The 72,089-nt window shown below is 33.0% G+C and overlaps 1 protein-coding gene across 1 annotated transcript; it reads left to right on the forward strand.

The window, feature by feature from the left end:
- Positions 1-771: 771 nt before the first annotated feature.
- Positions 772-58,424, forward strand: LOC124370870. Its single transcript, XM_046829173.1, has 17 exons — positions 772-1,005; positions 10,674-10,738; positions 16,650-16,815; positions 19,750-19,932; positions 21,222-21,474; positions 25,098-25,250; positions 27,915-28,126; positions 30,414-30,548; positions 35,185-35,267; positions 36,645-36,825; positions 38,592-38,801; positions 40,006-40,132; positions 43,250-43,412; positions 46,367-46,613; positions 47,210-47,331; positions 48,066-48,341; positions 57,143-58,424. Exons 1-16 carry the CDS (start codon positions 967-969, stop codon positions 48,304-48,306), a joined length of 2,580 nt encoding a protein of 859 aa, XP_046685129.1. The 5' UTR covers positions 772-966; the 3' UTR covers positions 48,307-48,341; positions 57,143-58,424.
- The last annotated feature ends 13,665 nt before the right edge of the window (positions 58,425-72,089 follow it).

The raw sequence follows: 72,089 nt of genomic DNA on the forward strand, positions 1-72,089 counted from the left end.
TTATTATTATTATTATTAGATGTGACATATTTGTGATTGAATCAATTTTTAATGCCTGTTTATGCTTTTCTCATTATTATTCATAAATGATCTCGTTTGGTAAAAGACTAATAAATCCAGAAAAATAAAGGCCCAAAATACCTTAACTCTCTTGTCGGCGACTTAGGTAGTTTGTTATCGTATGTGAAGTAGATCTGCTTTCTAGTTTCTAACTTTCTAGTAGTAACTTCCTGTTTTGTCTCAAATATGTCATATGTTTAATTTATTTTCGGATTATATTAATTTTAATTTCAATTATTTTTACTTTAATCGCATAGTTAGGGCATATAAACTGAAATTCGCAATGGTGAAATCATAAGAAGCCGGAATCCTACGTTTCTCTCATCACCTCCGTATTTGGACAAATTCAAGTGTTAGTATACAGTGCTACCTTGTGCATGTGTATATGTCTTTGAATGGATAAAAATCTTGAATCCATTATCCAGTTACAATGTTATACCTTACTTCCTAAGGATACAGTAATTTGTTATGTGTATTTGCACATAGGTACAATACTATTCGTCAGATATCAGACTAGAAATTAATATATTCAGGTCAAGTATTAAATATTTCTTGGCATATGACATTCTTTATTGGTGTTATTCAATTAAACACCAAACAGCATAAACCGAAATTATAAAGTAACAACTCTTATAGTACGCAATTTCTTCTCGGCACGACATCGTACATTTAAATGGCAGTGCCTCATGTCATCCGACCTGATCCCGATGTCGTTCGTTTTCAATCAGCTCGGTTGTCTGCTGTCTGTCAATGCAAGATGTGTGAAAAATGTCGGTCAAGTGTGTGTTATTTTTGCAGTATAATTTAAACAATCCTCTTGGGTTTTTATTCCATCAATAAATGTCTTCTATGATACAAATTTTAAGTGTTATTCAATTAATCTAGTTTTCATAACAATAAAGGAAAATGGCTCAATCTTCTCAAACATTTTTAGGAACTTGGGAGGTAAGATTAACCTTTTTTACGTTAAGTTTATGCATAATTAACATTATTTAAATTAATTACGTAGTATAACATTTAAAAATTATAAAATATGTAACGTCTGCAGTCATAATATTTGTTTTGTATCCTTAAATTGATTGTTAGATGTAGCAGTAGTTACAAATAATTGAATAATATTAAACCTAATACATTCTGAAAATCCCTTTTATAATAAATATTTGTATGTACTATATACTGTATATATACTCCAAAAAAAGAGATAATGCAATGTAATTACATACTAAACATGACATGCAATCATAATATTCACTTCAATGTAATGTATATTTTAATAGTAGACCATTTTGATGAAAACACTAGGCCTAGCGGTATCAATTTACATTAACGTGACCATGGAAAGGTATGTTCATTTTTTTTCCTGAAAACTACAATTTTTCCTGAAAAACAATATTGAAGAAAAAATTCGTCGGCAACGAAAATCAAAGGAGCTATGATTTTTTTAAATCCTCTGAAAACTCCGTTTTTGACAGTTTCCTATAACTCTGCGTCTGCTCAAACTCAGTATAGCCAGATTTTAAAAACCGATTATCATACCAACAACGAGAAATTATCGTACTTTCATATAAAATAATCGTACCAAACACATTTAATGAAAAAGTATGTTATGTTTGTATAATAAATTATGTTGTAATTAACTTTTGGTTTGTTTTCTTGTATAAATTTGTCAAAAATCTTTCATGGTACGATAATAACTACCCATCGTGTATCTTACCGGCGCATAAAATCAATGAAATTATCGTACCTCTGGCAACACTATCCATATAGGCCTATTTGACAGTTTGGTAATACTCCGCGCCTTCTCAAATAAAGAAGGGACGCCATTTTGAACTACCGTTGTTCCTCCACGTCTATTCTTAACCTCCTAGTTCAGTAGTGGTAATGGCACACCTTTGTGTTGGATGTTCGGTATCTCATGTGGAAGCAATTCGTAAAGACGAGTCTGACTAATACGTTAATCCTGTCAACGATGCCTGCCCGCTGCGCACTGCTTGCTCTTTTAGAAAAAAAATTAACTCGAGCTTGCAAAAGTCGAATCCCAGATCACGTGATGCCCCTGCTCCTTAACGCAATAATGTCTGAAAGGCATAAATATAATACAATAATATACTTTCCCCCCAGTTCATATGCACCTGTGATAATAATACTTGGCTATAAATGCCCAACCCATGAAAAAAAAAAGTCCATTTTCCATGGTCACGCTAATGTAAATAAATAGGCCGGCCTAGCATAGTAAGTACAGGTAAACCGAATGGTACCTTTGCATTGGTATATTAGGCCTAAATATCATTAATTCATAAATAAGTAAAGAACCTTAGACACGTCTGTTTACATACCTATTTAAATTTTTATGTAGGCTTAACAGGTTATTTAAATTATTTTAATCATTATAATCCATATCATTTACTTAAAATTAATGTCAAGAGCTATAAGAATAGTACATTTGTAATGAAAATAATTTCATTACTGACTATTGGGTAAACCATACACAGCCTTTTATATAGGTGTTTCTGATGTCGAAAAAATGCAGTTTGTTTTGAAGAAATAATGTTGCCAAAATTTTGGATTTCTTCAGACGGATATGAACTCCAGATTCAAATAATCAAGACTGTGACAGTGTTAGATTTTTTCAGACACTGCACTGAGCAGAACATGAAATGGAGCTAAACTTAACACTCACAATAACACATTGACTTGGACAATAACACAATAACAATTCACGCCTAGAGTTGAAATCTTCGCTTTACGCCTTACAAGGGATCCATGCGAAAAGAACTCTTGAATCTTTCAAAATAGCATATATTATATTATGTATTTGAAAGGCACCTCAGGTAACATGGAATAGTTTTGGGGAGGCATAACATAATACAACCTATTGAAAATCGTCAAAATACAAAAAAAAAAAAAAAAAAATACAGTTTATAGGCAAGCTTAGAAAAAGAGAAGCTTAGTCTGTAGAGTTGCTTTTAAAAATCAGAATATTAACAGTCTCTATATATTCTTAAGACAATATTATATTGCCAGGAAGAGGCGTTCTCTAAAATGATCTCCAGAGCTCTTCACACTACCTCACATACAGCTATATTTTAGGGAAAAACAACCTGGGAAGAGAATTGTCAATACTCTGCCAAAAGAAATGAAGAAAAATCAAGATAGTCACAAAAATGAAGCTAGCAATGAAGAACTCGCTCCTGCAGAAAAACTATACAATATGTACATTTTCATGAAATGACACTATTCATATTGTTAAAATTGTGAATGAAGAATCTCTGACTTCTGACTTGTCACCTGACATGCAGCTTCTATGAATGTAAACATAACCTTGACAAATCGTGTGTGTTCAATGTGTTGTGTATGGTCTAGTTTTAAAGCCTGTACGGACAGTATGTGTAAGGCTGTCAGAGAAATTAAAATGCAAGTTTAATCACGCATTGAAAGCTAAATATCCTAATGTTTTCCTAGAAAGAAATAAACACAAAACTTAACGTCAGTTATGTGACACTTATAATTTTTAATAAAGGCAGTGGTGATTTAGAATGTCATGTTGTCAGTGACAAACACAAGAATAGTATTAAAAATATTGTAGAATGTGCAAAAGTTAGTGTCTTATAAATTTCAAAAGTTGGACAAACAAGTAAGTGCAACTAAGGTACGATGGCGTTTCACCCATTATATCTCAATCTAAGTTAAATATAGGTCTAGGCTAATGATTGTACACCTATTATGTTCAAAATATTATTTAATGATTCTGAGACGGCTACAAAATATTGCAGTGTGGACTTCAAATCTTTGTATATTTAATTATGTGGTTTCTAATAAAAATTATATACCATACTTTTGATAAATAACCACATTTAAAAAACATTTATAATTTAAGTCTGTACTAACTTATAATAGATGGTGCAAACTTTAGAAATTCTGGTAGATGCCTCTATACAGTTGAAAATTGGTAGAGAATTTAAAATTGAATGAAATTTTATATCTATATGCAACTGTATGCTACACTTCAAAGCCCTTTGAACTACGAATATTCCAAGCATGTATATATATAATTATAATTTTCTTTTGTACGCTAAAAGTTAATTAAAATAGTTCAGCATTAAGATCAAAGCCTTAACCTGAGAAATTTATAGCCTCTCTGAGAGTTTTCTCACGAAGTGTACTGAGGGCTTGGTTAAATTTAAGTGATTTGACAAATTCTATTGGACAATTTCTACTGCCACACGCTAACCATGCCATGGCTGCTAGATATTTGCTTCTGTGCAGGTTTCTTTGTGAGCGGTTTATCTATAGAAAGGTTACATTTGATGTATAGAACAGCATAAAGTACTTACTGGGATTGCAGAGTGAGAATCCCAAGACTAATAAAAAGTGATCTACAATGTGTGTCTATTGTAATTCTAGAAATTAAATGCACAGCTCTTTTTTGTAGGACAAACGCTTTACTTGCTAATCCAACATTACCCCACCAGTTAAGGAAACACCATAAGTTAAATGACTAAATATTGGCATAGTAGATCTTCATGATAACATCATGTGTAATACTATCTTTTAGGGTACGTTGCATAAAAGGTCCCTCAGTCAAACTAGGAGCAACACTGTTAATATGATCATGCTGTATGAGATTAGGCTGTGTAATGTGATTTCTAAGAGTATAAGTGAAGCACCATTCTCATATCTGAAGCCAATCTTAATCCAGAAATCCTGGACCTTGTCATCATTCAAACTTAATTTATTTTTGCAGCACCAATTAAAAACAAAAAAATCAACCACTTTAGTCGCCGAGCTTATAGCATTAGATGTATTGACACATAAGTCTAGATCATCTGCAAATAAAAAACAATTTGCTTTATTAGAGGCAACAAGACTTGGCAGATTGTAGATTGTTAATGTACTGTACATTATTGTCATTATTATTTGTATAAAGATATTTTTGTTTCATTAAATATTGGCGTTAAATAAACCCTTTTAAAGACAATTATTTTGGTTTCCTAATCCAATATCTAATTTCATAACTGACTTGTCATTATGGAGTACATTATCTCAAACTCAGACTCAAAGTCCAACGTCTTAGACCAATCGGCTATTGGCGCTCCCAGAAGATCGGCTTCTCTTTAAAAAAAAAAAATAAACAGGACGAACCCCAGAATCAGCCCCTGGGGTATACCATATAGGATCTCTCTGGTTGTGGAGTACTTTTCGGTAACATAGGCTGACTGATATCTACCCTCCTAATAGTTTTTGAGGAAGTAAATGCTATGTTGTAAAAATAATAAATATGATAATTTATCCACCAAGACACATTGGCTACAGTTTCAAATGCTTTGGGCATGTCAAAGGATCTAAAGATAACATTTTCTTTGTTTTCCAAACCATCATAGATATCTGTCATTAAGGAATACACTGCCTCTGTAGTACTATGGTTGGGTCTAAAACAAAACTGAGAGGAAGACAACGATTTTTAGTTTCTTAGGATTTCATAAGTTAGGATATACCAGACGTTTTGTGATCTTTGACAATATAGGAATTATGGAAATTGGTCTAACATTGGTACGTGTATTCTTGGAACCTTTTTATATACAGGTACAACTTTACACAGCTTAAGTATATTGGGAAAAGGCCCTAAATCAATAGTTAAATTGAACAAGTAAGTCAGTACCTCACTGATGTGGTAAGAAGATATTTAAAAGATTCTTGTATTTAGGCCATATACATCAAGAGTAACACCGTTTTTTTTAGATTATTAATGGTTGAGTGAATCTCCTGAACTGAGAATTCTTTGATCTTAAAATGTTTAGTTGGCCCACTTCCTACTTCTGTTTTGCTAAAATAATGCTTGTGGTAAATAATACTAGAACACCTTGTTTTGCACGCAATCAGTAAAAAAGCTATTAAAAATAATTTTTCTGCAAAATTGCTCTTTACTGCCGTAAGTTTGCTGTTAATTATAGTTGATTATTTTATTATGTTTCATATAGCCTTAATTCCATTGTCAGAGATCTTATTACCAATAAGTTAGGCACTTTTTATTTCTATTCTATATAGAGTTTTAAGAGACTTGTATGTTTCTTTCAGTAGGATGGTCACAGGATTAGTACATTTTAGAAGACAAAAAAGATAATCTAATTCAGATTTCACTTTAACTGGGTCGTTATGATACCAATTAATGTTAGGCTTATTTGAACTGACTTAAGAGAATAGGACTATTTACCGCCCACGGAAATAATTCAGATAGTTTTTTTAACTTACAATTTAAATCATTGTTGCAATTATGGACATTAACCAATTTATTTCCCTGAGGTAATATTCCAACAGACAGTAGCCAGCAGTCTTATTTATCCTAGTTATGCTTTTCCTGTAGATACTAAAGGTAAATATTATAGCGTCATGGTCCGACACACCACCGTATGGAAAACTTCAGCAGACTATCTGTCCGGATGTACTGAAGTTATAACATTACAAATACATGCAATATTGAAAAGATTAGCTGTAATAAAACTCTGCCCACTGCAGTTCTTAGGCTAAAACTATAATATATCAAGTTTTGAAACTCAATCGACTAATACGAAGCTGACAAAGTTTTCACATTGAGTCTCCAGCAACTAGGAAGTCCAAATTCAATCCATGTAAGCATACAAAAAGATCACATAATTTATCAAGAAAAAGTTGAACGCTATCTGTAGCTTAGTGATTACAAACACCATGGCATAGTGTAGCGGGTTCAACGGTTATCGCAAGATAACAGATCAAGCAACATTGAGCGTGGCTGCTGCTGGGATGGGTAACCGTTGAGCAATCCTGTCCTTGCAAGCGGCTCGCCTGACCGACCATTGGTGGTGGTTCAGAAATCACCTTTAAGTTGTTGGTGCCCAGGTTAAGTGTTAGAGAGGGTCTCTTAGGCCTGCCTTTACCTGGTAAAATAAGACCTCTTTACTTACCTTGTACGAGTATATGTCACATAAAGTATATGGATACCATTTTAAATTATAAATACCATTTCTGCAGCTACTTAAGGTATCTTGGCATAAATCTCGTAACGTTTTCGTTCACAAATATTATAGTACAACCTTAATTTTTTGGCAATCTGATGAACTCTGTGGCAACCTGGTATTTCGATATTCGTAGTGCCTGACTGATTCAGACAGTGCTCCGAAATACATATAATGTCACAATGTTTACTTACAATTAATAAGTTCAAGAACTATATTTTGTTAATTATTACTTCCTGCACATTCCAGTGCATCAAGGTTAAATCTTTAGGTTTATCTGTACTGTAACCTCTAAAAGACTCCATACTGCTGCAAAAAAATTGGTTGGCTGATCACTGAAAGATTGCAGAATACATGAACTTGGTATATGAAAATGTTGGGCACTTTGGTATTATCTGGAGGCCACTATTTTTGAACAGTTTTTCTTACCAGGGACCTAAAAAATTACTTTATTAGAAAGAGCAGACTTATTTGACTTACTGTGAAAATTACATGTCATTATGACAACCAGTTGGCTCTTCTTTTCTTCCTCCTGAAAGGAAGCGATGTCGGTGAGAAGGAGCCCACTCTGTCCCTATCAACTATATGTCCCTGTCCCGAGGGATGTTTTTTTTACGTTCGCCAGAAGTGTTAGTGGAATTCAGCCAAGAACGCCACTGAAGCCAGCAACACTAATGGGCACAGGCATTTCCAATTGGTACTTTCCCAACCTCAGATCACATACCAACTTTTTCATGTTGGACGATCTGGCCCACCACACTTCTGGTGAAACAAGAACATCTCGACCCAAATATCCCAAATAGTAGCTCAGATCATGCTTGTAAAAGTTATCTTTAACTTTGGTACTACTTGATATATATGTGATAACCTATCTAAACCTACTTACATCGCTTAATAATAAGAAGTAGATAGAAGCAGAGTGGTTTACTAGTTGCCAACATCACTTGCTTTTGGAAGGCATGAAACAAGAACCGATCACAATAATGACATATAGTTTTTACAGTAAGTCAAATAAAGCCTGTTCTTTCTAATAATGTAACTGTTTTAGGTCCCCACCACGAAAAACTATTCCAAAAATAGTGGCCACTAGATAGTATCAAAGTTTCAAAGTACCAAATATTAAAGCAAGTACATTGGAGTCCCCCTAATCCGAACACGTGTAATCCGAACGTCGGTTAATCCGAACAGGTCCAGGAGGAATTATTTATAACGATAATGAACAGTTATAGGAACTAATTACTTAAAAAATGAAAATGGGTGCATCATTTCGTACATAAACAAAAAAAACTTTAATTAAATAGACATACAGTATTTTATTAAGATAAATTGTGTACGGTACAGTACATAAATAATGAAGTTAAATACAGTACCAAATTGAAACTTATAGGTTAAGTATGAGTTAAATTACTGTATTAAGAAGTGAAATCAAACAAAAATTGGACGTACAGTACTGATATTATTATTGAGTACAATATTAATTGTTAAAAGACATAAATTCAGTTATTGTCTTCTGTCGCATTGAAGAGTGTCTATTGGATGACGCGTAGTTTCACCATCGTGTCATAAACATGATATCGGCAGGTGTAGCAGTAGCCTGTTGCTCTAAGTATCGTAGTGCAAGGTTAAGCGCTGCTGCACCATCTGCGTGTGGCACCAACTCTCCTTATCACCCAGGTTCTCGTCGTCCCGTAGCGCGTGGACCCGTACAATATCCAGTACGCTCACATTGCTTAATAATAGAACTCTCACACTAAATACGGTAAATGTGCTTAGTATTCGCAAACATGTTCATTTGCCAAGAAATAAAATGCAACAGTCAGAAAACATATTTTAATAAAAAATGTTGATAATTCTATAACAAAATAGACCCATCTCAAGTTTAAAACCGTATTTTTCTGTAATTCTGGCTAATCCGAACAATCATATAATCCGAATAGGGCTCGGTCCCAATTAGGTCGGATTAACGGGACTCTACTGTAAATAAAAATAAACAAGGTTGGAGAATGCACCAATATATGTCTCATAACAGACTTCACTGAGGCTGCATGCAAAGTATCAAATCTGTAACTCACTAGACAGACATACAGACAGTCATATACAAAAGAAACAGACTCAAAAATTACAAACTCATTCTTATCTATGTCAAAATCAAGTCAATTGAATGGAAAATTTTAAGTCATAGATGAAATTTTCTCGAAATATCTTGCCACATGATACATTGATACTTTTGATTATCAAATTTAGATTTCATAGCAGTGTTCAAATAATAAAAGCTCTGGTGAGCTAGGGGAAGTACTATAACATAAGAATTTGCTGAAATCAAATCTTGTCACCAAATTTTAACATTGACTCTCCACTTTATTATTTTTTCATTTTACTCTATGAATAAAAATGTTACATCTTAAGATCTCATATGGCTATTCTCAGTTTGTTTACAAATTTTATTTATTCTGCTATTGTCTTGTTGCCATCTTGTTTATCCATAAGACCAATGTAATAATATTTGCTGACACTCAGCCAAATCTCATAGAGTGACATGCACCATCATTGAACTCAGTATAACCTATATAAAAATAAAGCTTCATGCAAAATTTCAAGTCAATAAGTTAGTTCATTTTCGAGGTGTTGTGTGTACAGGTAGACAGACAGATATGAAATGTTTCTTCGCTAATGCTCAGCCAATCAATATAAAGTTAATATTGTATCATATATAACTCTTGTACAAAATGAGTTTTGAAACAGAGTTGATAAGTTGAATTATATCATGAACACATGTGAATGTTTTCATGTACTCTATGAATGCAATCAACTGCAGGGTGATAGGAATGTTTTCTAATTAGCTGTTTTCAATCGTTATGACATGCAACCGGTTTAAATTTTATGATGCATATAATTAAATATTGTCAGGCTGATTTTTTTTGGTATAAGATTGATGAAGAGCTCGTACAGTTAGTGATGTAATTTATTTTAGTATGTTGGCAACCATCATGGGGGTATAAAAAATGGAATATTCAGCTGTTGAGTAAAGTATTAGAAATTTGGCCATTTGGACTATTTTGAATGTTTTTAATGTTCTTTGACAATATATTATAATGTATTTATTATTTGAAACTAGTATTTTTGTCATTATTATCATTATGTTTTTGAAGTAGTGGTACATTCATGATTGTATAGTAAAATACTAGTGAAAATGCTGTATACATTTTTGTCCAAAAGTTTTTGTGTTTATTTTAGTGGGTTATACAATTTTTCATTTCACAGTTATTGTACATGCTACCACTGTTTAAGCTCTGTAGAAGAGATCAATTTTTTGGTAATAAGTTTTTTAATATTTAAAAAATGTAGATACATAAATTCTTTTATGTAGATACATACCCACTACTTTCAGTTTTAGAACTATATAAAATTCTCTAACCACACAAACATGAAAATCATACATTTTCTATATCAAATTTTGAACCTTTAAACTACCTGTATTGTGTTAGTTTTTGGGCATTGTAGATGAACTTTTAGAAAAACTTTCTTCAATAATATATTTTATGACACAAAATCAATTTACTTTCAATTTAGTGCTGTTTGCTCTAAATCGGAGTAAAATTCTATTTACCTCATTTTATTTTGCAGATTGCCATGTGCATAATACAGCCATGTTCCGGGCCTAGTAACCCAGACCCAACAGGCATCGAGGGGTGAGTTATTAGTTTATTACCTTTATTTTTTATTCATTTTATAGCTATTACAATAATAATGCAATTTTATTGATGTATTATAAGACCAAATTCTTGGAAATACAAAAGTAAATGAAATATTTCAAGTCCATAAAAACTGTGAGAGGCAATACAACTTGGGGTGAAAACGAAAACAGCTGTGTAGAATATTGGCTAAGTTGACATGGATGCCTTATTTGATACAGAAATTGCTAGTAGTAAATTGGAAAGGGAAGCCAAGAGTACATGTTATTTTTAACTAGTTCCATGAATACTAATTTTAAACATAAAAGATAACATACCTTGTATGAAATTGTAAATACCTTGAATGCAGTGTATTCTGCTGTGAAGTCAGTAACAATAGAAAATCTAATCAGTTAGTCTTTGTTTGACCTTCCCTTTGAATTGCAAATTATCCACTGCTTCTATTAATGTTTTATCATAGCAGTTTTCTCAGTTGTACCACACCTAAAGCCAGCTGATCTTTAAAAAGTTATTAAACATAATATATAGTTATATATAAATAGGTTATAGAGAACAAAATATTAGAGAAATTGAGGTATAAAAGATCATAATGTTTTCCAAACTGACATTGACAAATGTGGCTCTGATCAAGTATTGACTAAATGAGGGTCTAACGGCTTGTATGGGGCAGATCATTTGTTTTTAACAAACCTCAGTATAAAGACCAACTTCTTGCCTATTTTTGTATTTATATATAATATATATAAATAGTTATGTATTTATTGTTATTGATTTATAATTTTACCCTTTTAGTGCCAAACACTTTTAAGGGGATGGCGCTGTCCGTGTGTGCCAAGAACTCTTTTGGTGTTTGTGATCAGCCAACTAATTCATAAAGTTTTTGAAAAATAAAGATAATGAGGTGATTTTTCTTTTATTATGAAATTAGGCTATACAACTTGTAACATTTATTCAAATGATAAAACATGTTAAAATTTCTAAAAAATAAAAAAAATAAAGCTAGAATACAAAAAATGTAATTTTAAGATCTTAATTTATTTCTATACATCTTTGTTCTTTATGTATTTCAGAACAAACATAAAACATTAAAAAAAAGAAAGTATCTGTATAACGGGCTTTAATTATTTGTGTAGTATTTCACAAAATAATTCCCAACTGTTTAAAAAATAAACATAATAGGAAAATTTTTGTTTTTTTTTTGGGGAAAAAGTAAAATATGACTTATAATGTTTATTAGATGATAAAATCTGTTGAAATTTTAAATTTACACAACAAATTTTAATTTTTTAATATTTTATGTGTTGATAAAAATTTCTATTTTTTTAATCTTAATACTTATGTATTTTTTAACTTACAACTTGGCACTCAAAGGGTTAATATTATGTTGTATATAATGTTTTAGATATGATATATTTAACAAGATGATGTTAACACCATATTTAGTTTTTTTTTAATAACCAAAGCGTTATTATGATGTCTATGCATTTATACAATTATTTTTACTTAAATTTCTAAAATTTAAATTATTACACTTTTTTATGAGCTGTTAAAGCTGTGATAGGAGTAGGCCATTTTACTTATAAGAAAAAGCGATGTTGTCCATTACATTGTCATAAATGCTTAAAGAAAATACAGATTTCTTGATTCTACTGACCTGCTGGATTTAATACAGCACTCCAGTTCACTCATAGACAGTACTGTTGTGTTATGTATCTTTTACTAGGCATGGGAGGGAGAATTGTTACATGACAACTTAACTTCCCCTTGTCTATAGTCTGTGATGGTCACCCATTCACCAACATTGTTTAGATTGACAGAATCAATCTATTTTGTCTTCCTGTCGGACGTAGGAGGGCTTAACCCTTTGAGCGCCAAGTGCCGACATATCGGCAAGCAGAGTAGTTACGAATATGGCCAACTGCCGAGGTATCGGCAAGAGCGGTACACGTGAATACGGCCAAGTGCCGATATATGGGCAAGTAATACTTTTTTATTTATTGATCGCGTAACAAACTAAATACTATCAATATTGGTACAAAACTAAAGCTTTTGAATATAGCTGTAAGAATATGTATTATACATGCAGTACTGAAGCGGTGTTTATGTTACAAAACAAGCGAGAAGTTGCGTGATTCAGAAGGCTGTGGCGGCGCTCTCAGGTGATCGCTTCCCGCGTCACATGGTCATTACTTGTTATTTCGCGCCATTTCGCTATTGTTTGTTTACAGCTAAGGTTATTTGAGTCTTTGGTGAGTTGCTGTGTATAATTCTTCTGTTTAGTATTGTTGGATGTGAAATATGAGTGCTCCCAGTAAAAAGAAACGTTGTCAGTCTCCTGCAAGTGAGAATACATTAGTAAGTGGTTTACAACGTGAAGGAAATGCAGCTTTTATTGATAACAGTGATGATAGTTTTCAAGATGACACTACGAGCAGTAGTAGTTCATCTTTGGATGGTGACAGTGAAAGTGTTGATGACACAGACGCTGACCCGGACTTTGAGCCGTACCCGTCAACATCGGGACAAGGTAGGCCTAGGCCTAATGGTAATTTCCACCTCCCTCCAACCCCCAACTTGTATGAATCGTCATCGGAAGATGAGGCCCCACAACATAGCCAGAATGCTAGAGGTGGTCCAAGACCAAGAATGAGAGTTGGTCGTGCTCTTGTTCGAGGAAGAGGTGGGGGCAGATGTCGACCCGACCCAGAACCAGAAAGTAGTAGTTGGGATGAGCTAGCAGAAGAAATTGATCGTGGGTTCGACCATCAATTTACTTTTGAGGAACAACCTGGCCCTAAATATTGCCCTCCGGTAAATTCCAGGCCTATAGATTATATCAATCTGTTTTTTACCGCTACATTTATTGCAACACTGGTAACAGAGACAAACCGCTATGCAACTCAATTTATGTTGGCTAATGTCTTATCTCCTCAAAGTCGCATGAAGGATTGGGTCAGGGTTACTGTAGATGAAATGAAAGGGTTTTTGGCTGTCATTATAAACATGGGCATAGTGAGAAAGCCTAACATTAGAAGTTACTGGGCTAAAAATGCGGCTCACTCTACACCTTGGTTTCGAAAAATGTTTAGCCGAAACCGATTTGAGTTAATTTTGAAATGCTTTCATGTTGTTGATGGGAACACATTGGCCAGAATTGGTGAACAAAACTATGACCCCTGCGGTAGATTCCAACCCGTCATTGAACATGCCAACCGACTTTTCAAGTTTCACTATACCCCCTATCAAAAAGTGTCCATAGACGAGTCATTAGTTGGCACGAAAAAACGAACAGGTCTTACTCAATATCTGCCCAAGAAAAAACATCATCGCTGGGGAGTAAAACTGTGGGTACTGTGTGACTCAGTTACACACTATTGTTTGTCTTTTTTTTGTTATAAAGGGGCACAATACGCAACTGATAGTGAACGGAGAGAAATTGAACGCAGTGGCTTGAGCCATTACGTAGTAATGAAACTACTGCAAATGGGAAACCTTCTAAACAAAGGATACCATATTTTTTTGGACAATTTTTTTACCACTATTTCACTGGCCAGAGAATTATATTCAAAAATGACCTGGTTGACTGGTACAATTCGGAAAAATAGAAAGGGAGTAAGAAAACCTTTGCTTGGAAAGTATGGTGTTGGTCAAAAAAGGTATCTCAGGAAAGGACCCATATTGCAGATGGCATGGCGTGAGAAAATAAGCAATAAATCACAGTTTATTTTAGTTTCTTCTAAAAGCTTGGCAAAAACAGTTCAATTTACACGCATGAGACGGGGGAGAGTTATAATAAAAAGAAAGCCAGACATAGTTCATGAATACAACATGGGTATGGGTGGTATAGACGGTACCGACCAGATGTTATACACATACTTGGATGAAAGACGTAATATGAAAACATGGAAAAAAGTAATCTTCAACATTTTTGGTCGTATGGTACTCAACGCCTACATCTTATATAAATTGAACACGACAGAAAATGTACTAAGTCGGTTTGAATTTACAGTTTCAATTGACGACGACTTAGCGCTCCCGTGGCTGATGACCAGGACCAATGTAGAAGCTGAAATGGAGAGAGCTGATGGTCCAAGGAGACGGGGTTTACAAAAATTTCCAAATGGTAAGGAAAAAAGTTGTACTGTATGTAGCGGCCGCAACAATCCTGAAGGGAAACGCCGGAGAACACGGAACATGTGTCTGAACTGTGAAGCCGGTGTTCACCCTGAATGTTTCATGAAACATAACTGCCCATAAAAACCTGAAGGATAAAACTGTAAATATGTAAATAAGTGTTTTTTTGTGTGTTAATTTTTGTGTGTGTTTTTGTATCTCATTTTATGATTCAGTGCTTATTTCCACTTCATTGGCCAGACATTTGGCTTCACCAAAACATATTTGCCTAAGGTATGTAAAAGTAACTATTTGTACTTATGCTGAATAATTAATTATATCATACATGTTGTTTGAGATATTTCTTTCAAACTTTGTATTTTTATTCTTAGATAAATATGAAGTAACATGGCATATATTAGAAATGAATTAAATTGTGTTGAAATGTCATTATGTAGCTGCAAAAATTAAAATTTACTAATAAAAAAATATATACAAAATGTAAACTAAAAAATTAATATTTTGCAAAAGTATGAAAAATATTTAAATAGCACTTGCAAATAGTTCAGATTATTACCTGCAATAACAAAAAAAACAGAACTCATTTATGTTTATTTACTCAATTGTTATAGAACTTACCGTGAAGGTCTACAAAAACACTGATTTAGGACTGGCCATATTCGTATGTACCAGGCGTAATTGGTCTGGCCGTATCGGGTTCGCCCCGCGCTAGCTGCTTGGCGCTCAAAGGGTTAACAAGTTTCTCACATAAATTTTAGATTGTGATGGTTAAATAAATTAGACAAATTAGACTTCCTACCAACAGACAGAATAGATTACAATAATTGTATGTTTATTTAGTAACATCTCTATACTCGTCTACTTTTAAACCATAAGGAAATACTGTATCAACAAAATGTAATTCAACTATCTATGTAGGTTTTGTGTTAGAAATGGTATTCTAAAGAATCATTCTATCAGTAATCTGTGGTTTAGAGGTTAGTAATTTAAAGTTTCTATTTTAGTTTAAAATTATTGTTTTATAATGACAAAAAAATGTTTAATGATAGACGGTTAATAATAACCATAATATTTGTAGATGATCAAATATCAATTTTGAATGTATGTCATTTATCTCTCATTATACTTACTCACAGTAACACAAATTAATATAATTTTTGTGTATAATAACCTCAAACAATCTTTTTCATTGTACTTAGAACAGTAGAGTTTTGAGACATGAGGTAATAAACATTTTTAGTGTGTAATTGAGTGGTTGAAAAAGTTCTTATAAACACAATTTGTGGCCAACTCCTGAATTCAACTGTTGTAGAATACAAGAATAATTTGTAGTAAAAGATTTGTAATGAAAGGAATTTGTAATAACAGAATAAATTGTAAAATCCTAACTAGCTTTTAAACATAAAATTAAGTACAGTACTCAACTTTTCTAACTCGACTATTAAAAAAAAGTTCCACAAAAATTGGCCATTTTTATGATATTTTATGTTTTGTTCTGTTATCACCCTGAAAAGAGATTTGGAGCTAATATGTGCTAATTTAGAGCTGATATTAAATTTTGTGTTCCGTAGTTGTGTGGCCATTGGGAAGTTATTGATGGATTTCTAAAGAATTAGATGACATTTGACAGAACATCCACTTGTAGTGCGTTTGTACAAAACATTCAATACACATATAGGCTTACAACTAATATTACTAAAACAGTGAAGTTGGAGACTTACTTATTGGATGCAAAAGTAGAGTTCATAAGTTTATTTCTTTGTCCACTTCTTAGGACGGTGATGAAGCTGGACGAGGGTGGGGATGTGACGTGGACAGTGTCTCCCGGTGCAGAGGGTCTACCATTGGTCAGCTGTGAGACCTACGATGTCTTCCACACGTCCGTGTCGAACGTGATAATCCGCTTTGGGGCCTACCAGGGTCACGTTATAGAGTTCAGGGTAAGTGAGAGAGAGAGCTGGTCGGTGTCATCATTGGTCCTCAGTCTTGATTTGAATTTATGATCTGTCCCTTTACCACCATCTACTTATTTCATTAATAGGGATAAAAAGAATGCTAGTGAGAGGTTACTGTTGCTCCCAGTTGGTTTACAGTAGCAGTTTTAAATGAGTGATGCAATTGAAAATCGTGCGAGTTGTGAAGTGCGGTCGGTAAAATGTTTTTTGTTGGATAAGCACAATAAACCAATTGAGATTTATCACCAACTCTTTGCAGTTTATGGAAACGATGTGGTTACTGAAGGTAGAGTGGGTTAGTGGTGCATTATATTTAAAAATGGCTGAACTAATGTGCATGATGACCTAACGAAGTGGACAGCCTAGCATTGTAACCGATGAAATTGTCTGAAGTCGATAAGAAGATTAAAGAAGAACAACGATTCACAATAACAATATTCTCGCTTAGCTCACTTTCCTCAAATTTCAAGAAGTTTATTACATGAAATTTTTATGTAGAGGTTAGTTTACCATATATTTTATGCAAGATTGGTACTGAAAATTTTAACAGAAACCCATAAAAATCAGCGTATGGCTGCTTTATTGACATTTTTGGACACTTACGAAAAATATTGTGACTTGCTGCTCGATCGAATCATTACAGTAGACGAGACTTTGGTCAAACATGTGAATTGTGAATCCAAATTCCAGTCTATGGAGTGGGGGCACACGCACTCCCCCAAAAAACCAAGGAAATTGTCGGCACAGAAGATTATGGCAACTGTTTTTTGGGACAGGAAAGGTGTTCTTCCTGTTGATTTCTTAGAACATGCAGTATTTTATAATGCTGTAATTTCAAAACTAGTACACTGCTATTACAAGTTCCTAAATTTGTATGATGACTATGTTGAAAAATAGTATTTTAATGTCACTTTCAATGTTTATAATACAATTATTTTCTTGTACTTTGTTTTTTTGTTTATATTAAAACGTATCTACTTTCTGGATAGCCCTCGTTTTATTCTGAAACAGATAATGAGCTACAGTGGACATTGAGAAATCATAACTGAAAATAGACAGAAAAACAAGCCAGTGCTATGAGACTTAAGAGAAACTATGTGAAAGTGTTTTTACGATTTTCCGCTGGATTCTATATGCGTTCAGGAAATACTGTTTAGTGACGTAGCGATCGGTAATAATGCTGGCGGCACAAAGCGTGTTGATCTATTTATTTGATGTGCTCTAACTTAATTCAAAGATCATCTAAAGGTGTTCCATCTTTCCCAAAAGTGATGAGTGAGATTGGTGAGATAAAAGTTATTTCACTATGTTGGAGTAAAGTTATACCAATTGTTATAATGATATAAGACATAGAGTTAGCAATTAATTGATTGGCAAAGCATAGTGAAGCCTACCACTCTTGAGGGTGAAAAGAAAACGGAGTTGCTTGTTGTAAGCTAAATAAGCAAAAAACAAGCCTGACCAGTTGAATTTGGTGCAAAATGAGTTACTTTATAGAATATAAATAAATATAGTTTTGAATAAGTTTTAAAATAGATATACCAATGTTAACACTTACTATAGGAGGTTGCAGTTGCAAACCAGTGTTCAGATAGTACTTCCAATATTAGACACTGCATAATTTGATATAATTGATTTTAGTTAATCCGTTTTAATTTTTTTACGTTTATCAAAAATGTGATTAAATATTGTGAAATCTAATATATTAGTAACATTAAATTGTAACTATACCACCAAGTGTAGTTGAATGATTTAACATATTTTTTTAAACTTTTTTTCAAAGTGGATTATACAAATTTGGTCAAGAATAACTGAAGAATTGAGCGTTGAGTAAGTGAATTGGGTACAAAGAGCGTAATGTTTGAAACAATGTAGTAAATCAGTGGTGATGCACAAACAGTGGAATTTGACTTATCTGTTTACACAGCTGACTGTATGCAAAACTGTTGTATGGAGATCAAGGTGACTTGCTACAAGTACTAAATAACAATATTATAACACATCTGACTTATCTCTGAAGTTGAATGTATAGTTGTTGTAATAACAGGTTTATTCTAAAAAAAACCAAGTTAAATATAATCAACATTATGCATTTTTTACACCAAATTAAACAGAATAGAATATTATTATGAAAAGTAAGTAATAAATAAAACATTGATTTTGAAGTATTTAAGAAAATAATAAATTAGAGACCACATGGAAAAAAGTCATAAAGAAAATTATAATATTAAATATGAGATTGATGTTAAATTTTATGTAACTATAAGATATATAATTTTTTGTAACTATTAAATATGTAGTTAAATATAAATGCATAAGGTAATATATAATTTTGACTCTGTGTATTGAACAATCTAACATATTTATTTAGTTTTTGTCAGCTCCAAGTATATTTATAACTGAGATGGTTTGACAAATGGTTTAATTTGGAATAATGTCCATTGTCCAAATACTTCTTGATGTAGCCTTCATTATTTGAAAATTTTACCCAACAGAACATAGTTATTGTGTTTGCTATTCCTAGTTTAATTTTTGTTACTAAAAAAATTAAAATACAATTTTGAGCAATTAGTATATTTTGAAAGGCTGAGTACTATTAAAAAAAAAAAAACGTATATACCCCAGTACTAAGAAAATATTAATTACTTTTTATTCTATTACGTGAACCCAAAGTGGTAAGTTTTTTGGTTTTCCTTTATTTTATAGTTATTTTTGTTGATGTCTAATGGTGGTAAATATTTGATTCCTGCAGTAGTTCCAAGTACTTTGCGTGGAACTGGTTCGATCCACCATATATTTAATCAGCCTCAAGCTTTATTAAAAACTTGTGGCAAAAGTGACTTTTTCCGGGCTTAGAATTGCATCTTTGGTTCGGAATGAAGTTTGCTGTGTGAAAAGTGATTATAGATTGGTGTGTAGGTGGACCAGACTGAGTCACCAGACCAGATGCTGATGACTTGTGAAGGTTGGTGTCTGCTACACTGTCGCAGGACAACTACCTCGGAACCTGGGAATGCCATGGATGCATCGTTCAGCCTCCTGCCTGCGCTTGAGGACGGCTACTTCTCTGACCTAACCATTGTTGCCAGCAACGACAAGAAGGTGGGTTGGTTGATTCTTGTATTAAGTGCTGAATCACTGCAAGCCTGTAAGGTGAAATTAATTTATGCAGATAATCGGTGGTTTTCAAAGTAAAAGAAAATTACAAAATCATCTTAATATTGATTGTAACATAAGTCTCAAGGAGTTTGTTTTGAAAGACCAAAATATATATTGGAAATGTATTTTGAAAAAAATATGAAAACTGATAAAGCATTTATTGGCTGGTCGTTATCAAAGCCTATCAGTCAAGGGTTTGGAAAAATGTCATTTCTATCAATCTGCCCATCCCTATCTCGAGAAGAACTGACCAGTAGACTTCAAATTTTGTATGAAGCTTTATTACTAGGTATGCAACGTCAAGTTTGATCGTACATATATGTGACTTCATGGGATATGGCTGAGCGTTAATGAACTTTTTTTATTAGTTTATGGGTAACCATGATAGCAACAATAAAAATCATGGGATAAAAGTTTGTAAACAAACTTGAGTAAAATCATATAAACTTTTTTATCATGTGATATAGTAAAACATGTAGCTATAATAGACTTGAAATTTTGCTAGTGAAGTCTGTTAAACATTACATACATTCTGGCATACTCCGACCTTTTTTTAAACAAGTCTTCAATGCATTACACTTTTTCATTAGATTGTAGCATCTTTTCATTACTTTTTCACCATCGTTATCTAATACAGAATCCTGGAGGTTTCTACAAACGTCAACTATTACTGTATATCTAGTGAAATAGTTATTGAACGAATGTAGTAGTTTGAGTAGTTATTGTCTAATAAAATTTGTAATATGTTAGAAATTCGGTTTGAGGATTTCAAATGCTCAATAAGAGTTTCTACTAAGAGGATCATTGAGTAATTCAGGTTTAGTTATTCTTGTTGATTGGCATTTCGGATCTCACATATTTCACTGATTTTATGAGACTTTTGATATGGTTGCTGTTTTTCAGTGATTGAATGTTACCATCCGTGTTTCACATATTCTTTATTCTCTTTATATTTTCTTGGTGATTTTCAGTGAACATAAATGTGATTCACAAGCAAGCCAAACACAATTTTTAACGTTGTTATGTGCATTTTAAGTTCAGTATATTTGGATTTATCGTATCGTAAAGGGATACAAATTTTACTTCTAGACATCCATTATGTTTCCTAAATTTAAGTGACAGCATCAATATTTGCTGTTACCATTTTCTAATTGTTATTGACTATTCAATTCATCTAGAGATTAAGGTTCGGCTTATTAAGTCTGTGACTTGGCATCCCTTGTTGTTTGCAGTTTGCTGTCCACTCGTGCATTCTACAGCTGAGTGCCCCAGAACTGGACTGGACTGCCGAGCCCCCGCCACTGTCAGGCCTGCGAGAGGATGTGGTGGGCACCGTGTTGCACTACCTGTACGCCGAGTGTCTGCCCGCCAATCTGTCCGAAGCCACGGCTCGCCAGTGTATCAGTGCAGTTGCCAGCTACCCAAGCCTTACACCCTTCACCACACTTTGTCAGCACTACCTGCGTAACATGGCGCTCAAACAGCGTGAGTGTTGACTTCATTTATACTGTACTTCAAAGTAAATGCTCATCAACATAAAAAATTTTGGTTGTAACTTTTATTCCTGACTGAACAAATGAAATACGAGGGCTGTTTTTTAAGTAAGGGCCGTTCTCCCGTACACGGTAGTAGTTCGCGTTCCTGCCGTAACGAGCGTGCGCCCCGCCTCCCGGCATTCTTAGCGAACGACTTCATGCCAGTTGCAGCTCTGTAGCTAACCTGTATGCATTACTGTGGATCTTTAAAATGTTTAAGATTATCGAATCACCCGCCGCGTGTGAGATTCGGTCAGTGATACGATTTTTGACTGCAAGAAACATGTCGGCTGCTGACATTCACCGTCAGCTTTGTGAGGTGTATGGTGCCAAGGCAATGAGTGAAGGTAAAGTGCGGAAATGGGTCCGAGAATTTAAAGATGGCCACGAAAATGTCCACGATGAAGATCGCTCAGGCCGGCCATCTGTGATCACGGGAGATTTGATTACTGTAGTTGACGCAAAAATTCATGAGGACTGACGGTTCACAATAACCACTCTCTCTATGGAATTTCCTCAAGTGTCCAGGTCAGTACTGTACAAAATTGTGTCAGAAAACCTAAACTTTAAAAAATTGTGCTCAAGATGGGTACCCAAACTCCTCACTGAGGATCATAAAAAAAAGAGATTAAGCAGTTCTTTGACTTTCTTGACCCGCTACGACGAGGAAGGAGACGACATGTTGAGTCGAATTGTCACAGGAGATGAAACATGGGTATCCCATATCACTCCTGAATCAAAGCAACAGTCCATGGAATGGCGGCACACAACATCTCCAGTCAAAGTCAAAGCCAAGCAAACGCTGTCGCGGCGCAAAGTTATGGCAACTGTGTTCTGGGACAGTCGCGGTGTTTTGCTAGTGGACTTTATGCCGCGAGGAATGACGATTAACTCAGAAGCCTACTGCGCAACCCTGGCCAGTCTCCGACGCGCCATTCAGAACAAAAGACGCGGCATGCTGACAAAGGGAATTCTGCTCCTCCACGACAATGCAAGGCCTCACACCGCTGCTCGGATACAGGAAATGATCGACTCTTTTGGCTGGGAAGTTTTGAATCATCCGCCGTACAGCCCCGACCTTGCTCCGAGCGATTTCCACCTTTTTCGTTACTTGAAAAATCATCTTGGCGGGAAGCGCTACAATGACGACGAAGAAGTCAAGACGGCCGTGAACTCCTGGTTGTCAGAGCAGGCGGCAGATTTCTTTGAAGAGGGATTTCAAAACTTAGTTTTAAGATATGATAAGTGCCTTAACAAACAAGGCAACTATGTAGAAAAATAAAGAAAAGTATGCAGATTCTGAAAATAAATGTATTTTGAAAAAAATAATTGTTGTTTATTTACAAAAAAAAAACGGCCCTTACTTAAAAAACAGCCCTCGTACTATTATAGGTAACATGTAAATTTTCCAGTATACACATGTTGGTTGAAACATTGTTAAGACAAATCTGGAAATATTTCAGTGTCTCTCTTGAGAGAAATCTTTTGTAAAAGTGATGAATTGGAAATGCCAATAATACATACAGTGTGAATTAAAAGTATGGAAACTCTGTTTAATTTTATTTTTGATGGGTGAAGATCCTCCATCTGGATCAATTAAACATTTTAAGAAGCCCCTATTTGGAAAATGGGCAAAGTTGTAACAGTGACTAAAAATTTCGCCTCTATTTCCTAGAAGGGTGTCCCAAGTTCCACCCCTCCATCTTTATCACACTACAAAAGCATTATTCATTCCAAAATCGTGGCTGTTGAAATAAGATCAATATTGAGCCCCAGTGTTGGCGATGTCATCTGTTTTTATGTAGCCTAGAATCTAAGCTCACTCTATAAAAGATGTCATTTTTATAACAATAAAGTTATATTATTATTATAAAACTGCCACCATTTTGTATAGAATAAATGTTTTAGGAATCATTCTATCAAAAAGTAGAGCACTTTGGATTTACCCAGAGTGATTCCTTAAACGTGATCTACCACACAACATTTTTGAAGTAGAATTTGTGAATGGGTGAAAAGAATTTAAGCAGACAATTGGTTGTTTTCAAAGTAGAAAAAAATTACAAAATTGTCTTTTACAATCAATATTGTAACATAAGTTTTAAGGAATTTGTTTTAAAAGACCAAAATATATATTGGAAAAGTATTTTGAAAAAAATGTGAAAAACTGATAATGCTATTATTGGCTGGTCATTACCAAAGCCTGTTACTCAAGGGGTTGGAAAAATGTCATTTCTGTCTGTTTGCCCATCCATATCTTGAGATAGAACTGACCAATAGACTTCAAATTTTGCATGAGGCTTTATTTCTAGGTATGCAATGTCAAGTTTAATGGTATATATGTCACTGTATGGGATATGGCTGAGCGTTAATGAACTTTTTTTTATTGGTTTATGGGTAACCATGACAGCAACAAAAAAATCATAGAATAAATATGTTTGTAAACAAACAGTCAAAATCATATGACTTTTTTAACATGTGACGTAGTAAAACATGTAGCTATAATAGACTTGAAATTTTGTCTTGCAACATTAGCGAAGTCTGTTACATGACATACATTGTGGCATACTCCTACCTTGCCAATAAAATATTTATTTTGTTGTCTAAAAATGTTTGTAATCTGTATTAAAATTTGATTTGAGGATTTTAAATGCTCAATAAGGGTGCTCGATCAATGTAGTAGTACATTGATCGATAGAGAGGAGGTAGACACCCATTTGGAAAAATCTCGTAGTTCTGAGCCCGATCAAAAGTAGTAACGCTTTGCGGTTGGATGTAGATATCTCTGGTATAAACTGTGATTGTAGCTATTGGTTTGTGTATATATCCACAAAATCAGAGCAAACCATGCCAATTTATATTTCATGTAAAACTGACACGGTATCACGGTTTGTTTAAGGAAATATAAATAAAAATCTCATAACAAAAATTGAATTATTTTTAAGGGAAATTATATTTGTGAGTTGGCATCACTGCTGTTGAATGTATCAACATGCCTTTTTTGCTATAAAACAAAATAAGTAATAGTTGGTGGCAATTTTTTATTACACTGTAAGTTGTACAATAAATTGCGTAAAAAAACGAGTTTCTATAACCCGTGTCCGTGTACAGTAGGGTTAAATAATACATTTACTAACTATCAATAATAATAGGTGCATTACTTTTTCAAATAAATCAGTGATAATATATCTCACCAAAATCAGTGTCATTTAATAAATATACAGTATTTTTGTCAGTTTAGTTTATAAAAAAATAATAAGGAATTAAAATTCATTAGTTAAATTCTTTAAATTTTGTTATTTTCCAATAGCAAATTTAGTTTTCTAAAAACTGATTTTTAAAGTATATAAGATGAAAAGGAAATAAGATGACTGATAAGTATATTTATACTCTACTGGCTGCTATTTATGTCATGCTCAATTCAAATACAAATATATTTAATTTATACAAGTTAATGTATCCAAATAATAGTACTGTAAATTGTGATAATTTATTTGAACACTCATTTGTCTTATTCAAACAGGAATTATAATGATTGTAAAATGCGCCATCTATCAGGTAATTACATTGTTGCAGAGATTGTATCCCTGGTGAGTGACATGCACACATGTGCCAGCCATATCATCCAACATCTCAGCAGCAAACCAGCCCCGGCCAGTGACAGTCTCAATACCAACCCTGCCAAGTTGTGTTTTGTCGTACGTCAGTCATTACGCGAGGCTGCTGTCGGTGCGTATAATCCCTAGTGTGACGTAAAAAACTGTGTCAAGAATCAAGAATATTTATTGTTGTCCCACCAACATAATTATTGTAATGACAAAGTCCTTATAGTATAAGTGTTACACATATATATTGTATACACAATAGTAAAAAAAATATATAATTATATATTACATACGTATGGTAAATAGTACAAGTCAAAGACAAAGTTTGTGACAATGTCTAAAACTAGCTCTATAATCTTTTACTCACATTTATAGTTGGCTCTTCTATATATATAAAAATGAATGTTTGTCTGTATGTCTTTTATAGACTCAGAAACTATTTGACCGATCATTATGAAAATTTGTATGTATATGTATATTTCGATATAGAAGGTTTATATGCTATGCCCATTGATGTAACTCACCACCAGACGGTACTGCAAATATAAAAGTTGTAGAAGCTCCTGCACATTGTAAACTACAATCATGAGACAGTTGCGCATATTAAGTAGCCAAACACTATTTGAAGGCGCTAAGTTTTGATGTATATTTGTGTTTAAATTGTTTTTCTGGTTCAACTTTAAGCTTGTGTATTAGACCACTTTATAGTAAAGTACATGTACGTGTACAGTGGCTATAAACATATACTTTCGACAGATCTTGATCATGGTAACTTTACATCGGCGTTGGAAATATAATTCACTTGAACCAGAAGTGCTCCTGCACGGGCAAAGCTTACGAAAAGCATGCGAAGCTGCAGAAACAGCTAGTGTTTAATAAAGCAATTAAAGAAGTGATAAAATAAATCTCTTATTCTTGAACGTATACTATTTAATTGTTAGAGAGTTTTCAACCTATAATATTAAAATTCAAAACAGTTTTATATTAAAACTCCTTAGAAAATATCTAAAACCAAACAAACTTTTTAATACAAAATTTTACAAGTTTCCCAATTTATCTTAGTTTTTGTGCTGACGTGGATGCTGTTATGACATATTGCTTACGCAGTTATATTCTTGAAATATATTTCGGCCTCGCTGTGGGGAACAATTTTCTGTCATCAGATCATAACCCAAAACTGAAACTCTAGTTATTCACTTCTTGGCCATAGTCAGTTTCTGGTTCTTGGTTACAATCGCAATATTTTTTCCATTCAATTTATTTTATTTCGATCCATTCCACTTTCAAAGCAAAGCTCAATTTTTGTATTGGTTTATTTCATATCTGACTATAATAATTCTTTTTCTGTGATTCTCTTTTTCCTTTTGTTTGGCAATTTGAATTAATTTGTAAAAGGACTTAAGTATGTGTTTTAACATGAATAATGTGTTAAGATAACTTTTGCAAAACACAAAGTTATATTACTAATAATTATGCATACAACCTGTAAAATAAGAAATTTACTATGGAATTGTGATTTCATCAATTAAATTCATCATCATTAAATTTGTAATATAATTATATTTCGGTCTATTATATCAGTATAGATTTCAATGTATCATTGCACTATGAAAATTTGAGTTTTCCTATTTAATCGGTTTGTTTCTTCACCATTATATTTATAAGCTTATTAAGGATGCTATTAAGCAGATGTGTAGATACTCAAGTTAAATCAAGACGAGTCTGTTAATACTTTATTGGTAATTTAGTGCAGTCAGAACTTAACTAAAGTTCATTCTGATCGTGGTGCAGTCTGGAAAGGAATAGTATAACCAAAGATACAACTTAACACGGCACAAACGCATAATCTAGTGTATTTGGAATATTCCGTTCTAACCAAGGATGTTACTTAATTCAGGATAAATGGCTGTAACACAAAGCCACGGCATGGTGCAAATGATGAAGTCCTAAATCAAAGACACAGTTTGATATGGATTGGTGATTAAACATTTTCTGGGTTACAATCTGTCAAAAAATTGCTTACACAATTACATTATAAACCCTTTTCGATTAGCACTAACCCTTTGAGGATCACCGGACGATATTTCGCCCATCGGAGATAGTTCGTAGAAGACCATATGGCGATCTATCGTCCATTGTGAATCGATTGAAGAAGACCGCTGGCCTAAAGATCGCCCATTCGTATGCAGTTGAAGCTAAAACTGCAGATTTTCAAAAAAATGTAAGAATTTGGTTTTTTCTTATAATTTGTTCATGTTTATTCCAATTTGAATAAAACTTGTGTTGCTTATTGTTATTTACATGTTCTTTCAGAAAATAAAGTTTCCCACACTAAAAGTAATTTTAGTTTATATGATATATAATTGCAAACTTGAAAGTTACAATTTTTGTATATTTTTCAACAAATACAACTAAAGATTAAAAAATAATTTGACAACTATTCCAATGATTACTCCACCGTAAATAAAGAATTTTATTAACCAATACTTGAAATAATAGAGATCTACTAAAAATCGTTTTGTAAAAGCCTGCAAAACGCTCGTTTTTAGGCCGGTCTTTTTCGCATATACGTAGAGGAAGATGGTGACATGAATATCTTTTGAGATCTAATTTATGGGATGGTCCTCAAAGGGTTAAACTAATATGATTGCCCTATCAGATTATTGGGATACATGGTCAGTATATATTCAGTGATTTTATTTATCGGACAAATCTTTATTGATGTTATAGGTACTGATTATCATGTCTGAACCTAAATTTGTAATTAAAAACTCTTAAATGATCATAGCTGGTGTCAAACTGGTGGTGCTGTGTGACCTGTTCTCCAAACGCAAGGGAGAGCTGACGCGAGAGCAGCGACACGAGATCATCCGATACGCCAAGTCCAGGTTGCCGGTGTTCATGAATCAGCTGCACAGGTTCCTGGTGGGCCTCAAGACAACGTTGAGCAGCATGTCGTCGGCCCAGCGTCAGGAGATCGCCACATACCTTGTGCCTGAGGTTAGTCCGCTGTACATCATCTGTGTGTGGTTCTACAAGGTTTATCCTAGACACGTGTGGATCCAATACATCAGGTAGCTAGTGACATATCCAGTAGCACAGACAGCCTGTCAAATGTGTGAAGTGCTGTAAGTATTTCCAAAGTGGTTGTATTTTCTGATTATCACAATGAATTAGATTACAACTTGATAAGTATTATTCACTTTATATTGAGAGCTACTAACAATGATAATATACTGAAAAAAAAACAACTATTTACAAATGGATTAAATGTTTATCCCTTAGAGTAACCTTTGTGGTGATGATGTTGTGCATAAAGTGCTAATGTCGTCTGTATTAACGATTTGTAATCCAATAGTATTTAATATTTTAATACGTTTTCCATGTAACTGGTCATGATCAATAGATTCCAAACTATCAATAAATATATATTAGTTTTGTATCATATTTATTTTCCTGGTCTGGGAATTATTTACTTCTGACAGCTGACATAGTGGTCAAACTAGGATTTAGTAGAAATGGGATTTAGTAGTTTACTAGTACAAGATGAAAATTTCTCTTCTTCACATTTTATTAACAACAGAACAGGTGTTTTTATTGGGGCATATTAATATTACAGTGCTGTGTTTGTTTTTATATCTCAGAGATGTGTGTATTTTTTATTGCCTTTTATATGGCATTATAAAAAAATTGCAATATATTGGGCAAGCTGCAAATTGGTTCAAACTTTGCTTTTTAGTAAATATATAATAGTTTTTTGAAATATTTTAATTTTAGTTTTTACAATAATATAATATAATGTAATATTTTTTATTTTTGTTTTAGCAGAAAAAAAGAAAGAATTATAACATTCTGTTGGATATTTTTACAAAGCTTTTCCCCCCAAAAGTTACCAATTTAGAATATGGTCTGGCATTTTATGCATATGACTGTGGATAGTGGCTGTGATACTATAAGGTTACATTTGTGGATGAGAGATAATGCTGGGCTGGAATGAAATGCATCCTACTGCATTAATAGAAATATTAAATGTTGATCTGTTTTGTCTGTTAAACTTGCTGAATAACAGTGTTAATTGTTAGCTAATGTAGTTAATATATGTTCGCTCCTATAAGCTGACTGTGCTTCTTGCAGAGGCTAATATTAGTCATCATGTAGCTTGAAAGATAAGAGTAAACATTATACAACAGTTTAAATATACAGGGTGCTTTGAAATCTGGTCTCATATTTTAAGAAATTGTTCCAGAGTTAAAATTTAACCAAAACTGAGCACTCATTTGACTAAAATGGTGTGCGTCCAGTCAGACAAAACTTGCCATATCTTTCTTGTTTTCCATAGCATTTCGATAAAATGTCATTTTCCGTTGTTTAAATTTGCAAAAGTAGTAAACTTCTGTAATATTGTTGTAGAATTGCAAATTTTTATGTACATGTTAAACAAATTTTCAAAGTGCCATTTTTAAATTAGTAAAAGCAGCTAAGCATAATTTCTGTATTAACGGACTTTACTGGTGAAAAGTTTGGACCGATGTTGGTTGAAATCAGTTGAATGGTGTTAAAATAATAATTGTTTTGAAAAATGTAAACAGTCACAAAACTAAACTTTATTTTAACAAGCAAACTCAAAAATATTGCACAACAGTTAAAAAACACCCCATATAAAGCAATGTCACAATGACATTGTGTGGATTTGTGTAAATTGAAGAACATGTTTACGTGTAATGATTTTGTTTAGTATTAGTATAGCCATACGATCGATACAGTACTAGGACTAAGGTAGCATCAGTAATGTTACAAATAGTCATTATTTGTGAGTTCATAGTCTGCAGTAACAAAGGTATTTTATACATAAATGAATTAAAGTTAAAAAGTAAGAATATGTTAAGAATGAATATTAATAATTAATTTGTAAAAATGTATTTTTAAAAGTTGCCTTTCATGGCTTTGATAATGTAAATAAATGTTAAAGGTTTAACTCAATTTGTCAATGGCTTTATTTAAAAAAATTATGTTGCGTAACAATGGTGTTTGGTGAAGGAACATTGTGCATGGCTGCTGCTTGGATGGGTGACAACTGAGCAATCCTGTCCTTGCAAGCAATCCACCTGCCCAGCCATTGGTGGTGGTTTGGAAGTCACTTTTAAACCATTTGTACCAAGGTTGTGTTAGAAAGGGCTTCTAAGCTATGGTAAAATAAGACACTCTTCACCTTTTTTTTATACATCAATTGGATTATACCAACTGTGCAATTAATTAATATACTGAAAACATATTTTACAAATTTCAGATAGAGACTGTACTAGAGACATTGTCTTCCTTGGGAATGAAGATTAAAGTGGCCCTGGAAAGCATCTTATCGACTTTTAACGAAACTACTACGAGCCATAGACATTGCAATCTTCTTACTAGGACGCTTCACGAGGTATGTAGAGTTTTTTGTTAAAAACAATTACTCAGTACTTGTTTGAGATACAGGTTACTTTTAATTATTGTTCTTTTGCAGTCCATCCAGTGTTTTAACAAAATAATTAATTTCATAAATTAAGTATATGACTTTCCAAGAACTTATGATGATTTGATTAATTATTATGTAATAAAATAGTTTGCAATTGGAATCAAGTGAAAACAGTTGGATTATTTAGAATCCCCAGTACTACTAAATATTGAAATATTGTATGTATCGATTTTCGAAAAATTTACCAATTCCTATAAAAAATAACTGCATTTTTTAGGAAAACATTAAAAGACAGTTAAAAAATATGAACTCCTTGTTAAATTGTTACCTTCACAGAGAGAAATAGACAGGAAAGTTACTAAAAATTAATTTAGTAACTAGTTTATATATTGTTTGTCAATATAACATGAGAGTTGGTTGTAGTGAAACAACCTTGAAGTTTATCCCAAAAGAACAGGGTTGAACTTTAAACAATTTTATGCCCTTAATTTTTTAAGGTATATAAACAAGGTTTTTGTTGTAAAACGTATGCTTTTTTATATTCAAACTATGAAATAAAAATTAAGTTTAAGATTTTTTTGTCTGGAAAACTAGTAAAAATGTAGAAGAAACTGAAATTTGGGTACTTTGTTACTATCTGGAGGCTGCTATTTTTGGAAGAGTCTCTCTTTCTCACCAGGCATCCAAAATAACTACATTAATAGAAATAATAGACTTTATTTTACTTACTGTGAAAATTACGTAATTTTTACCATTGGTTCTTGTTTTCTGCTTCTTAGAAGGAAGTGATGTTGGCGAGAAAGAAGATACTCTGTCCCCATCTACTATTCGTTATTATGAGATATAAGTAGGTTTTGATCAGGTTTTCATAAATTTAAATAGAAGTACCAACTTACAAGTGAGCACTTGTAAAGATAACCTTTACGAGTGCTCACTTGATCTGAGCTTGAATTTGGGTACTATCTCGAGTGACGTTTTTCTTTTTTCACCAGAAGAGCTGGTGGCGATTCATGTTGAGCAATCTGGCAAGTGATCTTAGGTTGGGAAAGTACTGATCGAAAATGCCCTTGACCATCAGTGTGGGTTTTGGTAGTGCCATAGGCGCCACCCTGCTCTTCTGATGAAAAGAGAAAACCATCCCTCAAGATAGTACAGTCTAAATTGAAGCTCGGATCACATGCTCAAATCAAATCAAATCAAAATATTCTTTATTACATGTTCATCAAGAACAGAAATGGTGTCAGTTTTACAATGATGTTGTACATAACTTGTTAAAACTTATTGAGATGTTTTTTGGACAGTCTATCCATGTTGAAGGAACTCATTTATGGTGTAGAAAGGCCGTTCGGCCAGCCAGCTGTGGAGTCCTATCTTCAATTTAATCCCATTTCTTGATCTTAGGTTTCTGGGCAGTCGATTGAGGAATTTAATTCCCGTATACATTGGTTTTTTTCTCATATTGAGCTAGGCGGTGTGCTGGAAGACTGTAGAGTTGTGCGTTGCGGGTGTTGTGCGTGTGTATATCAGAGCCCCTTGTCATGTTTTGTCCATCAGCATGCATGACTGTTTCTTGTATGTATAGGTTGATGATAGTTAGGATTCCAAGTGCTCATTAATTGTGTACATTTATAATACTTACGAATGTATTTACCTACTTTATACAGTAGTCTAATTAGGAATAGTAGATAGGGACTGAGTATTCTCCACGTTGATAATACTTCCTATTGGTTGATAGAGAGCAAGAACTGATTGTTATAATGATGTGTAATTTTCACAGTAAGTAAAATAAAATCTGTTATTTCTAATGATGTAGTTATTTTGAGTAAGAAAATAGGGGACTCCGGATAATACTAAAGTACCAAAAATTGTTTGGATGCATTTTAATCTTTAATATGACACACCTCCCATAGCTCTACATCTAAATATATATGTTGTAAATATGTTGTTCTTATTGGGTTAAAATCAAGATGAACCACATCAGTACAGCTGGCTTTCTATCAAAGGTTTTATAAGCAAATTAATTTTAAAAAATATTCCAATTTCATGGTGTTGTTGTGTGAGTTGTTCTATCATGTCAGATTTAAAATACAGGTCACTGGTTTTATCTACACTGTTGATATCTGTGTAATTATCTGAAAATAAATGCTATACGTAATCTAAACTGAATGTATATATATATATATATATATAGGCTATCAGTATTATATATCAACTCTTACTCTTACTCTTACTCCTGTGGCCACTCGAAACCCAGATGATTTTTGACCTCGCCAACAATGTCTCTCCAACTTCCTCTATCTTGAGCCACTTCCAGTGTAGCGCCAATCGTTCTTAAATCCTTCTCCACCTGATCTCTCCATCGCATCCTAGGTCTGCCCAATGGCCTCACTCCCTCTGGTTCCCCTCGCCACACCTTCTTTATCATTTTATCTTCTCCCCTATATATACGAGGTGTGATCAAAAAGTTCCAGGACTGAATTTTTATACATTTATTCATACAACATACAGGTTATTCGAATTTGTCTCCTTCAAAGTACTCCCCTTGGGAAGCTACACACTTTTCCCACTGGTGTTTCCACTGATCAAAGTTCCCAGAAAACTCTTCTTTTGTAAAGGTGTTTAGCAGCTCCGTCGTTTTTTTCTTTAATTTCGTCAACTGTTTGAAATCTTCGTCCTTTCAGGGGTCTCTTGAGCTTCAGAAAGAGAAAAAAGTCTGCTGGAGCCAGGTCAGGTGAGTAGGGGGGCTTAGGAATGACAGTCATTGCGTTTTTTACACAAAAGTCACGACTAACTAATGCAGAGTGAACAGGAGCATTGTCATGGTGAAGGACCCAATCACCACTTTGCCACAGCTCAGGTCTCTTTCTTTTCACAGCATTACACAATTTTCTGAGGGTTTCAAGATAAACAAAACGATTAATTATTTGACCTTGTGGAAGGAATTCATAGTAGACGCCACCTTTACAGTCAAAGAAAACCGTAAGCGTGACCTTCACATTTGATTTGACTTGACGTGCTTTCTTGGGTCTTGGAGAGCCTTTTGATGTCCATTGTGATGATTGGGCTTTTGTTTCCACATCGTAACCAAAAACCCATGTCTCGTCTCCCGTAATGACATAATCCAAAAAGCTTTCGTTGTCATTTGCCTTTTGAAGAAGTTCCTCAGAAACATGAATTCGGTGTTGTTTTTGGTCTTCAGTCAACAGTTTTGGCACAAACTTTGCTGCAACACGACGCATTTGAAGTTTTTCAGTTAAAATTTCCTGACATGACCCAAATGAAATGTTACACTCTTCTGCCATTTCACGGATTGTTAGTCGACGGTCTGATCAACATTGTCATCATTGATTGACGTTGAAGGGCGTCCGGAACGAGCGTCGTCGTCTATGGATGTTCGGCCACCTTTAAACCTCTTGAACCACTGATGGCAGCATGATCGGCTTAGACATTCTTCACCAAAAGCCTCTTGTGATATCAGAAAACGTTTTGTTTAGTTTCACACAAAACTTCACACAAACACGTTGCTCTTCTTTCACATTCATTTTCATTAAACAAAAAAAATAGCCAAACTCTATAAAACTAATCTCAAACAAACTGTGCTAATGTTACTTTCAGTGATGTTATGATTGATCTGCAAACACAGCTGTGTTACTGTTGAGTCAGGGAATACAATGCTGCCAACCGCATCACTGTGAGACATTGCATTCCCATAGTATATAAAAAGTCCTGGAACTTTTTGATCACACGTCGTATAGGGGAGAAGATTATATAACAAGGTTAAATTTAATTTTCAAGTGACTTAAAACCAGTTAAATTACTAGATAATAATGATAAAATACTTTGGTAATTCTTACAATGCATTACTAACTATGCTTGATAGCAGAATGCAAGCAAAGTATTTTGCAGAACAGCTGACAACCAGATAAGATGTAACCTTGAGATTTTCTCTACGAGAATAAAGTTAATAACTGGTCATTAGCAATAATGTTAACTTTTATGTATGTAATTTTGTATTCTAGAATAGCTGCCTCTTGCAGTTTTACATCCTTATTTTTAGTCGTAGACTTATGAGATAAGTCTCATTCTTTAAATATGTAGTAAATATGCATCCAAACGCCTTTTAGTTAAAAAAATATCGTTATTGATCATTCAGAAAAAATATCAAATTTTGTTGTATTTCATTGTTTAAATATTCAAAAAGTGTATACTTAAAAAAAGAACTAAACAGCTTTTGGATGCATATTAATAATATCTTTAAAAAGAGACATCTCCAATAAAGTTATGGTCAAAAATAAGGGATAAAACTGCATGAGGTTTAACACTGTTCGTATGGAGAAGAACTCGAGGTCATTTTACTACGTCTGATTCTTAAGTAGAAGATTTCTGTTATCAATATAGTTTTGATACTCGTCAACAGAGTGCTACATTGATTTAGGTATCTTGTTTATTACCTATATTTTAACACATTAAACAGACCATACTGGGTCTGGGTAATTATTTAGAGTAAATCCGGCTTCCAGTTCCAGGGTATGGAAGAGGATTGAATTATGCCTTAAGTGGTACATGTATTATTCATTCTTTTCAGACTCACATTTTATTTCAGGTCTTGCACAAACGTGATCTAAACAAACTGAAAACCTTGCTGCAACGGCACAACCACAATCTTTTCTTGTTGTTGCAGCGGAAGTAAGTGAAAGTTTATCATTTTAGGAATTACTTAATGCATTATAATATTCCTCGTGTAAATGAAATGAAATGAAAAATTTTTTTTATTAGAGGCAAAGTTAGGACTATAAAGTCCTCACTATCACTGGATAGCATTTTTCAAACCCTTATTGATTATAGTAAAATTAGTTAATCAGTGAGTTTACAATGGAGAAATTTAAAATATACAGTATTTTTTAATTTTCTCAGAAAATTTGAGACAGTTCTAAAATATAAGATATAACCAATGAAATGTTACGTTTAGCACTATTAGTATGTCTAGTCCAATACCTGAATCTTATTTTGTTGTTTTCGGAATAAAATTATGCAACCCTGCTGATTTTTAAACTTCTGTATTTATTGCAGGTAGTTACAATAGTACAGGAATGGTGTACACTAATAAATAGATCTCCACCTTTAATGACTGATCATTATAACGCACTAGTATTGTTTACATTAAAGGAATGTTGCTGTTGTTTTAACAAATGTAGCCTTATTTAGAAATCATAGTCTCAGCATTCCTAAATCTTGAGCACTTCCTGTCTTGCAAACTTTCCCATTAATTTTCTACATGAAAATACTTTTCTTTTAACTGGATCATGAATCTTGGATCCACGAATTCTGATGACCATGAAGAAACAACCACCATAAATCTACGTGACCACAAACCCGTGGACAGAGATTGCAGGAATTTGTTGTTTGGCTGTGGTAACGGATATTATCACACTTACACCGGTGTGATTTAACTTAGCCACATGTAAAAAAAAATATATATAGGAAGCAATTAGTATGACTATACCGTACATGGCATACCCAGAAAGTAAGTGTACTTAGGCTCTCACGGCCAAATTTTGTTACATTGTCGTGTAGCGAGATTCCTCTCCGCAACAAGACCGGTATGAGGATAGTATGTTGATGTGACAGTACGTTTCGTGAAAAATGTCAATCCAATCTCTCGCCAAGTGTGAACTACGCTGTGTTATCTCATTTCAATGGTAAACTTCCCAATGAAAAAAATTCCCTTTAGCCTTCCCCCAGTACACTTACTTTCTGGATATACTTCATAATATTCTATATTATAATTCATTATAAATGGTATGAATCATTGAAAATTTATTTTGGTGCAGACAGCTGTTTGTGGTTGGGCTATTGTTGCATTGTGTTGCGTGTACATATGGTCATAATGAGAATTAATAGTAAAGTAGTAGGAGTATGGTTGTAGTATAAATTTTACAGAAGGTCACCATGAACAAAATGAAGTCTTTATTTTTATTGGTTTTTAATGCTATCTTAAAAAGGTTTAAAGCTTTAGAATGCTGAGTGTTGTGTTATGTTATAATTGTAAACTTTTCTGTGCAGAGAGGGATTTAATGAGATGACCAGTGGTAACAAGGTGCGCAGTGTATCGCGCAGCTTAGAGCAGCTGGTGGAGGAGTTGCCTGTGTTCTTGTTGCGTCTGGAGGAGGTAACAGCGGCTCTTGACGACAAGTTGGAATGGCGCGAGTTCAAGTTCTGCTTCAAGGTCGGCTCTTCCAAAGTCGTAAGTACTTACAAACATAAATATTTATTACATGAAATATACCTTACAAACCATCAAATGATTTCAGGCTTTTTTCATTCCAGTTATATTCTTAAAACATGGAGTGTTTGTTAAAATTATTCCTCAAACATTAGTCCCCAAAATACATTGGCACAGATAACCAATAACAGAATTTCTTGTATGTAAATATGGGCGTAAGGTTACTACTAATCCAATTAGCCAGTATCCAGTAGTATCCAATAAGCCAATTTGCCAAAACGGCTATTTATTTGTCAAGGATGGAATTTACAATACAATCAATAATTTTATACCATTTAACAATTATTTTTGTACAAAACACAAAACTCTAAAAAGAGAATAGCAGATTTGACTACTCAACCTTTTGAAACAGCAAGAAATCAATTAATATAAAGATACTCTCAGAAGTAGGTTCTCCAAAACGGAGCTTTGCTTGATAAGTCAAGAAGTTTTTTATTTCAGAATTGATTTTCATAAAATGTTGTAATATTTTTCAAGATTTCAAGCTTTTAAAACAAATTTTGTTGAATTTGAACAATCTTTGGCTTTGTAAAAATTGAATTTTAAAATTTCTTAAAATGTTATTAAACATCCTTTAATTTGAAGAAAAAATGAAGAATAGATTATCTGTAAATCTTTAAATAATAAATTATAATTTATAATCTATGGACTAGGAGAGACAATATACTTGGTGTCCCATAATTACGGGACCAAACTTGACCAAATTGTTCAGGAGGTCAAACTGAACAAAAATGTTATACAATGTATAGTCCTATCTTGCTTCGTTTACCTTAGATCGGCCATTTTGTTTTTTTACATACAATTAATTTTATTTTTAATACGGATTTACCGATTTTGTTAAAACTTGGCACAAATATTATAAACATAAACGTAAGTTGTAAAAAAAATATTTTTTGAAAATCTTCAAAATGGCGGCCATTAAAAAAAACTGTTGATTTTCAAGTTATTTAGGTTTTAATATTTGAAATGGCCGCCATTTTGAAAATACACATAAGATTAAAAAAAATATTTTTTTACAACTTATGGTCATGTTTATAATATTTATGCCAAGTTTCAACAAAATTGGTAAACCCATATTGAAAATAAAATTACTTGTATGTAAAAAACAAAATGGCCGATCTAACGTAAACGAAGCTAGATAGGACTATACATTATATGACATTTTTCGTTCAGTTTGACCTCCTGAACAATTTGGTGAAGTTTGGTCCTATAATTTTGGGACACCCAGTATATTATTTTCTACCGCAGTGTACACACTACAGTATCCAAATGATATTTCAAAATATTCAAATAGTTACACATAAATTATGCACTTTTAAATGTTGACACATTTGATTTATTTTGGTCTATTCTTGTATATATGTACATAATGAATAAATAAATGTGATTCTGATACTCTTTATTTCATTATTTTATTTCTGTGGTCCATTATATTATGTGAAATTAGAATTTTATTTCTGAAAAATTGTGACAAATTCGGAGCCAACAGATTTGGTCTCATTTAATCTCATTTGAATTCTCGTCACCTGATCATGATGGACATCAAAGTTTTACAGCTCACACCGCGTTGAAAGATTGCTTGCAACTTGCTGAATTATTTTGGTCTTGCTGTGGAAAATTATTTGCAGTCAACTGAAACTACAGTGTTTCCAATGTAGTGGGAACCTGAAGATGATATATACTGACCACGTAAGTGTAAGAACTAAGATTATTGTTGGATGTTACAGTCCGGGGTACTGCAGCGACTGCTAAATCACTGTGCTGTGGTGCAGCCAGTTCTGGCGCAGCTGTGCAGTCTCGTGGCCAGGGATGCGTTCACTCAGGCGCTCGCCAGCCTTGGCCTGGTCGACCCTGTCAAGTGTTCCTCTCACGACAATAACCACTCCACCCCCAATAAGACACATGCGCATTCTACACCCAAACATCATGGCTACAAGGTAATGTTAATTAGCAAGCAATGAAATTACTATAGTACAAGACATATCATTGCAAGCTTGCACTTATGGCTTAGACTATTAGCCATAAGCCAGGCTCGCAATGATGTGTCTTGTTCCGTAGATTTGGCTTGGAGCAGTCTTTAGAACGAGTGATACCCTTGATCAGGTAAATTTCCAAGAAACATAAGTTACCCAGTGGACAAGTTTAATCAATTATAAATGCTTAGTCACTTGCAATGCTCGAAGCTATGCCCCAACTTAACAAAAAACTATGAAACTACACAATCATGACTTACTCTGTTTTAGATTAAGTCTGTTTGAAAACAATTTTAGACTCTGTTGCATGACTGTTCTATTAGTTTTTTTTAATGAATGCATTCTTTCAAAGCACGATTATTCTTTGTTATAAATGTTTCAATACATATCAAATAACCAGCCAACACAGCACACATGCACAAAGCAATGCAAAAATTCTAAAGGCCATTATTGACAAAATTTTGTTTTTGGTTGTTATTAATGGCATCACTTGATGCAGAAAAAAATAGATGCATCATAACTGAGCGTTGCTCAGTATAGGGCATACAGAGATTTTTTGTTGTTCTCTTAGGACAACAAGCTGAGAAATTGTATTTAGTCTTAAAAGGATCTTTGCGCTGCTTCCAGAGTGACAGAATATTCTGGAATGGTAAGGTTGGAGTAGAAGCTGTCTCCTGTCAAGATCCATGGGGAAGGATTTTGGGCATTATCTCAGTCATGTCTCCATGGAAGAAAGGGGAAACCAGTTCTGAACCAGCCTCATCAGTCAAAGCAGTCAGGGGTGGCACACCCTTATGTCTAGGCTAGCAACAGCTTTTAAACACTTGGAGAGCCATGTCGACCCCAACAGTCATCTACTGCAGTAAACTATTCCTATCGATCTACTCTTGCACCCCAATATCTCGACATTGCGATTAGTGATGTGCCGCTCCTGGACATTCATATGGTTGCCCAGATTTAAGAGACATTAGTTTTTGCTATAGTGTAGGTTCAGCTAAAAAGGTATAAACTAGCCAGAAGCGAATTCTTCTGGGATTTCTTATATAGAAAAGAATTAGTATCTTTCATATTAATAGAAATTATAGTAAAGAGATATAGAACCACAAGTATTGAGCACAGTGATACTGCATATGTTGATGTTGTAAACATTGTATACGGGTTGTTACAGTTGAACCTGGTGGAGTGCCTATGTGTGCCGCCGCTGTCTCGCAACAGTCGACTTTCAGCCGCAGCAATCCAGTTGCTGCGGTCAGGGTCTGGAACGGATATGGTCTTTGAGGTTGTTCCTTCCCCAGGTATGTACTTTAGGTAGAACAGTGGTTTCGGTAAACTAGGAGTGAGAAATATTTGATCATTTAACATCAAGTTCTTCTACAAACTATCAACAAGTTTAATTTTGTAATATCCAAATTTATGAAGGATTGATTTAGTACGATGTGTAGGTGAATCATGCCACTGAATAGTGATTTTCAATATGACATATGCAATTTAAAATAATGTCTCTAATTAAAGTAACGATTCTGAGTAAAATGGATAATTTAAAAGACTAAAATAATTTTGAGATATTTACAATAATTATGTTTCAAAATTAAGATATAATATTCTGAAAACTGGTATCTGTTGTCATATCAAAGAACTTAGACCAAGGTTAACTATTTTATCCTATAATATAGAAGGCGGAATATGTTGCCAATATTTTGACAATCAAAAACAGTAGATGTTCACATTTCTATAATTTATTGCTCTCATACTTCAACACAAGCCTTTAAATTCAGCAATTTTCATTTGGAAATATGGAAAGACACACTCTCCAGACTCCACAGGGCAGTCTTTTCACACCAGTCTGGCAATTTGCATGTTTAGACGAGCAAATGCTGGTCTCATTAAACTAGTAAAATCAGTTCAATTGGATTGATGTTAAATTGAAAATTGTTATTATTGGATTATAGAATTACACACTCAAGATAATAGCTTTAATCCCTTGAGTACTGGTCATATTTCATAGGGACATGCTGGAAATGCTAGGGTATTTTTGCCATAAAGCATGCATTTACAAAAACATTATAAATTTTGTATTTTAAAGATATCAAGTTAATTGTATTGTATTTTTACTTTAAATTAACTGTAAATTCATGTGTAAACCCAAAACTATAGCTGATTACAAAAAAAAGAAGAAATAACATTATGAAACGATATTAACAACTTTAATCACTGCAACATAGAAAATCTTCAATAAAATAATCTAGTCCCTGGTTGAGATAAACAAATTCTAAAACAAAAGTAACTCAAACACTGTACTTTAGCATGAAATGAAAAATTTGGTTCAGGAACATGTCACATACTAACTTCAAAACTATATGTACACTATGTACAAGATAAAACAAAAAATGCAAAAGCAATTTGTATAGACCTTAATTTCTAGCAGCAGAAGTACCTCTCTTTTACCTTAATTGTTGAACAACACTTGAATATTATATCTAATAAATAATGTAATGTAAATCTAACCTAAAAACAGGTAACAATTACACACAATGTAAACAAAGACAGGGTATCTGCCCTGATACTAGACCGAATCATCGTTAGCTTTGTTATTCAAGGCCACAGACTTCAAAGTTACGAAAAGTAAACATACAAATGATACATCGATGGTAAGTGAGACTATCGAACATTGCAACATCCAAATATGAGACATTTTGAATGTGTAATCTCAATATAATTGAGTGTCCATGCTATACAGATGTTGGCAATGAAAGGGTTAAGATGTCCATAATGAGACCAAATTCTGAATATTTGGAACCACCTGGTTAAGAATAAGGGTTAACCCTATGCACTTCGAAGGCAGTATTTATAATTTGTCCTTGGAGATAGTATAGTCAGCTCTACTGGCCGCCGCCACCATTTTTTTGGAAGAGTGGATTAATTTTTGTTGTAATGTTACCTCAGCTTGTATGTCTAACTGTACCGGCCAATAAACATAGCAGTTATTTTCTAATATTCACTTTGTTTTATGATGAATGGTGAGTGCTGAAATCTGTCGAGCAGCTTTATTTTAAAGTAATTTTTTAAGTAAATTTTTAATTAAGCTATAATTCTTCGCTAAACATTGACTGTGCAAATAAGACAAACGACGCGTAGAGAGCCTATACACTGAAGTGATAGAAGGGATAGAAACTTAGAAAATTTTACTAGAAGACATATTGTGCTAACTATTCTAGACTTCGCATAGGTATATGTTTTTAAAAGTTTTATTCCATAAAAAATTAAAAATAGTTCATGTCTGAGTACAACATAATTGTAAAAGCCTACTTTATAACATTTTATTTACATATCTATGTTAACATGTACGTATAAGAGCCAAATTTCCTAAATATATGTTTATCTTTTTATTAGAAAGATTAATTAAAAATAAATTTTAAATTAGTTTTCATTTCTTCTTTAATAATTTAAAATCACTATGCAAAAAAGGTTGAGGAATTTGAAAAGTAATTCCGATCTAGGGAGGCTAACAACAAATATTATACGAGTTGCGAAGACAAACTACGGCAAAACTTACGTGAGCTGTCTGCAACCTTGGTGTGGCCAGTGCTGCTGGCCTTTCGAGCGCAAAGGGTTAAGATGGTAATTTAATCACAACAAAAAATATAATGTTCCAATTATGTACTCAAAGACAGTACACTTGTACCTGTCTCGTATAAAAGTTTGACCTTCATCAGATCACAGGTTTCCAAGTTAAGTCAATTTTAAAAGTTGCAGTTTTGTTGAAAAGCGCCAAAAAGCATTATCTTTTTCATTGTTATAAAAATAAAAACTGGAAGTTATTGCTTGTAAAAAATATTAATATACAGTAATTCCCACTATTGTAGCTCTACTGGTTAGTTTGTGGTTGACTATTTAGACTTTTTGAACGAGAGTAGTCTCTGGTTATACAAATAATTTAATACACTACCTTAAAACACAAAAAGGTGTCAAAAAAAACTTAAAACTTTTTACCTGAACTTAATGTAGTCATTCCAGAAAACACTCACATTACACAATTACTAATTATTTTCAGTAGAAAAATAATACAAAAGTGGACAATAACAAAGACAGTAAAACTATACGTTAGTTGCTTGAAAAAATCATTTATAGTTTATTTGTTGTCCTTCAATAATCATCTTCAACTGTCTCCTTCAATATTCTATATAAAAAATATTCACTAGTTCATACTGATTAATAAGATATGAACATATATTTCTTTTGTAAACACTGTAACATAATTTAAATGTTTCAATAAAATTAAAAAAACATTAATGTGTGTAATAAAATTGTCAATATATTGTTTTATTCATAGAACTAAACCATGTTATTTGTGAGGTTAATAAAGAAAAAAAAAATTAAATTGCCTTCTTTTGATGTTGACAACACTGTTGCAGAGGGAGGAGAGAGTGTCATCAACCAAGTGGGGGTTGAGGTGGCCAGTGGGGTGGTGCCAGGAGAGGAGGCCTGCAGTATTAGTGCTCATAGGGTAGTGGTGGCGGCGCGATGTGACTGGTTCCGCAGAGCACTATTATCAGGCATGCGGGAGGCCATAGACAGGTACGCAGAGACAACAAGTGTTATTTATTAGTGTGACATTATTCTATGTGGTTTTAAAATTAATTTAAGTGGAAATAAAATAATTTTAATATTTTTAGAGATCTCTTGAGTCTTACTTAAAAACATTGGAGTATTGCTGGATTATTCTAAAGCCTTTGATTCCATTATCGTGAGATGATGCTATTTATAGATTTGTTGAGGGAGTGATTAAAACCATATTTAGGTTGAAAACAGTAGGTTACTAAACTTTGCATTGAGACATCTCAGCTTCACTTTTAAATTGCAGGGTGTTCCTCAGGGTAGTTGCCTTGGACCAATCCTATTCGCCAGCTGTGTGCAATATTGTTCTGATCATTTGTATGCGGACGATTGCCAACTGCAGTTGTTGTTTGAGTTTGGAAAGGCTTCAATGGCCAATGATCAAAACAACTCTGACCTTCAACATGTCAGTACAGTGGTCTTAAGCTCAATGCAAGCAAGTGTTCAGCTCTCCTTGTAGCCTCACACAATATGCTATAGACCCTCGCTGATAGTGGAGTCGCGATTATGCTCAAAGGTGGAAATCTGACCGTGTATGACAAGGTTAAGTTCTTCGGAGTTGTGCTTGACTGTAACCTTACATTCTCTGATCACATCACTAACGCCTCACAGGGTGCACTTGGCAGACTGAGGGACCTGTACAGGTCAAATCAAATCAAATCAAATCTTTAATTGCTCGTCACAATTACACATTGTATGGCAAACGTCAGAATTAATTATAAATTTAAAACTCGCATACCACATTACCACCACGTCCAAACTTACATAATTTTCATGCATTCCAGTCTCATTCATTCATCGCCAATCTCAACCCACTTTCAGCGCTGGAGTCAGTCATCGAATTGGGCGGTTAAAACGCCAGAAACTCGTCAACGCTGTAGAATGCATTTGACACCAGGAAGCGCTTAAGACGAGCTTTTGACGCTTTGGGCGTTTGTAATAAAATTTGGCAAACTGTTGATGAAATGAACACCTGCCTGCGAAGGCAAGTGCTCATAAACCACCGTTCTGTGTCTTCCAGTACGGTAGTTATCTCTGCCTCTAGTCTCATACCCGTGTATGTCACGTCCCCTGGTTAGGGCACATTTAGACAAACAGAACCAAGATGTTTATAAAATGTAGAGACTGGGTAAAGTCAACAGTTGCAAAGTTTTGAATGCTGTCCTGCACGACTCTCTGAAATTCAACTTTGCGATGATACGAATAGCTTTTTTTTTGCAATTTGAACACCCTCAGGAAATTATTGCCTGTACAGGCCCCCCACAACACCACTCCATAGGAAAGGTGAGAGTGAATTAGCCCATAATATGCCGCAATCAATACCTGACTGGGGCAGTACCGGGCCAAGGACCTCAAAACATATATTCCTGAGGACAGTTTGGCGCACACATGGTCAATGTGATTATTCCATGTCAACCCTCGATCGAGGAGTATTCCAAGGAATTTTGAGGAGTAGACTTCTTCCAATATGGAATCTGCCAACATGACGGCTGACCCACATTGGGAGTCCGTTGGACGCAGTGTGAAATTCAAAACGTTGGATTTCGAAGAATTCGTTTTGAAGGTTGAGACTATTGAAATATTGCACACAATTGTTGATATCTACGAAGGATTGTAGCTCCAAACCTTCTTGTGTGTTATCTCTGAAACAGAGAGTCGTGTCATCAGCATACTGCACAATTTTACCATGCAGCAGCGATGAATGTACGTCGTTGACGTATATCAGGAAAAGGATTGGACTGAGTATAGAGCCCTGAGGGACTCCATAACTCAGTTGAATTGGTTTAGAGGTTTAGAGCACTGCTGCCGGTATCTGCCAAGCTTCAGCTCACACAGTTAACTCTCCTGTTGGCATTTTATTACCGCTATCCAGCCTATGGGAACAGAATTTCAGCGGTAGACATTGATAGAATCCAAAAAATGCAAAATTCAGTCATCGGGTAGGTTTGTAATCTCCTTTCTGATCATTTATCTCCTTTCTGGGATGTTATCAATATGCTCCCAATGGAAGTAGTGTGCCGGATTTTGACATGGTGCATGGTCCATAAGACTCTTATCCTGGAAGAGCCACAGTACCTAAGTGAGAGGTTCTTGTTTCATGGTGAGGTTTTTCAGTGTAGCACCTGTCAGAATGGAGAGCTTCACTTTCCTAAAGTGAGACTTGAAGTCGGGAGGAAGAGCTTTTCATACTTTGGCTCCAAGTTATTTCATTGCCTGCCTTTACGGATTAAAAGTATTGTTTAATTTATTAATATTATTTAAAACAACTTTTTAACACATCATGATGAATACTCAGCTGTAAGCACAGCATTCATAATATAAGTTTTAATTTGACTTAAAAACACTCAAGCACAATTTAAAAAGAGGGCACTTTTCAAGAAAGAAATCCCATTAACAATATATTTTCATTATCAGTTAGTAAAACCAAACATAAAACTTTACATTTTTCAAACATTGGTGACATCACTGCTGACAACTGAAAGTTTTATTCAACTCAAACTTCACTTTGCTAGACACACTTCCAACACAACATTATTGACAACACAAGCTGCAGAAGGCAGATAGAGTTAAAAAGTAGGTCAAAGAGAAGGGAGTGTTGCCAGAAGCTTGGAAGCTGATAATTGATAACCAGGCCTCTACTCAGTATTGTTACCAGTAGGTATTTGCTGTATTATCTATAAATGAAGTTCCTGATATCTGACACTATTATATTTTTCTGATAATTAAAACTGATTATAGAATTCTATTTACATATCTCACTATCAGGACAACAGCAATCAGACAAAGCTAGCATTAAAAACTGTACTCCTTTTGACATCTACATTATCAATAAAGATTTTCTATCTTAATGTTTTTATAAAAATACACTGTTTAACTGAACGCTTACGTTATTGATGTGACCATTGACATCGCAGGAAGATCACAGTGTTTGACACGTCGCCATCGCTGTTCTCCGTGCTGTTAGACTATCTGTACTGTGGCCGTCTGGACACTGGAAGCTTCTCGGTGGACCAGCTGGCGGACCTGATGTTAATGGCGGACCGCTACGAGGTGGACTCGCTCAAGACTGCCTGTGAACATGGCCTAAGCACACACATAGACCATGACTCAGTCCTGTATTTCCTGAGCATGGGCGACCAGTTCAACGCTAAACACCTTCGGGTTAGTCTTTCTCCGTAATTTTTAACTTTTCTTAACTGTACAATAACCAAGACCAGGATAATTGAAAACCTAAGGGAAACATCACTAATACTGTCTTCACAATTTTAAAATTATAAATAATTTTATTTGTACAAAATTATTGTAAATATGCAATAAAAATTTGTATTAACTCACAAAACATATATTTTTAGGATATGAAAGTAATATCCAAAAGCTTAAGAAAATCTATTTTAATTTTTATGACTAAAAAAAATTAAAAAAAAAAAAAAAACTGTATATAAAATGTAGTAATACATAATAAAAGCTATTTTAAAATTCTGTTCACTTTTGTTACATTCATGTAAGGTGCATTCAAACAAACATTTACTTTCAGGCTATAAGTTTTGAATAAGAATGCATTTGTCAAGTTTTGAATAAGAATGCATTTGTCATTCCAGTAAAATTTAATACTTCAGAAGAAAATGATTGCATCTCTTTTTAGAATATCTTTATTAATATCTGTATTTTTTAATCTTAGTCATTTTAGCACATTTCTTATAACATACACACTTATTCTATTAAACTGTAAATAATATACAATTTTTTTTATTTTTCAGAGTTCATGTTTGAATTTTATATCACAAAATCCAGACATCATGGATTCTGAACTGTTTGAAGAACTGCCTCAAAACTTGCAAGCTGAGATTTACGATCTAGTCATTTGGGCTTATCCTCCAAGGTATTGTATTATTTTTAAAAATCATACTTGCAGTGCAATCTTTGATTTTTTAATGGAGGTAAAATTGTTCAAGTGGAGGAAAAAATGGCGTTCGAGTCAGTCACTTCAGGCAGTTTTGCTGCAATAAAGTGAAGTTTGTACCACAGACAGAATCAGATTAGAAATTAGAATTAGAATTAGACAGATTAGAAACATCTGCGTAACTTTATTTTTATGTCTATTCTCATGTTTAATGATAATACTTACATAATTGGAATGCTTATAGCTGAGCTAAATATGTACAGATTCAATCCTGTCTGTGACAGTAGCACATTTTATCAGTACCTTGCACTGTATCGACTCTTTCCCTTATTCTTTTTGATAAGATTCTTCATCACACAGGCCATTGCACAATGACGAATGACAGAATAAGGCTTAAAAGGAGATCAGCCTCTTCTTAAAAAACCAGCTAAATTTATTGTTATATGGTTGACGTTTTTTGTGTCAATGTAATGAAATATCTCAAATTATTAATTGTGTGAACTGGAAAACTTAGATGATTGTCTTATTAGTAAGCATATTAGGAATCATTAAATTTCTTGCCCGTTTTTTGGAAACCAGAGTAAGCTGGACTTGTTAGTGTTTATTATTTATTTTGGAAGAATATCTATTTTGTTTCCAACATACTTATCTATTGAAACGTAAATGGTATCAATGAAAACGGTAATTTCTGTAAGGTTGTATCAACTTTGCAGCAAGGTGGGGGACAAGCTGAGTGCCGTGCAAGAGATGACGGCAAATCTTCAGTTGTCTCAGTGTGACGCAGAAGGAGAAGGGGAGGTGTCTGGACAGGACTCTGCGCGGCTGGAGGCTTGTCTGCGCGCGCTACGAGATGTCATCGGCGAGGAGGCGGCTTCCCGCCAACAGCTGGTACAAGTGGCGCTGGCTGCAGACTTTGACCTCAACCGGGCCCTCAACTTCTACTACTCGTCTTGAGACACTGCGTGGACTAGTTAACTGAGCAACACCAAGTAAGTGAATTGTGAGAATATGTCACTAGTTAGAATCAAGTATCAAGAAGCTTTATTGTCATTAAATACACAAGTGTACAATAGACATTGTCATGAATATAGTAAACATGTACTATAAATAAAAATTTTATTACAATACAATTTAAGTGGTTTATGTATTTGTAATCTGAAGAGAAACATTATTCTAGTGTTAAAAATTAACAATTATCAAATAAAATACACGAAACAGGAATATAAAAAAACAATTAAGAACCAACAGTGTGACAAAAGACCTTCAACGCTAACGCATTGTATTCAAACAAATAAAATTATCGCTTAAAAATATTTATAAATAAAAAAACAAAGTTAAAAACAGATACAATAATGTTTTAAAATAACAAAGTTTACAGTTTATATTAAGATTTGTTGTATCACAGTTAGACACAATAGACAATCTTTGTTTGTCAAAAATATGAATAAAAATGTATAACAATGGTAAAAATAAATAAAATGTTGCTAAGCTACATCATGCTTAATGGATAACATCCCGTTATGTTTTGTTGTTCATCCAAGTATGAGCCTTTTAGTGAGATTGGACAATATATGAAGCCATGATACCACAGCAAACAACTGTAGCTGGACAAATACCCTTTAAATACAGGGTGACAATATTCACTAATTTATTTGGCAGGTAAAAATAATTAAGACCTGATGTACAAAGTCAATCAATCAATCAATCAATAAATAAATTCTTTATTCAAGTAAAAATGCACACTGTACATTGAATAGGGTCAAAATAACATTAATTAGTTTTAACATAATTTATGCTTAGTAATTAACAGTTTACAATTAATTGTTCAAAGTATTATAGACTACTACTATTTTAACCAATAAAGTTTATATTATCCAAACATATATATATATATATATATATATAGAGATATATATAAAACATACATACATATACATATACATATATACATACACACACACACACACACACACACACATACATGTATACACACACACACAAAAAAAACCATTATTAAAATATAAATCAATTATCCTGAAAAGAACTCATCAAGCGAATATAAAGGAAGTTTTAAACAAATGTTCTTTTAATTTCCTTTTGAATTTGCCAAGATCTGGTTCTAATCTCAGATCCCTTGGCAAATTAAATAAAAATTTTGTTCCCATGAATGTAGTTTTCTTTTCAAAAAAGTTTAATGTATGTTTTTCTACTCTTCTGTTTAATCTTGTGTTATATTTATGTTCATTGCTATTGTCTGTTGATTTGTCGTATTGTCTAACATAAAGAACGGTTTGGAAAATATATAAGCTATAAACTGTCAGAATTCCAAGCTCTTCAAAGTATTTTTTAACTGTTTCTGTATTTTTCAAATGTAATATAATTCTAAGTGCCTTTTTTTGTTGAACTAAAATTCTGTCTAAATTTTTTTTTGTCGTTGCTCCATAAATTTTTAATCCATAAGCCAAATGTGAATGTATTAATGAGAAATAGATCGTTTTTAGAAAATCAATGCTACAAACCTTAGCCATTTGACGCAATGCCGTAAAGTCCAGATGACATTTTTTTTAAGTATCTTATCAATATGTTGGTCCCAACTAAGATTATTATCTATTAGTAATCCAAGAAAATTTGTGCTATTCACTTGAAGCAGTTCTTCATATATAAACAGTGATATGAGGGTTTAACTTTGATCTCGCCTGTTTGTGGAAAACGAAAATAAAATTAGACTTTCCTGAATTTAAAAGTAAATTTTTACTTGCTAAAAATTGTTGTATCCTTGAAAGACCAACGAATGAGGATATTTCAATACTTTCCTTTGATTTGCCTGAGACAGTGATGCTGACCGTCGTCAGCATACATACAGAACAGAGCCACCCCCAGGCACCAATCCAGGCAACCCCCTGACATAACAAAGAAAGAGGAGAGGACCCAGAATCGATCCCTGGGTACTCCATATTGCATTGTTTGCAATTTTTGAGCGATAATGTTTTAATATATTTGTATTTGCATAAAGGATCATCAGCTACATGTTGTATTTCAACACATTGTTGCCTGTTTTTTAAGATACGAATCAAACCAATTAAATTCTTTATTTTTTATTTTTAATTTGCTAAGACATTTTAATAGTGTGTCATGTGAAACGCTATCGAAAGCTCTTGTTAGATCTAAAAATATGCCAATTACTTTATCATGCTTATCCACTGTCTCAATTATATTTTCAATAAAATTTATACTTGCTGTTATTGTTGATCTACCAACCCTAAAAACCATGTTGTTGTTCATCCAATAATTGATTCCTTTCTAAATAATTTAACAGCTGAATAAAAACTACTTTTTCGTAAATTTTTGAAAATACAGGGAGCAATGATACCGGCCTATATGATGCAGGATCACATAGATTTCCTTTTTTAAAAATTGGAATTACCTTAGCGATTTTTAGCTTTTTGAGGAAATATACCAGAAATCAATGAGGAGTTAATAAGGTGAGTGAGTGGTTTTGAGATTAAATAAAAGGCCTTTTTTATTATTGTTATTGGGACCTCGTCAATTCCTGCAGATGACTTGTTTTCAATGGCCATTACAATTTTTTCCAATTTAAGCTCATCAATTGGTTTCAAATCTAAAAGTTAAACCATTTAGGAATATTAGGAATGGTTTCACTGTTTACCCTATTTGTGTGATTAAAATGTATGTTTGGTACTATAAGCCTGTCTACTGCATTGACGAAAAAATCATTTAAGCAGTTGCTTACTGCAATAGGGTTGGTTATTTTTTTACCACTGTCTTCAATGTTTATATTCTTAACAGACTTATTTTGGTTATTTATTTCAGATCTAACAATATTCCAAATTGCTTTTCGATTTATTTCCCGAACTTGTTATTTTTTCTTGAAAGTAGTTTTTTTTAACATTATTTATTTCAACTCTAAGAAGACTTTTTTTTTAAACTTCTAATTGTTACGTTCAACTCTTTATCTTTAAACATTCTAAAATCTTTTTCTAATTCTAATATTTTTTGTTTTTTTATTTTAATGTCATCTGAAATCCACTGATTAAAATCAAACATTCTATCAGTTACCATAATTTTAGGAAAGCAAATTTCAAAAATGTGTGAAAAAATATTACAAAACATGTCATATTTTTCTTTCCACAGTAGCTTGGTACACTTGAGACCAACTTTCACTACCTAAATATCTCAAAAACAATTCTATATTTTTTTGTGTATATTTTTCTAGAGAACTTTTCTGTATACCTTTTTTTGTAACTTATTTAATCCCAAAACTTCCAACATTTGAGCATCATGATCGGAGATCTGGGTTATAATTCCACATATTTTCAAGGGTTTACTATTTATATTAGTAACAAAAGTTATCTATTGCAGTTTCTGATTCTGTAGTGATTCTAGTCGGGAAGTTTACTTTTGTAATCCAAATTATAAGATTTTAAAATATTTACAAATGTAAAATATGTTTTGTCATGGTTTAAAACGTTAATATTAAAGTCACCAGTTATAATAATATTTTTGAATTTGTCATGTAATATTGTACATAAGATGTCAAATTTTTTTCCAAAAAAAGATTCTACAAAACATTGTTTAGGAGACCTGTACACACATACCAGAATAAAGGAAAACTTGTCAACAGTTATTTCTGACAGGCAACATTCAAATTCTTTTTCATTTAGTAAATTCTGAACCGCAGGAATTAAGATTGTTTTACTTTTAATATCCTTTCTCACCATGATGACAACCCCTCCACCAATTGAATTAGATCTTGAAAAGAAGGAGCATTTTTTATAATTTGGAATGTTCAATACCATGATTTCTTCCTCAGACATTTTGTGTTCTGACAATGCTAGTATATCAGGATGTACTTCCTCCAGATTTATTTTCAAGATATCCAAACGTGATGGCAGATGCTGTACATTCTGGTGCAAAATAGACAATCTATCTGATTTATTTTTTGAATGTTACCTGTTTTACGTTCATATAACATATCTTTTAAATGCTTATCCTCATGTTATACCCTTACAATTATTTAAACTATCATCATTTACTAGAATATCTTCAGCATAAAGAAAAGTATTGTTTAAAAGTCAACGAACTATTTACTTCTACATTTTTTTTTACTTAACATTTTCGTGACTTTAGAAGTACTGTTTAAAGTATGGATTTTATAATCACTATCACTAGGTTACACTCCTGGACACAGGAGGATGGCAGTTTTTTTCAGCTGTTACAACCAAGGAGCCACCCACTATTGAGGCAGGTACTGCCTGACTATGACTAATTAATAATTCACTACTAATTAATCAATTAAAGTATAGTCGTATTGTTCATTAGTTTTGTCTTTTTATGTTTTTGGAAAAGAAGTTATATTGTTGAGTCGAATAAACCTATAAAGATAAAAAATTGAAAAAGTGTATAATCTAATTATAATTGTTTTGCAGAAAGGTTTCAGAAATGTTTATCATGTTTCAAAATGGTGGGCATACAAATTTTTCAAACTGCAATAACTAAAAAATGGTAGATTTTATGAAAACTTTAAAGATACTTAATTTATAAACTAACACTCCAATAATTACAAAATTTTATTTTGGTGAGACCTTTCGTGTTCAAGGAACACATCATCAGACCCACATAACTGAAATAAAAGTGGTTGTATCTTTAAAGATCGTGAAATAATAAAGATGGGTTACTTATGGATAAACATCTTTATACCAAATTTATTTCGCCATTACCAATAACTGAGGAGTAAAGGTTTTACTGATCACGATTCCTCACTTAAAATACACTAATCGAGTTATAATGTTGTTTAAAAGGGGCGTCCGGGGGCCATATGCTGCGCATGTTAAATTAGTCATTTTAAGGTACACATATCTCTAAAACCTTACGACGTAACTTACTAAATTTTTTTTTATTTTGTTATGTATGTCTTTTAGAGTATTTATGGCACAGGAATTTCTAAAATAACTTTATTTAGGTATTTTAACAAATTTTTCTAAAATTTACTTTTTTTATTCGAAAATTTTGACTTTGCAACCATGTAGAATTGGTCTTAGGTTTTAAAATCAAATTTCCTGTGCTGTAAATAAAAACCATGAAATTGTGAACAAAAAATAACAAAAAATATACTAATACCTCGAGTAGTTTGGAAGATATGGGTACCGAAGTGTAAAAAAAACAAGTTTTTCGGGAATTCCATTTTTTCTAGGCTATAACCTAAACAATAGTGACTCATGTATCTCAGTGCATTCCTGCTGCATAGGCTGGGTTATCTGGATCCTCCTGCTGCTCATATATATCCTACACACGTCTTTTAGCTGCCTCACGCTTCTGGCGACACTTCTTTTCAATATCTTCTATCGCCTTTTGCGCCTTCCTTATGCGCATCCTGTCGAATCGCTTTATAACCTCAACACAGTTTTTGTCTGGCATTATACCTACTTTCTTGAGTACTTCACATTTAACAATGTTTCCTTTGTTGAAACAGGCAATGGCTTCATAAACACCAAACTCAAGGGTCTAAAACGGTCCCAAGGGTAACTAAAAAAGTCGATTTTGGAATACGCGACCACACTACACTGTTTAGCGACTCGCTCGGATTTTGGGTCTGTCCATGAAGACATTTCGCCAGCAGCGTCGTTTAGCTAAGTCCTTGAACATTTGTTTACCTATTCCATTACTACAGGGGCAATGAGGAAGTGTTCATTGTGGTCATAGGCTTCTTTCTTCTGGATAGCTTGTTGGTATTTGCACCACGTATCAGCAGTTTTCGGACACAAACTGCGCTGGTTCTTCATTTGTTGAAATGAGATGGAAATACTCCGCCTAAACTGCCCTCTTCATATTTTCCAGACTGTCAACATTTCTTCTAATGGCCAGCCCATAGTATAATTAAATTTCATTTATAGCCTCGAGAGTCAACCTACCTTTCCCCCCAATAGTTTTATCATCAGGAAGTGTAAACAACACAACTCACAAAGCAAATAACAAAGAAACTTTAGTTGTAACAGATGACACAAATGAGAAAGAACCATATGACAGTAAAGAACAAACAGTGTTACCAACACAACAAGTATGTGTAGCTTATATTATTACAACTGTAGTATGTATAACCATATGTCCCTCGCCCTGACGCCGCTGCCAGCAAAAAACACAGTGCAGACCATTACAAATAAATTAATTACATAAGGTTGCACTCGTCCAAATTGTATGTATGATATGTCAAATTACTCGTAAGATTCCAAAGAATACAAAAATGTCAAAAAATACAAATTGAAATTTTGAGCCAAAATGGACCCCGGACGCCCCTTAACTGCTGATAATCAGCTTATTGCTGCATTTCACATATGAGATCACTAGCTCATTCTTGTCATTTTGTACACATGCTATAAAATTTGTGTGGATGGATTACTTGTTTTTTGCCAAATTGATCTACACATTTTGTTTGGTTTGTTTATATGCTGTATAACAATTTCTAAACAAATTAGTTGGTTTAAATAATTTTTTATTACTTTAACTGATTTAGTTTACAAGATTTACTAAAGAAAATCAATTAATAAATTAAAATAAATGAACCGAATTATTCAAATTTTAGCTGATTATGTTACATTGTAACATTTGTGTTTAATGGGGTGTAAAATTTCATTAATTTTACAATCTACACGGATAGTTGCAACCAGCTAGGTATTTTCCAGAAGTCTGGAGAGGTTTTGCATTTAAGTTTTATTAAGTATTGACTCAGAAAGTAATTAGATCCCAGAAGATCTGTTGATGTGATTATAGCCAAGATTTGATCATCTCCAACACTTTCAAATTACAGCGTTTAGTTTCTAAGATTCGTATTCTAGGAACGTATTGAAGTATCTTAACTCACGTTCTAACGTTTTATCATTATACCTTTAGGTCCTTCAAAAACTACAAACGTAATTAAAAGTCTCCTCAGGTTTTAGTTTAATGGAAATAATACTTTCATATATGAGACCTTATAGAATTATATATTTGCATTACACTGCATCTTTATATTACAGCTATTATTAGACACCAGTACTTTATTTAATATTAAATCATAAATATACCATTTTCATAACATTAATTATTTGAGTTAATTTGACTACTTTTTAAATAATATTTTTAAGTTTATAGTATAATTACTAATGAGATACATATTAAATTTGTCACCATTTTATTTTATGTCAACTCCTAACTCTTAATTGTGGCCAGGTTATTAAGTGCTGTTTACCAAAGTCAAAAACAATATGTAGAATAAGTGATGTAGGTTAAGAGACATTTGACAGTTAATAAAAGTGATTAGGTACATTGAAGATATGTTAGCCTATATTGATGGATTTGTCAAGCATATCATTTGTAGGATGCAAATAAATCTTGTCTCAGGCATCTGTAACACTAAAGACAGTCATGTAAATGTAATATTGTAAATACTTTAATAATAATAATTTTGTAATATTTTCACAACATTTTAGAAAAAATTATAAAGCAAATATGATTGTGTAGTCATTTTATTATCAAATCACCCAGATCATGTCACTCACTATTTTGTTTTAAACGAAACTTTGCACGTTTGCTTATACTTATGCCCTAAGAAGTTTTATTGTTCTAGGATTTATACTTTTTTTTAATAGACTTTATGAAATATCAATAAATATTATGATAACTTAGTTCTACAGAATTGCTTGTGGGCAATGAGTAACATATACAACAGTTATCATATTTCAGGTATTGATAAAGAAAGATCTGAAAATTTTCTCCAGTTCAATCAATGGAAGTGTACAATTTACAAAATGCATTGCATTATTATAATTTTTGAAACTAAAACAAGGGTTTAGAAAAATGCATGTAAGTGTTTGTTCTCCAAACAGCAAAAAGCTGGTAAATGTATAAAATAAAACCTAAGGATATATGCTTTTTATTGATATAAAAACAAAGTGACTAGATAGTTATTGGTTAGCTTTGTTTTCACCATAATCATCCAAGAATAATCATAATGTTCCATTAAAAGCGTTCTGCGTATAATTTTGTAGTATATTGTGTGAATGCCAAATGATAGATATGAATTCACATAATTATTTCAAAGTAAATTTTATTCATCAACTGAAACTGAAATTACAGTATTCCTTCAACTTGTTAAGGAATTTTATTGTGCTTGGAAGTTAATTTAAAATCAAAATGCTGGATTCTTTCCATATTATTTTGTGGTGTAAATAGCACATTTCATTACTAGTCTCATAAGTGACCGATTGCATTTACGCACAAGTCGAAGCTGAGCATTGAAAATGCTATTAAGTCCCACAATAGAACTTTTGAAATTAATATTGAATGTTACTTTTCACCAGGAAATCTTTTTAAAGATTTCTGCCATTTTATAGTTTAGTTGTTATTATTCCATAACGAAAAGTGATACCATTTTATAATTTATTTTGGTGTTAAAATCAGCTGTTGGAATATAGGATTGTAACAAAAATAATGATTTTAATTAATTATATTTGATACTTTGTATAATGAAAGTAATGTTTGGGAGAGAAAACATCAGCTGACAGCTACAAAGGAAACAATAACTTTCACAGATCTCAGCTGTGGAAAATAGCCATTGCCATATGAATGGTGAAAATATATTTTCTAGCTTGAGATATTTGATGGGAAACTAGCAGGATTGTTAAAGGATGGTTTTCTGGCTTTTTCAGCCCAGTGACCTTTTCGAATAAATGTTTTAGTTACCATGAATTGAAATAATAATGTAGGTGAACTCTCAACAATTGTGTATTGTTGGCAGGTAGACCAGTCTTGGGCCGTCACTGGATGAAGGTTGGAGTGCCAGTTTTTGTTAAATAGTCTTCTTTGCTCATTGTATCTACATAACTTGCATTGGTGGGGTGAGAGCTGAACAATACTAGTTAAACTTGTGGCATCATCATTACAATTGATTGGGTTGAATAGTCAATCTCCGTGAACTGTGAAGTTAACAAGTTGAACTTCTGTTAAAATTCTTGCAACAACCATAACACTTCCAATATATTTTAATTGTTGGGCGTTTTTTATGGGGATTTAATTGGTTTTACAATATAAATTTGGTCAGTTTGATTGATTCTGTTTCCTATAAAAGATGTTGCAAAAATAAAATTATGTGAAATCCATGAAGGTGTTGAATTGAAAAGTTAATTTCAAACTAACATTCAACAACCATGGATTTTTGAAATCTTAAAAATTGTTATTAATAACATCATTTAGTACAGACTCCAGTATTTTGCCAGGTTTGTTTGGTGCATAATTCTGTCCCACTTTCAATATTCATCTAATTATTTCTTTCTTTACTATTCCTATATCTCTCTTCTTTACCCTGTATTCCAAATGTGCCTTAACCAACCTCTATCATCCGTCCTGTTTCTTATGAGGTTCCTTCTTCATTCTTTCACCTAAATCATTCTATCTATATTGTAATAATTCTACAATCTCATACATACAATCAATCATTCAGTTTCCAAGTTATATTGTCTCTCTCTCTCTCTCTCTATAACCCTCATCCTTCTTGTCTAATTTATATTACTGTTTTCTTCGGCTCTTGTGTTCCAAATCTTTGTTTTATTTTCCAACATTGTCACATAATAAATCCTTTTATATTATAAAGGTTATTAAAATAATTGGCAAAAATGAATTTATATATTTTATGTTGTCAGCATTTTCCAAGAAATAGATTTTAAATTGAGGATTTAAAACATTTTGCGATAAAACCGTTTCAGCTATTTATGTAAGAACTTTGCGATGATGGTGTCCCATACTTGGTATTCTGCTGGGAATATTTCAGCACTTGCCCCACTGTTGTATACCGTCTCACCAGCTTGTAGTTCTCACTTCTAGACATTCACTTCTTGCTAAACTGAAATTCTAGTCCATCCCATTGATGGTATTCGAGTGAAGAAAATCAATCAGTATTATTTAACTGTTTCTTTTGTGATGTATGTGATTAATATTATCGACTTGATTTAGACTTCTTTTAGGTTTAGAGTGCCACTGTTGACTTGTACATTGTTGCATTCAGTCATAATGTTTAACATGGACGTAATGTTTTATTTGCCGTTGTGCCCTGGTGTGATCTTTATATCTTGAGTTGTTAACAATTTAATTTCTCCATTCTCCATTCTTACTGCTTTGATCGAAATCTGTACCATTTTTTAGCCTGTTTGATTTAATATAAAACCATTTTATATAAACATATAAATCATCTTATAAAATTTATCGAAGTTTCACTTTATAAACCATTTATGAAGCACAAAGCACGGATGTACTATTCAAATGATATAAGTAATTAATTAAACACAAGTTTTGTATGTTGACCTCTGTGTTAACATTTTTGATAACTGAGTGTGACAACAGTTAGCGTAAGGGTTACAGTTTGTAAGATTGTAAAGTTGTTTTTCTCTTAGACATTTCCTTTGTTCTTTGGAAGCGAATCGAGTTTGTGAACGTTTTTTATAATGACAAGTTGTATAATGCTTCACCAGTTTTTATATAAGAGTTAATTTTAGTCTTAAAACTTAAAACCTGTTACTTATGATATTGCAAAATCAAAAGTGAAATGATATCGGCTGTTACTTTTAAATACCTAATACTGTATTGTTATTATTTATTTATGTAAGCATGTGCCTATATTACTTTGTAGTGTAAGTCAAAGATGTGATCCCTTTTTCAAATGTGTTCTGTAAATATTTTGTCATTTGAGGTGTGCAATATTACATCGAAGGCCTAAATCGTGGGCCTATTGAAAGCATTTGCGTCAACGGAAACTTAAAATTTTGCCACCATGTAAAATTGTTAAATCAGCTGAAATTAATGTAATACAGTAAGTGGAATAGGACTTAATGTCCGAATGAATCCATCATAAGGGAACTATATTTGGTTTATAAAGCAATCTAATGTGTACTTATTATTATTCCTGGTCAGCATATTTAAGTACTGCATGAATCCACCGGCTTTTTGCACAATTTAAAGGCGTCATAGTTGAATGTGTGAAACTGTTTAAATGAAGAGGTCTATACCTGTTATTATATCAAACTGCACATTGACATGGTGACTACACTTTGATTCGATGCATATTTAGAAACCTCATAGAGTAAATGATACGGGTTTCATTGACGGAAATGAATATTGCGACTTTATGTAGTTCAATAAATTATTGGCTGTCATAATTTGATCTTATTCAAACAATCTGTATCAAAGTAAAGTAAAATGTGTCAAATGTTGTTTTACGTGCATAATTATTGTTTCTGATAAACAAACCATTGTAATTGTTGATTAATATATAAACATTGAAGATTCCATCTTAAATTTAATAATCATTCCACTTGTTTTAGTTCATCTTGATAGCTTTATTATAATAGTTTGTATTGGTTGAAATAATATTCTATGTGTTATATATTTTTTGTAATTATTTATTTATTTAATGTTTGTTGTTGATTAGAAATCTGATATATTTTTGTGATATAGTGTTGTTCATCTTTCAGTCTGTACCTATAAAGTGAAAATTAAATCTTATTTGATATATAAATATATCTAGCTCTAGCTCCACATTTATATGTTTTATGATGTTGTACGATTGATTAATAGTACTATGACGATTATTAAAATACATTGTTCTATTTACATGTGGTTTATTTGTTTATGACCAAGTTCGTATCCTGCCGTAGCCTGTGAAAATTTGATCTGCAACTGTAATAGTAAGTGGTGTTCTGAGATCAGGTGGCAACAATGTCTCTAGAGAATGTACAGCATAACAATGGTTGTCAGCTCTATGTCAGCTGTTTGAGTGATTGGACAGAATTGGGAGTCGTAGTTATTTGTTGACATCATTCTGCTGAGTTGTGGTTGTCACTCTTGTCATGATTCAGTATTTGTATTGTAGCTTTGAAAAATTAAGTATAAAGTATAAATCTGTGTGCTTTTCCTAAATTAAACAAATCACAAATTTAATGTAAACGACTTCTATTTATTGTCATATTAACCCTTTTAGTGCCAGACAAAAAATCAAAAGTTGGTCGTGAGAAATGCCAGTGATTTTTCACACAATACTATTGAAGGGTGCCAGGCCTATTTCAGCCGTTTTGCAGTGTTTTACTAAAAAAATTGTTAAAATAACAAATATTGAGATATTTTCCTAATTTTTTCATTGTTTTGCAGTAAAATAAATTTCCTTATAAAAAAACTATAAAGCAAATTATATTTCTAAATGTAAATAACTTACATGAAAAATAGTATTTAAAAAAATTATTTCACTATAACAAATACTATCACTTGAAAGAGGAATTAAAACTGAATACACACATAAAAAGTTTTTATTAATATTTAAAAAACCAAAAAATCATGTTAATTTTTTTAGAAAGTTACATTTTCACTTTTTTGTGTTATTTACACTATTTAGCTTCTTTATAAAGCTTATAATATTTTCCGGTACTTTGGGATTATACCGACCACACCAGTATGAAGAACACAAAAATATAAATTTATAGAAACAAACATGATAGAACGAAAAAACAACTCTGTAATTACAAAATTACAAACTTACAAGCATTTCCAGGTATTGTGATCGGTATTGTTGTCGTCGCTGTTATCTTATCTTTCTCGAGAATCCCGATTACGGCAGGCCGCGCGGCATCACATAATTTGCACAGTACATAATTACCTTTCCATTACAATTCAATTTATATTTCTGATCAGTCCCCTCTAGAATTTGATATTTTACTGATAGGTACTATCTCGAGGGATGTTTTTCTTTCGTTGACATCAGCGCGGGGCTGCCGAAGCCCGCGCTGATGGCCGGAGGCACTCGCATTTTGGGTGGCGGAATGTGATCAAGAATAAAAACAAGTTTTGAGTGTTTTTTTCGATAAAGAGTTCAGTTTTAGTTTGGTAATGTTTGTTTTTGTTGAATTTTTGTGTTTGGAGAAATGTAGAGGTAAAACACGAAAGTACAACAAAGCGACGCGACTCTGCAATCACGTTATCTACTAGACCGCTCGACTTTGACTTCTATCTGAGGATGGGGAGGGGTGTGCGATAAGACAATTCCTGTTTTATATTGACGAAATATTGTTTTACGCTAATCTAGTAATCAGTAGAAGCAAAATGTCAAATAACGATTCAAGTCTGGGTGTGGTCGGTATAATCCCAAAGTACATATTTTCCACTATGAAACTATTAAAAACTGTCTGAAACTACTTTCTACTTAAAAAATAATGTACACTTTGTAAAATATCAACAACAAAATTTACACACTTTTGTACATAGGTATTATAGTTAGGCGGTAACACAAATATGGTGAGGCAAACATAAGGGATGCCATCCTTTTTTACAGCGTTTGCACACAAATGTGGTTTTCATTTTATTGAAGTTTACTTTTTATGTTAGTAAAACATTGTTATTCACCTATTTATCAACAAACAAACACTGTGGAAGCAGCAACACAAACAACCAAACACAGAGGTTAGACGTGAACTATCAGCTGACACAACTTTGTCTGATGCAACAACTACGGCCATTTCTATCATAGCTAAACACCTGACTAACCTTACGATATTACTATTATTATTTTTTTTTATGTAGATTGGTTCATTCTGATTGTTTGTATACCAACAAATTTAGAACAAGTTAAAAAATTATTGCGGTATGACTTTTACTCCGAACGTCCGTATATACGGACGTTGGCACTAAAAGGGTTTTAACCGTAGAGCTGGCAATCGACATTATAATGTCGATCTGAGTCAATCTGTGGGTGGCAACCTACAATATCGATCTGACACGCACAAGTTTTAGCAGTTCATAGCACATACATCAACACTATCACCACTATTTATATACCATTTCAAACAGAAAAATAGGTGATTAAAATGGTGAAATTTGTTTTGCTGTTTTGGAAACAGAGATGCCACCACATTGGCAATATAAAACTTGCCAGAAAGTTCACCTTCATCTAGCCATTTTGAAAATTAGTAATATATCGTGGGTGTGGTTTATTATGTTGGTTTATAGTTTGTTATAGCTTCGTTTTAGGCTATACTGTATTAAATTTCGGTATATTTTAGAAATATTTAGTGTAACAATTATATTTTTTTGAAAATAATCATATCTATAGTAACAAATTTATGTATACCACACCACTTTCAAAAATAAAATATCTATAAATTGGTTACTAATTAATTTATTGTTTTGTATAGAGCATACAATTCTCTAAATATTGGTATATTGTGTGGAAAAATGTAGTAAAAGTATTATATTTTTTGTAAATTTTTTAAAATAATCGTATTATATCCCTTAGACCGCAGTGTTTAAGCTCACGCAGGAGTGTAGCATGATGAACGCAGACAAAAAGGCCTTGAACAGATCCAAGAATACACTGAGTGAATAGTCTCATCTACCAAAGCCCTTAGCTGTCAGGTCCACAAGCTTTCTTATTGCATCAATTGTGAAAACATTTTTGGAAGCCAAACTGGCTAAGTGAAACCGTTCCACAAAGTTTAACAATCTCTTCAGAAACAATCTTCCAAAAACTGTACTGAATACTGGCAGGATTGAAATTGGTCGATAATTGCTGGTCAGGCAAGGATTTCCATTTTTGAAGAGTAGAATACCTATGAGAGCTTTAGGACTTTGATTGGTTAATAAGATGCCGGGCAGTTGAAAAAAAATTTCAATTTTGAATCTACGTCATAAGCTTTTGCAATCTTTATGAATTTTTTTGTGTAAACGTTAAATTTTCATAGTCAGACTGGTGAAATATTGAATGAAAAAAAAAGTTTCTCTCGATACAAGAATTCCACAAGTGATCCAAGAACTTTTGTGAATCTTCGCTTTTACTTTCGAAATATTAAAAGGACATGAATAGTCTAGGTGGTACAACAGACACTTATGAAATGCTGTAAACATGTCATTGGGTGAACTGCAATAGTTTAAACAATGTAAAGATCCCAAGACTACCTCCTGTGTGAAATGGTTGGAGATACAGAAGTCAAATACGGATAAATAATAATCTTTTAGATTCGTGATCACATTATCAATGGTGGTGCTCTATGTTTTGGTTACCGCAATTGGTGAGTTCACTGACCATTTCAAATTACGTGACTCAAGTAGTGGCAATTAGTACTAATCGTTATTACTAATCGATTCTAACTCCTATAAACAACTCTGCAATGTACATTAATGTTATTTTTATTCGAGCAACACACCAATGAGGTTGTAAATTAGCATTCTATTTATTCATTATTAGAATCAGAAGACGCTGTTCTGTATGCTATGAAGTTTCTACAAACTTTTAACCCTCACAATATGTGTTTCATAGCTGGATTTATAATAATGTTCGTACTGAAATCTCATCATTTTAAATTATGCAATGGTACGAGACTGCAAGTTAAACTTTTGCACCTAAATACCATAGAGGTTAATATATTCATTGGTTGTGGGAGAAGTGAAACAATCTTCTTATCCTGTATTCCCATGATTCCTTCAGATTATTAGTTTCAGTTTAAAAGACTACAGTTCCCAGTCAAACACTAATTTTCTATTACAGTAAGTAAAGCTCGAAGGCAATCGTTAAACATTATTAGAGTGGATTTCGTGGAAGTTTCTCCTATGGCCAGCCGTACGTGCCCTACTCTCGAATAAGCTTTTTCTGAAAGTCTGTTGATTCTGCAATGCAAAGGACACATAAAAATTGCTGTGTACAAGAAGTTTCAGGGTGACAAGCCTTCTTATATTAATGAACGTCTAATTTATTACAGTATCTAGTACACAGTAAAAGTTGGTACTTAAAAAAATAAGTCAAACATTATTAAGTCTTAATCCTGTTGCAAAGCACGGGCATTCTGTCGGTATTCTTACATCAGAATCAGAAAAATCTTTATTCGATTTTTACACATGGTGTACATGAATGGCCTCACATGATTAGGAAAGTAAATGGTTAAGTTTACTAAATATGCTCTACATTAGTATCTAACTAAATTTAATACAGTGTAATTTTAATGATTGTAAAAACTATTGTGAATTGTATAAAAATCAGAAAAGGAGTACAACGACAGGTCAGTCAGGTAGCTTTTAAGTTTATTTTAAAATAATTGATCATTTTCTATTAATTTTATATTGCTTGGCAGCAAATTAAAAAATTTAGCTCCTATGTATATTGGTTTTTTTACAGAAAAAATGTAAGTTATGTTGAGCAACTGCCATATTATTTCTGTTTCTTGTATTATAACTTTGGTTTCACCACTTTTGCCTAAGCTATGAGCACGATTTGTCACTGACATTATAGTTTCATATATATATGCACTGTAAACCGTCATGATACCCAGTTGAGGAAAGTGATCCTTCACACTTTCATTCTCGTAAGTATTAAAATGACACGAATTGCTTTTTTTTGTATCACTAAAATTGAATTTAAATTTTTTATTGATGTGGATCCATATAATGAGATATCTAATATAATATGTGAAAAATAAGTCATTTTTAGAGTTTCTTATGAGTATAATTTTGACATTCTGCGAAGAGCATATAAACCAGAGTTAATTTTTAAAACTATTTTTTCTGAATGTTTATTCCATGTCAGCGAACTGCCTAGCGTTAAAACCAAAAACTTTACTTCTTCTTCCTTAACTATAGCCACTTCATCTATTTCTATATGAGGATTAATTTTATTTCTGCATTGGTTAGTACAAAATTCAATATATGCTTAGTTTGTTTTTGTTGGATTTAAAATTAAGTTGTTTTCTTTGAAAAACTGATTTATTTTTGATACGCTGAGAAAAGCAAACTCCTCTATTTCCTCTTTAGATGAAGCACTAATTCTTAGAGTGGCATCATCAGCGTATAAGCATAATTTATCTAGCTCTGGAATTCCTTTTAGGTAGCAGAGGAATAGAAGTGGCCCCAAAATGGATCCTTGAGGAACCCCATAAGAAGTTTGTTTTAAAATAGAATTATATTTACTAGTTAAATTATTCTTGTTATTCAGATTATGTATTTCCACAAACTGCTGTCTGCTTTGTACATATGATTTTAGCCAGTTTGGAATCCTTCCCATGGATACCAAACTGTGATAACTTAGTTAGTAACTTAGCATGACTAACACTGTCAAATGCTTTATGTTGATCCATAAATACTCCTATTACCTTTTCCCCTCTATCCACAGAATCAATCGCTGACTCAATGAAATCAGTGGCAGCTGTAAGTACAGATTTACTTTGTCTAAACCCATATTTTATGCTATCAAGTAATTTGTTTTCTTTCTAAATAGTCAACCAGTTGGTTAGACATTGCACTGTTCATATATTTTGGATACAAAATTTGACTTTGTCCTATATAGTAATTATTAAAAATTTCAATAACTTTACTAAGATCTGATACTATTTTATTATTGTGCCTGATGTATATATTTTTCATATTTGGTTTAGTAATACCTGTTTTCATAGTTAATGATTTTCCAAGCGTCTCTTTGAAAACTTTTAGATCTTTTAATTTTATTAATATAGTAATTTTGTTTTTCTTGAATAATTTTATTTTTAAAAGTATTATATTTAAGTTTTATGTTGTTAATGTTTCTTTGCGATTTTGTTCTTTGGGCAGCATTATTTTTAGTAATTATTTTCTTTTTTTCTAGTTTTAGATCTTTGCTAACCCAAGGTTTTTATCTAAGTAATTTCTGACCTTTAAAATTGGAAAATAAGTATTAAAGAAATATAAAAAGATATGGATAAAGGTGTCACATTTTAAATGATCTGGAGCTTTATAAAGCTGTGTCCATGTTTCTAAACTTAATGCTAGATTAAAATCTCTTATATTTTCATCAGAAAATACCCTGGAATACTTGAATAAATAATTTTGTTGTTGCACTGAGTTAAATACATAATCAAGTATTGTAACTAACTGGCCATCATGATCTGATAACATTGCATTCACACACTCAACTTGAATCTGTGATTGTTTGAGATTGGTTATAATATTGTCTATTGCTGACTGAGTAGTGCTGGTTGACCTAGTGGGGAAGTCTATTAAGTATTTCATATTGTATTGTTTTAATAGGTGCTTTAGATTTTTCACATAAGAATTATTTGTCAAGGTGTTGATGTTAATATCTCCACATACCACCATATACCTGTACCTATTGGTTAGAATGCTAAAAACAGAATTCAGATTTTCCAGGAATATATGTTATATATAGTTATAATAATAACTAGAAATATAATATAATAGAATAATGGATAGAATATATGGAATATATAAGTTTATACCACTGAATGTGATAAAAGTGCAGACAAATAATTTCAATGAAATTATGAATGTTCTTATAATCATTATAGAAAATGGAATGAAAAAAGAAGTTTTCACAGCTTCCGATTGTTTACTTCAACAAAGAAGCTTTCTGCATCAATAGTGCGTGGGAACAGTATTTCACTTAATTAGTTTTTGTTTTTCACCGTCAGGATATCTTTTTCTGTATTTGCATAAAAGAGAATGCAATCAAAGATGGAACATTTTGCGTGAATAAATAAGAAGTTTAATACTTAAATTCCTTATTGATTCAACATTGTAAATTACTGCTCATTTATTAGTACTTTATTGGATGAAATACACATTTTCTTATAGTTTTGCAGTCTAATATAGTTAATAATAATAAACCTAATAGTAGTTATAAATATAATTATTTTTAGTACACAATATTCTATTTTACTTTGTATTTTTTTAACACTAAAGTTATTAACGAATTACATTACTGGATCATTAGTTTTAAATTTGGTTATGTTTGAATGAATAATGACTTAGCTGGAGTACAGCTATTCTTGATAAGAAGAGTATTGTAACCTTGGAGTTAAAAGTACAAATCTTCCTTTCCAGTCTGCATGCTTTAATTTGAATTTCAAGCAGTGCACCCTAATCGTAGAGCAAAGCAATAGAGATATTTATTACCATACGGTAGAATCGACGTCGGTCTGTCCGTCCGGATCCAAAACTTCGATATCGGAAAAGGTTGCTCTGAAATAATCCAGTCATTTTAGCATAAAAAAGAGGTCAATCTTGGTATGAGAGATAATAAGCTGAATACATGTGTACGCCTTCAATTTCGTGTTTTAAAAGTTGTCTCAAAAGCCTCATATAGATTATTAAAGGTTTAAGGCAGAAAAATTGGTTTATATTTCTCCAACTATTTTGTCATCTATTATAAAAATTTTAAAGCATAAAATTAGGGGAAAATGTTTTTGAAACAACTTTTCATGCGCCCAATCGTTTTTGAGAGATGGTGGTGATACATTGCAATAATTTGTACTATTTATCAGTTAATATCTTGTATTTGAAAACATTTAAAATTATTTCAATGCATACATTTAATAATATTGATCTACTTTGAGTAACTATGAACTCATTAATTTAATAACAATTAATTTTATGCATTTTTCCTTTTGAAGAAATAAAATATTGTGAAGTGTTTAAAGTAAATGTTTACCACTTTTTATATTGACAAAACTAATTATGGGTTTAGTTTGCGTAATAATTTCAAATTTATTTTTCTGTAATTATGTCGATACCCCAAAAATAATATATCTATGGTACTTATCGATTGATTATAGCTCTGTTGTCTCCGTTGTTCTACCCCGACTGCTGAACTTGCCAGTTACCTCAGCACACACGTCAGAACTGCCCTGCGGTGTGATCAGGGAACCATAAGTGAACCAGTGCAATTTTAAAATTTGTTTATAAACCGGTGAAAACTCGGGATTACAAATTGGTAATGGATTGAGCTATAAACGAAATATTTTGTATATTGTGCTTACCTCTCACGGAGGGTCTTAGCAAAATTCATATTCTGTCTGTGTTTTGCTGGATATCTTAAGAACAAAATGGGCGTGATATTTTGCGTGCATTTCTTTATCAGCAAGGTCGTGTTTTATGATAGGTTCGTTGAGACTGCGTGCAAAATTTAAGATAGTTAATTTCGTTCTCAAGAAATCTGCGAAAAGATAGACGGACACAAAAAGATGCAAATATACATTTTTACTCCCCCCCCCCCCCGGGCAGACCAAGAGACATTTTGTCTGCCATAAGTGACGCTTAGACGGATTCTACGGTTGGACATGTAGTACCACCATGAAGTTTTTTTTTTGCAAATTCAAACGAAGTCCTATGCATAATTTAAAGTCTATAGATGATATCTTTCTAAAGTACGAGTATCTTGCCTTTTGATATATTCACATGTTTTTGTTTATTAAAAGTTCAAGTAACAAAGACACTGATGAGCTAGTAAGGGTACTACAACGCAAAAGTGAGCTGAAATCAAATCTTGTCACCAATTTTTAACATGGACTTTTCTATCTATTTTTTATGAATAGAAATGTCTCACGTCATATCATATGATTGTACTCAGTTTGTTCAAAATTTATTTATTATGTTATTAACACGCTTTTATAAGCTTCGGTTGTATCTATGTAACGGAATCTTCGAGCATAATTTTCACCAATTTCCAGAAGTTTGATTAATGTGACACTTTGCATACGTATCAAGGACCGATGACAATGCAATAAATTAATTCAGAGTAAAAAGCGTGGGGTGCATTTTACTACATTTCATAAGTCTCCTCTCAAAGATAATTAACGATAGAATGATTGTAATATTTAATATATCAAGCACCCCACGCTTTTTACTCTGAATTAATTTATTCTGTAAATAACTTAAATTTTATTATAGTTTTATTTTGAGGTGATTGACTATGAATGATTGTTTTGCCTTCTACTACCATAATATAAACTCTTTGTAATTAAAAATTATTTTCTATTTTTTAGTTTGGTTAGCTATAAAAGCGTGTTTTTTTAGTTTTTTAAACTATTATTTATTTTATCGTTGTCATCATGGTTACCCACGAGACCAACGTAAAAATATTCACTAACGTTCAGCAATATCGCATGTAGTGGCATGCACCATCATCGAACTCAGTGTTGCTTATGTAGAAATAAGCTTCATTAAAAAGTCTGTAGGCGGTTTTGTTTTCTATATATCGTGCGGACAGACTGACTGAGCGACTAAAGTTCTTAAGATGTCAAGAAATGTTATGGTAAGCAATTAATTAAACATACACTTAGAATTAATGTAATGTAGAATTATTGGCGCTACGAGTTGATTATTTTTCTGTACAGTTTTTCAACACAGGTGGATTTTATATTGCCGAATAAGATAAACGTTACATAGAATGCCATGACACATGTAGAAAGATCCGAAAGTTTCACAAAATTCCTTTACATAATATTTTGATTAGTTTAACTGCACTTAATTTCTCTAGTTTAATATTTAATTATATTCGTTAGGTTAGATGTTGTTCATCCATTGCCAAAAGTAACGTCCCCTAAAAGTGTCCAACAACTGAGACCCATCTCGATTTTACCAGCAATCTCAAAGATTATGGAAAAGATAGTAACACGTCAAATAGCACAGTATATGAACGAAGTAAACATATTGCCAAAAACACAATCTGGATTTAGAAAAAAATCATAGCACATGCACTGCCCTGGTAAGTCTGTTCAGTGACTTAATTGATGCGAAAGATAAAGGGATGTGTAGTTCACTAGTGATACTGGACTACTCACAAGCATTTGATTCCCTTAACCATGAACTTTTGTACGCTAAGATGCATTTTTATGGCTTTGGCAAAAATTCAATCGAGTGGGTAAAATCATACCTAGGAGACAGAAGTCAGGTTACAAAGATGGGAAGTGAGACGTCAACTTCACTTGTCAAAAGGCGAGGTGTTCCTCAAGGAAGTTGTCTTGGACCTATATTGTTCAACTTATATACGTCTGACTTCCCAAGTTGTGTTCAAAGCTGTGCAGCTCACCTGTACGCAGATGATTGTCAGTTGCGCTTGTCATACGAGCCTGGCTCCATTGATGAGGCTATTGAGAAAATAAATTCCGACCTAGTGAACATCAACACTTGGTCGGTTAACAATGGCCTTAAACTCAATATAGGTAAGTGCATTGTCCTTCATCTTGCCCCACAGAATCTGGTGCAGGCCCTTGGTCAGAGAGGAGTGAGAGTAAGGCTCAGTGGGGAGAGCCTGTCTGTCTCTGAGTCAGTCAAGACTCTCGGAGTTGTGCTTGACAGTAAGCTCACCTTTTCTGATCATGTCACTCATGCTATCCAGCGTGCCCTTGGTAGGCTGAGGGGTCTGTACAGATTTAGAAGTCTGCTGCCAGAATCCGCTAAGCTCCGGCTTATGAGTTCTCTTGTTCTGTCTGTATTTTATTACTGCTATCCTACATACGGCAACAGTATCTCTAGGGGAGACACAGATCGGATTCAAACACTGCAAAACTCTGCAGTTCGATTCATTTTCAATTTGAGGCGCTTTGATCATGTGTCACCCTTCCGAGATGCTGTCAGTTTGTCCCCCATGGAAAATGTATGCAGGATCCTGACATGTGGCATGATCCACAAGGTGCTTGCGCTGGGTGAGCCGCGGTTCCTGATCGAGAAGCTCCAATTTCGGGAGGAGGTCTCTCAACGCAGTGTCCGCCATGGTGACCTGCTTCACTTTCCCAGAGTCAAGCATGAGTTTGGGAGGAGGAGCTTTTCTTACTTTGGCCCAAAGTTGTACAATGACCTCCCCCAGAACCTTAAACAGACTTCTGTTACTGTTTTTAAAAGTAAACTAAGAAAAATGATTGTACAGTAATTTATTTGTCTTGTTTGGGTGTTTTCTTTAGTCTATAGGTTTTAGTTTTTATTTTTATTTCCCAGTATTGTAAATAGTGTAAGATATGACAAGAGTTGTTCTGTAAAGCAGTTGTTATACTGAGAAACGCTTGCAATAAAGGCATTTTTATTTATTTATTTATTTAGATAAACAGGAGAATACTTTCTATAATCACTTTAAAATCTGTTTATTAATTAGCAGTTCATTAATTTGGACTTAAAATAACAATCCTTCTACTTGTTAGGTATTTAATTTTAATTCCCAAAAGATTACACAACCACTTTTGATGTAAGCGTTTGAAGTAAAATAAGCTAAATTAAAGTTAACTTCTTGCTTCAAAAATAAAATTGAACTAAAAATGTAACTTTCTAATAAAACTCAAATAAAATGAAGTTATAATTTAATTCACAATAAAATGTACTTTTCTCTATTATAAACGAGGCTAAATAAAACTAACGAAAAACTTCCTGAATAATTCTTTGTACCACTTCGTCACAACCTGTTTCTATTGATACAGACTTAAAGTTGAAACTAATTTAACTATGTTTCACCCCAAAATCTTTGTAAAAATTTATACCTTTATGCTTAAACATTATTTTGTATGTTGAATACTAAATACCTAGTTATCACCAGTAACTTTTAAATAATATTAAAATAATTCTCATAGCCGCAGAGTCATCAATCAAGTGTCATCAACTTACAACCAGCTTTATTGATATAGAGACTGTCTTTGTTTGTATCCAGCAGAGAAACAAAACTCTTATTTTGGGGGCTGCTTATATCCCCCCAAATATGCCTAGTTGTATATATGAGAAATATTGTGCTGCGGTCCTCGAAGTCGTTGCTACAAACTCACCGGAGTCTGATTTACTACTACTTGGTGACTTCAACCAACCCAACACGACATGGGAGAACCTATCAATGTGTACCCCCGCCTACTCGTCACAATGTATTATAGACCTATCAAATCTGTTACACCTCCATCAATGTAACCAAGTCAGGA

This window comes from Homalodisca vitripennis, unplaced genomic scaffold (assembly GCF_021130785.1).
Source record: "Homalodisca vitripennis isolate AUS2020 unplaced genomic scaffold, UT_GWSS_2.1 ScUCBcl_583;HRSCAF=2921, whole genome shotgun sequence".
Classification (NCBI taxonomy): Eukaryota; Metazoa; Arthropoda; class Insecta; order Hemiptera; family Cicadellidae; genus Homalodisca; species Homalodisca vitripennis.

What these genes read in the sequence shown, in the direction of transcription:
- LOC124370870 (XM_046829173.1), top strand. Translation starts at nt 967, where the DNA reads ATGGCTCAATCTTCTCAAACATTTTTAGGAACTTGGGAG. An exon ending in CATTTTTAGGAACTTGGGAG is followed by an intron (nt 1,006 to 10,673) that starts GTAAGATTAACC and finishes TTTATTTTGCAG; the next exon opens with ATTGCCATGTGCATAATACA. An exon ending in CCACATACCTTGTGCCTGAG is followed by an intron (nt 28,127 to 30,413) that starts GTTAGTCCGCTG and finishes TACAAATTTCAG; the next exon opens with ATAGAGACTGTACTAGAGAC.